Source organism: Chenopodium album, chromosome 19, assembly GCF_948465745.1.
Source record: "Chenopodium album chromosome 19, dcCheAlbu1.1, whole genome shotgun sequence".
Taxonomy (NCBI): Eukaryota; Viridiplantae; Streptophyta; class Magnoliopsida; order Caryophyllales; family Amaranthaceae; genus Chenopodium; species Chenopodium album.
Window position 1 is genome coordinate 8,077,792 of NC_137852.1, and position 69,360 is coordinate 8,147,151.

A 69,360-nucleotide genomic window follows, 5' to 3' on the forward strand; every position below is an offset into this window, starting at 1 on the left:
TAGCAGCAGAAGCAAAACGGCTAGTTTTGACAACTGATTCCCAACTGGTATCAAGTCAATTTACTGGGGAGTATGAGACTCGAGAGCCGGCAATGGTGAAATACTTGGAGAAGGTGAGGCAGTTAGCAGCTCAATTGCAGTACTTTGAGATCAAATTAGTTCCGAGATTGAAAAATGCTCAAGCAGATGCACTGGCAAGATTGGCAATTTCGAGCTTCAATGACTTGGAAAGAACAGTTATGGTTGAGATTTTAAAGCAGAGAAGCATAGATGAGGTGTCGGCGGATGTCTGTTGTGTTGAAGTGGGGGATCAATGGTATGATAAAATACTGGCATACGTCGTTTATGGTGTAGGGCCAACAGATAAAGGGAAGCTGAAAAGGTTACGGAAGGATAGTACGTGGTTCGTTATGTACCAGGGCAAATTATACAAAAGAGGGTTTTCACTGCCGTTGCAAAGGTGCATAACGGATTTTGAATCAGCAAGGTTGATAGAAGAATTACACGAGGGAAGCTGTGGTAACCACCTAGGAGCAAGAGCCTTGTCCAGGGAGGCAATGAGAAGGGGATACTACTGGCCGACAATGAACGCAGATGCAGTGGCTTATGTTAAAAAATGTGAGAAGTGTCAAAAGTTTGCCCCAGTTATCAACTTACCCCCAAATGATCTAACTCCGATATTGAACCCAATCCCTTTTGCCCAATGGGGAATGGATATAGTAGGCCCGTTCCCATCAGCCACAGGTGGAAGAAAATATCTGATAGTGGGAATTTATTACTTCACCAAGTGGATAGAGGCAGAACCAGTAACGAAGATAACGGCATCGGAGGTGAAAAAGTTTATATGGAAAAACATCTTCACGAGGTTCGGGTTGCCGATGGCGATGGTTTTTGATCATGGAACCCAATTTGACTGTAAACCAGTCAAAGATCTCTTAATGATGTATAAGGTAAAATTTTCTTATGCAGCAGTATGCCACCCACAGTCTAACGGCCAGGCAGAAGCAGCAAATAAGCAGATAATAACGGCAATTAAGAAAAAGATCAAAGACGCAAAAGGTTTATGGGCAGATTTGATACCAGAAATATTATGGGCCAACAGGACAACGATGAGAGAAGCCACAGGTGAATCCCCTTATACTCTGGTTTTTGGAACGGAGGCAGTCATACCAGCAGAAGTCGGGTTGCCGACATTCCGGATTCAGCATTACTGTGCAGATCAAAATGATTTACTCCTACGGCAACAGTTAGATTTCTTGCCAGAGCTAAGAGAAAAAGCAGCAGTTAAGTCAGCTGTCTTTAAAGAAAGAATGTCACGGGCCTACAACAGAAGAGTATCACATAGGCCGTTAAGTAAAGGAGATCTAGTATTACGAAGAACCGCAGCAACCGGTAAGGGAAATGAAGACGGGAAGCTGACTGCAAACTGGGAAGGACCTTATCGGGTTAGAGATGTCGTCGTCCAAGGGTCATTTTACCTGGAAACTATGGATGGAACACCTCTAAAAAATGTATGGAATTCAGCTATACTAAAGAAATATTATGTGTAACAAACATTTTTAATGTGAAGCTGATATCAAGAAAGATGTCAGTGATGAATGAAGAAATATTCAGACAATGCGCAATGAAATAGGCATCCTCCATTTAACAGAACATCGTTAAATGGGACGGACAGCTCAAAACCGCTTCCATGAAGTTAAAGGCTATACAACCTGATCAGTTGTATACATTAACTCATGAGGTTGCTGGTTCAAAGTATAATACCGGCCAAATCAATTCGGGTATACGCCGATATGAGGCGTAGCTCAGAATGTGATCGCCGAGAGGGTACCTAACTGGCTGAAACAACAAAGCAGTAGGTGACCGATGTTATAATCTGAATCACCAACAACCGGTTATGACTCAGTATACATAGATCTAGAACGAGCTATGTACACTGAGGGGAGCAGAGAGTGGTATGGTATTTATAGGTATCCGTAGTGCGTTGGTGATTTTTAATACGTAATGATATCTGTCATACTCTGGTAAAGATCTTATGTCTTCCAAAGCCGAGGTCCTGAAATCAGATATCTTCAAAAGCTGATGTTTGTTAAGAACCATCAGGTAAACTTTTATTTCTTGCAAGTTCTTTTATATATGTTGAAATAAGTTGACAATATAGTTATCATAACGTTGTAAGTACGAGCAGATTATAAAATAATTAGCAAAGAACAACACAGTTATGATAAAAAGTGTAGAAATTTGTAGATAGTTGGCAGACAACGAAAACAAAAATAAGTTTACACAGCAGATAAAATTGACAATCGACAGGCATCACCACAAAAAAGGGGTATATGCCGATAAAACAGCATTGTCAAAAAACATGTTCATACATACAAAAGACAATAAAAGAGTTACAACTGGTAAGGCCCAATGATACAAGACCCACAAGAGGATGTCGGTGATGACTGCCCGCCCCTTCAGGATTGTGCATTCTCAGGCACTGGGGAATCTAAAATGCTGGGGTTGCTGGGGCCGTCATCAACAGTTGGCGCTAGGTTATACAAGTCCTCGTCAGAAAATTGCTGCGCCTCGAAGCCGAAAGGGATCTTGTAGGCTTCCTCGCCGAAAGCCTTTTCAACTTTTGCCCAATCGTCCTTTTTCCAACCAGCGGCGTGAGCAATACATCTCTGAGCAGCAGTCCAACCTCCATCAAAACGATCTTGGAGTTTGGAGCAGAACTCGTCGGAGGCTAGATAATGGCCAACCGCTCTTCGCCAGATACCAGGTTTCTCGGCTTCCATTTTTTGAACCTTTTCTTCAAGGCTTTTAATTTTAGCTCTGGCATCCTGAAGATCTTTTTCAATTGAGGGAAGCCGCTCAATGGCCTTGTTTTTCTCAGTGATCTGAGTCTTTAAACTCTGCACCTCTAGCTCGAGATTGGCGACCCTCCCCGCCTTGATCTTCAGCTCCGACATCTCTTTGTCGTCCTTCTCTTTTATTTTCTTCAAGTCATCCAAAGCTTTTTCAGCATTTTTGATGACTTCCTGCATGGCACTTTCGCTGGCGGAGGCTTGATGATGTTTCTCCTGATAGTAACGGTACATCTCAACCAGCTCTGTGCCAGACATGACGGCCTACAAAAATAGATATATCGTAAAAATAGGGAAACCGAGAACGCAACATAAAAATATAAAAAAAAAAATAATAAATATATATATCTATACCTTCATCATGTTATGCATATGAGCAGCAGCAAGGGGGCCGATTGGACCAGCAGGTCTGTCCATCGGCAGCGTCAGGTTGCTCAAGAGCCGATAACCGAGATTCCCACCTTGCATTGGGTCATCGGTTATCATAGATTCATTCCGGCCGACATCCAGAGCAGGTTGGCAACGGTCACCGGAATGGCCAGGAGGGACGGCGAACCCCTTCAAAACTTCATCTGGAAACCTTCCAGAGACACGCTCAATCCATTGGTTGGACCGATAAGTCAGGGCTGGGATGCTGGAATCTGACCCAACCGTTGTAGGAGCAATTATGGTGGTTGCCTGAGGTTGACGAGGGGATTCAGCAGAAGTGAGATCTTCGATCTCGACACCCTGAATAATCTTCTTCACAACAGCCTCAGGGCTTTTAGCTTTGTTGGCAGTCGGGGTCTTCTCGGACGCCGATTGCTCTTTTTTCTTCTCGGCGCGCCCTTCAGGTTGCCTAGGGCTGGAGATCACAATTCCACCTCGCCGATTGGCTAGAGGTGTTAACTTTCTTTTCTTGGCGTTATCATCAGCCATGATCTCAGCTCTTCTTTTGGCACTGACAGCCGGGGCACGAGCGCAAATGGAAGCAAGGGTATCGTAGGGGCTAGAAGCTCTAGGGCAGCGCCTGATGACCCTTTTCCCGTCAGAAGATAGGCCAAGTTGTTTGTTGTCCAACTTGTCAATACCTGGGAACAAGGAATGTAAGTTTAATCAGTTAAATGTAGATAATCTTTTAAAAAAAAAAAACACACAACAAAGAGGAAAGAAAAGGAAGGAAGAGAAATTCAACAAACAGTACCATAATCGTCAGTCCAACACAGACCAACACGAGATAACGGCGCGTTGCCCAGAATGTAACTTACATTCGGCACCCACACCGCAGGAACAATACGGACCTTGCCATCACCTTCATCAAACTCAGAGACGTCAAAATGATTAACGGCTCTCTCTTCATGTTTCCCAAGATCCCTCTCAGGGATTGAGTCAAAACGGGGATGAGGTCGGAAAAAGGTTCTTCTTAGAGGATAATCCTCAGGAACCGACATAAAGAAGAATCTCACTTGCCATCCCTTACAACTTTTCAGTTTTGGGTGGACGGTGTATTTGCGAGGTTGAGTATACAAAGACCACCACCCATCCGACTGACCGTCTCTTTTCAAAGTAATCAGCCGCCTGAAAGCGTTAAGGGTTAGGGGATAGTTTCGATATAACATGACCCAGATGGTAGCAATAACGGCCCGGATAGTAGGAGGAGTAACCTGAACTAAACAGACGTTCCAGGCTTTTAAGATTTTCGCCACAAAGGGGTGTAGAGGGAAACGGAGGCCGAAGTCCAAATGCTTCATATAAACGGCCACAGAACCTGCTGGGCAATCTAACACCGAGGCTCCAGACGGGGGAACCGACAGCTCATACCCGTCAGGTAAGTTGAAAAATTTCTTAGCACGGTGGCAGTAATCTTTCTCAATTGCCGTTTTCCTAAAGTCATCGCTTATCTTTGCCTTGGCCACTTTTCCATCTTTGGCAAGGGTAATAGGTTGACGGAATTCAGCTCCGTCGGTCTCGGAATTATAGCCCTCATCCAGACTCTCTTCCTGAATAACTTCAGCCGTCAAGTCGATCTCATCGTTGACACTGTCTTCTTGAGTCTCGTCATCTCCTAAAACCGAGTTGACGGCTGAATCGTGCACCGGAGATGACGGACCTTCCATAGGGTTCGCAGGGATATCGTCCGTAGGTTCTTCTTCGGAAGAACTTACGACCTGACCTTGCCCAGGTCTTTTGCTGGACTCAGCTGCCTTAGCGGCCTCAGCTGCCTTAGCTGCTTTGGCGGCCTCAGCGGCTTCACGGGCAGCAGCTCGAGGCTGATAACTGGTACTCTTTACCCTTGGCATGGTGTTTATACCTATATTGCCAACATTAGTGCCGTATTGATTAAAATAGCGTCTCCCAGTAAAGTTGCGTAAGTGATAACGGACACTAACAGGCTCAACGTCAAGAATTTCAGTGTCGGCAGGGATATCAGGGTTAGTAGGGTGAAGGGCACTTTCACGATGAGCAATAGTCCTATGTATCATAAAGGCGCGTTTCTTTTCTTCAGAAGATAACGTCTCAAATGGATAATCTATATTATCAGAAAGGGAAGATGAATTACCCTGGTTACTACCGGTTTCTTTGCCTAAGGATTGCCTAATTAAACGACGCCTAGCAGTACTAAGGTTAGGGAAATTCTCTTCAACACTATCTTCCGACATTTAATTTAAAAACGAGAAAATAAAACAAAACATGCAAAATCAAGGGGTTAAGGAACGGCAATACCTTCGACAAAAGTCGCTGATACGATGAACTTAAAGCGAAGAGTGACGAAGAAGGAAAGTGCGCTGAATACACTGAGAAGTGTACACCGAAATCAGGAAGAATCCGTTAAATGCACTTTTGGTTGAAGAGCAATTGCGATTGAGAAAAATTTGGAAGAGGGTGAAAGTGAAAAAAAAAAAACGACGGAATTTTTTGATCTAAAAAGAAAAACTGAAGAGTCAGTTGAAATGAAAGGCGGTTCAGAAATCCAACGGCCCTGAATCAATAATCAATTTCAAAAAGCAACGGTAGGATCAATGACACGTGTGTTAATTTTCCCGCTTCAAAAAAAAAAAAAAAAAAAAAAAAAAAAAAAAAAAAAACGGTTACACTTCAATTTTATAACAAGTAGACCAGCTTGTCTGCTATCGGCACACAAGGTCACTTGGGGAGGAAAACGGAGTTTTTCGCTCCCAGGTTTTTTATAATGAATTGACCTTGTAAGCTATCGGCATACAAGGTCACTTGGGGAGGAAAACGGAGTTTTTCGCTCCCAGGTTTTTTATAATGAATTGACCTTGTAAGCTATCGGCATACAAGGTCACTTCGAGAGGAAAGGGGTTAATAAAACTGATGAGTTACTGAAACTGATGAAGAACACGGCGTTACGGCACAACAATTATCCTCTTACATAAATAGTAATAATAAAAGTACTAAAAATAGCAAATTAAAATAACACTTCTCAGCAAAAGAACATAGAGCTTAAAAATATATGAATATGTAGAAGTTAATTTGCCTGGATACAGGCCAAGCGATTAAAATGAATTATGACAACGGCAAGATTAGTAATGAAACTTTGTTAGTAAGCAGTACTTGACAGAGTACAAGAAACGTTGTTACAATAAAATTTCCAATTTAAGGAAGAGTCTGAAAAATGAGATGTGGAACCCAAAGTTTGTTTTGTTAGGTTCAGCTTGTCTCCCATGATTAACTGAGCACGATGATGAATGATCATACGTCCTCACTTGGGGGGCTAATTGTATGGGATGATAACTGGGCATGACCGATATCTTGCGAAAGCACATGACCAGATCACAAGAAGATGCTGATATGTTGCAGAAAGAGGACATGTCGGCCTGCCGCAATTTAACACGTGGCAACAGAAACTCGACACTTGGCACAAAAGGTTGTGCATGGGTGAAAGCCACCTGTCAAGGTAGATTACTATAAATAAGTAGGTAAGACCTCATTAATAAGGGGATGAATGACACTCTCTCTCTCTTCTTTCTCTCTACTTTCTCTCTCTTACTTACCTTCTTTTCTCAAACACTTTCTGACTTTATCATCGGAGTGGTTATCCCCGCACCACCCCGGGGTTAGCTAACTTCTTCTCATTGTGTAGGTTCTCAGCTTGCCGATAGGAGTATCAGAATCTCAAGTCCGAGTTCTTGGAGGGGTTGGGATCAGACAGAAACAAGTACTTTAAAACCTTTTTTTAAATGGAATATTAATTTGGCTAGCTTAAACGTTAAATTTAATATAATACTAGTTGTTTATGAAAACAAATGATATTATGATTAAATATAGTTGGTAATGTTAAAATTTTAGTTTAGTTGAATCGCGTTCACTAAAATAAATATTCTAATTATAGAGATGGGATCTAAGATTTTTAAATTTTGAGTGTCAACATTATATTTATATACCTAGTGCAAGACAAAACAAAAAATATTTCAAAATTTGTGAAGTCCTACATTGACCAATTTAGAAGTCATAAAATATCAATTCCAGTATTTTATTTTCACAAGGAAATTAAAAATTAAAATTAAAAAAAATAAAAAGATATACGTCGTAAGTCCGTAGTACAATCTTATTGCACATACTATATACTGTATGTATTTTAAATATTTTATTATTTTAGTAAAAGTCTTGTGTCATTGACTCATTATTGTGTGTGGCTAACCATATGGTGTAGCCACATTTGTTTATAATAAGGTTAATTATTATTCGTTATTGTGAGTAACCTTAACTATTCATATATAACCTAAGTTTGCCCATAAAAGTAACTCCAATTTAGTAATATAAAAGAATAACATCATTTTTTTTTTAACAAAAAAAGGCAATCCAATTGTTCATTCTAGTAAAACATCCTTTCTTATATTTTTTATTATTAAAAGAATAACTCCACTTTGTAATGAAAGCAACACCATTTTTCCATTGCAATAACCCCTCATTCATCTAATAGGTAACCCCATTACTCATTTAATTGCTTATATGTGAAATGCCTTGTGATTATTTTTTTAATGTATTGATTTATAGATTTGAAAATTAATTACGAGTATCAATTAGTTGTTTTAGTATGTACACATTATCATAAGATATACTTCTCGTGCTACGGTACTATAATATTTTCTTCTAAGTTCACCAAGTTAATGTAACAGAAGTAGCATAAAATTGGTCAAATTATATTTATATTGGTCAAATTTGTAAGTAAACTATTGCATGAGAAAGAGACAAGAGGAAGAAGAAAAACAGATCATCTATTCATAAAGATATGAATAATTTTTTTTTTAAAAAAAAAGAATTCGATCCTCATCACAATAAACAAAACATTATCAAAAGCCAAAAGGTATCTCTTTAGGCGCATCTTAATTGATTTGTGAACGCTATGTTGATGCGAATAACTTCGTTGCAAACTTTCAATAATTACTTCCCGGTCGATATGGACTGCCAGGCAATTAAAAGAAGGGAATTATTACCTGAAGTTAATTTAATTAGAGGTGTCAATTTGAATGTCTAGGTCACGATTGATAAAGTCGGGTCGTATATATATTTCATGCTAAATTATCGTGTTCATATAAAATCGAAATCTGAATTTGGTTATTTCAAGTTGGATCAGTCAAGTCAGTCTTTTGGCATTTCTAGGTACAATGGTAGGTCTTGTCACCGGGTGTGACAAGTAGTGTATGACTTTATGCTTAAATGATGCACTCGGAAGTACTAAAGTCAGAAATTCTATCTCTGCATGATTATTGTTAAATAGCTTTAATTCTACATAAATGAAAATCAAATTTTTTAAAACATATAAGATAATTTTTTTTTTTTTTTTTTTGAAACCTATAAGATGAATTTAACATATATAAACTATCTTGTAGATTTTTTTAATACTTAATTATTAGCATAAAAGATCCATTAAATTAGTCAAATCATGATACATGTTTATAAGGCCAATCTACCATATTAATAAATAAAACAAACCCATAGCGACAATTTAGTTTTTTTTTTTTTTTAAAAAAAAAAAAAAAAAAAAAAAAAAAAAAAATTTATCTGATCACAACTTGGTAAAAAAAAAAAAAAAAAAAGCTAACCATATGTGACAATTTGGTAAGTACAATAAACTCTGGCGACCTAAAGATCTCCTATCAATGTAAAAATTATAAACATTTTATAAATAATATTTGTATAAAACAAGATGAATTTAACAAAATATCATTTGACTATATTTTTGTTTAGATATTATTAATCATCAAACATTCAAACCTTTATAAAGTACTCGTAAAGCACATGATCTGAATAGAGTAAAATTCAAAATGCTGCAACTAAAAAAATGGAGAAAGTAAATATGCGTCGGCGTCGATAATACACAATTACACATCATTCAACAAATAATTAATACACTTAATTATATAGTGCACAACATAAACAAATTGCAAATTCGTAAACAATTTCACTAGAAATTCCACCATAATGATAAAATTTATGAACTTGTAATAAGAGAATCTTCCATCGCTTTAGCCATCTTTAGCAAACTCACTTCATACTTCTTCACCATATCCTCATATTTTAGCCCTTCAACCGGATCAACGGTAAAACTCCACTCAATCACAAACCCTTCATTCCCTTGATCATCACCTCCTTGGCTAATCACGACCGTTGCTACATATGAAGTTAATCCAATGTTTGACTCTACTATCTCATAACTTAAACTCTTGTTCACTTCATCAACGGCTACTAATCTCTCCTTGGACAAACTAACCAATTCTTCACCGTTGATCTTAGGATCAATATCCTTTTTAGGTTGGAAGGAACTCCTAGAAGAACCGACGCAAACTCTGATACAACCAACCTCACCATTAGTACCATGGACACCATAGGAATTGGAAAGGGTAGGAAAATATTTGTAAATGTTGAAGAATCCTTGAAAAGTGGCCAAATTTGATGTGGTTTTGTGCTTGGTAGGGTTGTGGACACCTTCCCTTCCCACTTTTCCTCCATTTTTTTGAGGGACAACTGTATAATATGCCTTTAGTTTGAGCTATTTTCAGTCTAATATATAGTAAGGTAATGACTTACTGAGGTTGACATTTTTTCAACATGGTACGTTACTTGTAAGATTCAATTTGTTAGGTACGATATTTATCAGAAATTAAAATCCCCTATATCTAGTTGCACCTTTATTATATGTAACCAACTTGTACATGGGATATAAATAGAGGAAGTAGTAGTAAACAGAATTCTCCCTTATTCACTTTTTCATCTTCAAGAGCATTTCATTTTCACGAATTTTAATTTTTTATCTATTAGGTACAGTAACTAATTAGTATAAATATCTACATCAATCATGTAGTAAATTTGTACTAAACAATCTATTGTAATTTTTTTTAGTACTTTATCCAATAATAAGTATTTAAATTCTTTAAATTCCGCAAAATAAACGTTACGGAGTACAAACATCACTTCATAATCTATTATCTATTCGACAATACCAATACTAAATGCACAACAGCACATGAACATCATGGAGTAAGATCAAAATTTTCTACCAAAATAGAAATAAAAAATAAAATATCTACTAATTGGTTCACCCACATTAAGACATTGTTATTAAAGTGTATCTATCATTCATTCATTCTACCTCTAATGGTTGAACTAACCACGAGGTAGACGTAACATTTTACAAAGTAACCTACAATCACATTTATTTATCATCACTAATTGTATAATGGTCTGAATTAAGAAAGTTATTTACTACAAATATTAAGTTTCTATCTAGACTTTATAAACAAATATTACTTGAATACGTAGAGTTTCCCCATCTATTTCCTCCGCCATTCCTCTTTTATTCGTATGAACAACTTGTTGATGTTTTCACTAAATCCTTGAGAACAACAATTCTTCTTCTATTTTCTCTTTCGATGAATGAACAACTTGCCAATATTTTCACTATTCTTCCATTGTTACTAATTGTTGTATCAAGCCAATGGTTGATCTTAGCCGTATAAAACACGTATTAAAATCTTAGCAAGGTTTCTAGGTGATATCATACACCATCACCACACCCAATCATGCCGGTCAATGGATGTACACGTTGTAAGAAGTATAACTATTATAGAATAATATTGTATGACTACTAGAGGATAAAATTAGAACGGCTTATCTGAAATTGTCGTGGCGTGACAATAAATCACTGCCCTAAAGTCGAATTTGTCCCGTACAGTACACACGGACTCGTAGCAACCGACCTCCAGGGATACACGACTCCAACTCTACGGTGTACCACGAAGAGCTAGATTGAGAACACTTTGAATATTGCCCAACAATTAGAGACTATAGTATTGTGTATCATTTTGGAGTAAAGAATAAGATGTAGTATGTTAATTTTTGTGTGTCTGAATGAAATGGAGGATCATCAATTTATAGTGGAGCACTCCACCCCAAAGAGGCAACCCCTCACGGTTATTATGCAATCACCCAAAATCAAGGAGTATCAATCTCCCTTAAAATAAGTGAACAAATCAATTTCTTATTTATGAACCTAGACTACTAGCTCATTACTCACAGGAAAACATGCATACCCCAAAGTCAAAGAGTATCAAATTACCTCCCATTATGCATGTCTATCAATTAGCTTCCAACTTTCTAGAGTATCAATAAGCAAACGGTTAGTGAGAAAATGGTGATAATCAAAGTCAACTGATTGATATTAATTAAGGCAATCAAATTTGAGTTTTGATCTTTTGAAGCAAAATTGATGAACCTAGTCTTGGAGTTGTAATATAGGAATAAGAGAATAACTCCAACACACGTGCCAGTCAACTATCCGATGGAGTACGAATTTAGTTGTGGTAGTAGTCCGGCATCCCCCGTGCAAGTGATTAGAAGGTCCAAAAGTAAAAGACATTGTTACCCTCGTTCATTATGCTACTACAATCACAATTATCATCAACACCATGATGATGTCCTTAGAATTACGAATGGTCCGTCTAAATTGATTACAATGGAGAGTTTTGGTGATGGTAATGTTGATGATTATTATGATTTTGACATGAGTAATTGTGTGGATATTGCAGCACAAGAATTCATTGATCGATTTTACGAAGAGTTAAGGTTACAAAAATATGCTCTCTGTCTATGATTAATAGTCACATAATCACGTTAAGAGTGTAATTTTGACTAGTATTCCGTAATAATTAGATGTTGATGAAGGATCATGGAGAATATATTCAGTCGTCAATAGATTAAAAGTGATAAGGAGCAGCTTCTATAGACTATAGAGTATCAAATATCCTCTCTTCTTTTTTAATACATCAATATTAGTATATTGTTGTTCATCTTTTAGTGCTTTTGTAATCATGATAAGAAGGCAATACGTTTCATCTTGAAACTCGATGTAGCAAAATCGTTAATTTTAATAGAAAGAGGTTAAGAAATTAGTGACTCGTTATGAAGTAAACATCACTTCATGCCACTCACCAAGTGTATATTGATGTTGCGGCTTAAGAATGTAAGTGAAAATTCACATAGTTGGAATGTTATAAATAACCTGAAATATTATTTCGTACTTACTTGGTCACAACTCATAACGTTTAAGCTCAAATCGAGATTTCTACTAAATTGCACTTCATATATTAATCTCAAAACTCAATTGCCTAATTGGCTAATTTCGAGACGAAGAAAACCACCTCAATTCTATGAAAGCTCCTAGTTCTTTTTTTGTTTCCTTACATTAAAAAAAGGTAAAAAAAATTAAGCAATTCTTATAGTCATGGACAAATTAAATGTGTTATTCATTAGATCAAATCTAACCTTTTTTTTCCCCAAAATTTTAAAATGCAAAGTACTCGTTGTTTTTACAAACTAGTGAACTACCCATTGTTTCCTTTGCATAATATGGAGCAAACGACTTGACAGGAAAATTCCAAAATCCAACAGCTAGAAACAGTGGGTCAGAGGTCGTGAGTTGGCCCAGTAAAACCCAGCCCAACCTGGTTAAGCTCATTATAAAATTGAACAGCCATGTTCGGTTAATAAATGATGTACGAACCTGAGCCCAACTTCCTTGAACTTTTTGGTGGCTCCATTGGCTTCTATTTCAGGTTTAACAAGTAATGAAAAGCATCATTTAAACAATTTCACGTAGATACATGCAATTGATTTACCAAGGTAACCAAGCATTCATAATTAATTGTTTCATGGAATTCAACAACTTATCAACTTCAAGTTTAGTTGACTGTTAGCTTCATCTTATTTTCATCTAATATTGTCAAACATAAATAACATATCAGGTTCACATAACCTGTCGAGCCCATGATTAAACTCACATGTGAGTGAAAGTGTTGTCCCACATTGAAAGAGAAAATATTAGAATGTGTATCCCACAATGAAGAAAGAAGAAAGTCGTGTCCACCTTATAAGGCTAAGGGGCTACTCCCCTCATTGTCATATGGTTTTGAGTTGGAACCTCATTGGTCGTATAAAGTGGACAGTTGTGACAGGTGTGGCCGAGACCCGTTTATCATGGTATCAGAGCTCAGGTTGGGTTGTGTTGTGATCTGGGCCAGATTATGAACAACTCACATGTGAGAGGAAGTGTTGAGCCCATGATCAAACCCACATGTGAGTGAAAGTGTTGTCCCACATTGAAAGAGAAAATATCGGGATGTGTATCCCACAATGAAGAAAGAAGAAAGTCGTGTCCACCTTATAAGGCTAAGGGCTACTCCCCTCATTGCCATATGGTTTTGAGTTGGAACCTCATGGTCGTATAAAGTGGACAGTTGTGACGGATGTGGCCCAGACCCGTTTATCATAACCTTTTGTTAAAAAAAAATAATAATAAAATAAAATAAATAAAAACTACGAAGTAATGCCTATACTAGGCATTTATATCAGTAAAATTTGCTCAATAAAGTGTGGGTAATTTTAGGTTAGGAATGGGTGCAAGGAGGCAAGGACCAAATTGATCTTAAAACCTTAAGGAGTATGTTGGCTATGATCTATGACACCTTTAAAGCACAATGAGCCATAGTATTAGTAGGTTGTCCAAACAAAACACAATCAACTTCTCGTTTGATTTTAAATGTTTCTATGATCTTTCTCGTGCTTTATTATAATGAAGGTGTTGATATACTTTTATTGGGTTGTACGATTATTTCTAACGCAAAAAAAAAAAAAAAAAAAAGTTAATAACACTATAAATGGGAATTTGTATTGGTTTATGAAATGGAACAAATTAAATAATTTGTTTTTACAGTAGAAGCTACGTAATTAGATGGGAGAACATTGTCCTCAAAATGCTCCATGCACTTATAATGCAAGAAACTTTACAGAAATTAACAAGTAAGAACACAAATTTTAAGTACGTGAGAGGAGAGTTCATTCTTATTATTGGTGTTGAGGAAAGTACATATGACATAAAGGTTAAACCCTAAGAGAGTTAATTAGTGCGCCCAAATCCTAAAATGAAATAGGCTGAAGATATATAGACCCCAAAAACAGAAACTAGCCATCCCAACACAATAGTTGCTCGGAAAGGCCGGGCTAACTAATTCAAGGCATATTCTAATAAATAAACCTAGCCTCGTCATCTAGTTTATTGTGCTTGCTTGATTATAAATTATTAAATAGTTTTTCATTCCTTAATGTCTATTTTAGCATTTAGTATCTAATTTGCAATTATGTGTGAAAATGGAGTACAACAAATGTTGAATGATTTCATTGTTTGGCGGGTTTGTACTTTAACAACTAAATTAGCATCCATGAAAGAGAAATGAAAGAAGGATATATATTTTTTGAAAAAAATGGTAGTAAAGGATTTAGATCAGATGAAAATTATTGTAAGAAGGTAAATAGAAAATGATGCCAACAGTAATGAAAAACATGTTTTGCTAAATTAGAAAATTAAATTATTTTATCGGAAAGATACACGATTCTAAAGGCTCCTTTATTTGTGGAATAAACCAATAAAAAATCTATAAGTATATCTATCTTAGGGGAATACTAGAAACAAAGATTCTTAAGGAAGTTTGAACCAAAAAAAAAAAAAAAAAAAAAACAAGCTTCCATAATAAGTTAAAGTTGAAGAGTAGCAAGCATCAACGAACAACCCACGCGAAACTTCAATGGTGCCAATCCACAAATGGTGCTTGAGAGGCCAAGGAGCAAGATAAATAGTGCATAAAGTCAAATTTCCATTGTCAACAACAACAGCGGCGACGATGTAAGAAGAAAAAAAATATGATCCCTTTACTGTCGAGATGCTGTATTCCATGTATGAAAATATTAAGTCGAGGTGATAAATATTTGTGTTCATATTTACATGCATGACAACATGATTAATAAAATAAGTCTAATTAATGACATTTCCTACTTCATTTGTCCTAATATGGAATTAATTAGCTTATGGTCGTCTTTGAGGATAACTGTCCTCCTCAGCCCTGTCAGCTAAAAGTACCTGTACTTGACTATCTCCGAGCATGCTCAACATTTTCAATTTGCTTTCACGATCTAGCGAGCAAGAAGTATCAATCAAACTAAGTTTTTCATCATCGTAATTATAGGTGACTTTTTCACGTTACTGTGGCAGAGTCTAATTTGAATTGAGCTCTATATATTAAAATAAGTCAGAAGCTGAATGCACCAACTCACCATAACAGTTCAAGTACTCAGTATCTCTTTAACAACGAAAGCTTTCAAAACCTTAAATCAACACTAATCGAGCTTCACCCAGATCGAGTCAAATCAAGTCAGTTTTTCACAAGCGTTAAACGAAACATTCCAAAGGCACCCCTTCCATAGTTCCATGGAGTTCCATCACTACTAGGAACACACTAGAAGGTTCAAATTGCAGCCCAATGTGAATTCTAAACAGGATCCTATTGCAATTAAACCACAATCTACAACACCGTCACAAATTCCCAAATAAAAAAATAAAAGAAATTCACCAAAAAAACCTCGACAAACAATTTTCTTACTTTCTCTCTCCTCTCTTTCGCCTCCACCATCTATCCATTTCTTCCTACAGTCGAACAAAATATAAATTTTAAATAAAAAAAGTTGTAACGATTTATATTCATCCCTAATTTTTCCCTCTTTTAGATCTTCAAAATTCATTGAATTCAATCCAGATTTTTGCAAGAAACCCAGATTTTTACCTGCGATTCATCGGAAAACGCCTCGATTTGCCGGATAATTGTAATTGATTTTGAGGAATTACCGGAATTGAAATTCTAGGGTTTGAAAAAGAGGTGATTGAGAGAATTGATTGAAGAAATTGATATGAGATTTGATGGATGAAGAACGATGCCGGAGCTGCGTAGTGGAGCGCGCAGAGGCCGAGCATCGAGAAATCCTACAGCAAACAACAATCAGGAGGAGATCGACGGCCAGAAAGTGACCGGAGGTAGGACACGTGGACGGCGGGGAGGAGGTGTAGCAGCAACCAGGGGAAACAAAGGAGGAAATCGAGGTAGAGGTCGGAGAAATAACCGGCAACCGGCGGCGGTTGGTGGCGGCGGTGGTGACGGTGAAGGTGATGAGAAGGTTCTAGAAGAAGCTAAGGAATCTAGCCATAAAACGACGTCGTTGAAGGCTAACGTAGCTGCTGAAGAAGGAGGTGGTGTAGGATTAGGTTTAGGCGGCGGTGGTGCCGGAGAAGAGGTTGGGGAGAAAGAGATGGATGAGTTTGATAGTGGCGGTAATGCCGTCGGCCGAAGCGGCGATAAAGGTTTGAATGATGATGATTCTGCTCCTCTACCTGAGAAGGTTTACTCCTTTTCCTTATAAATTGATTGGTTTATGTTTTTGTTTAATTTGTGCTTTTGTTAATTTGTTGATCATGCAATCTTTTAATGTTATATCTATTGAAATTTGGAGCGTGTGAAAAAAGTTTTGAGCTTGATATTGAATTATAGAGTTTTAGCAGTTTTGGTATGTTATTGTTATTAGGTACTCCCTAGCTAGCTCGTTAATTCTTGGGGTGGTACCGAAGACTTAGGATTGTATCGTGAATTCGTAATACTCTTTATATGTATCAATGCCCTTTATTCATGCAGTTTAAGGATTAAAGAAGTCTGTCAAGTAGCTAAATGTATCTAGTCTGATTGTTTTCGTTAAATATGGGCGATTTTCGTTTCGTTGTCAGGTATATAAATCTCTTTTTATCGGTTATGTTTTGGTAGTGTTGTATTTTTTTCCGGCATTTGAGGGCTGGTGTCGTTAAAGTTTTCAATGTATTGATGGTTGAATTAATTGGAGGTTGATAGATTCTATGTAGGATGCGTTACAGGCATGATTATTGCACGAGGAGCACGTCTGATACCGATTTTTCTCTATTCTTTCCATATTGGGGTTGAATTTAAGAATCTATGACTATAGCACTAGTTCTTAGTTAAAGTGTTTTGGGTACATTTGTTTTTTTTCCCCCCATTTGATTTAAAATACTGTGGTGGTATGTTTGAGAATTGTTTGGGACTTTGGGTACATTTAGTATCTTTTGGAGTTGCTGCTGATTGTTATTTATTGATTGAAACAGGTCCAGGTTGGGGGTTCTCCAGTTTACAGGGTCGATAGAAAGCTAGGGAAAGGTGGTTTTGGCCAAGTTTATGTTGGTAGGCGCGCTGGTGGTAACACTAGTGAAAGGAATGGTGCTGGAGCTTATGAGGTGTGACATCTAGTATAACAACGCATTTTGGCTCAATTACATAGATGTTAACTTTTGTTTTTCTGACACGTACTTTTTGTTGATGTACTTTAGGTAGCTCTGAAGTTTGAGCATAGGACTAGCAAAGGTTGTAATTATGGGCCTCCATATGAGTGGCAAGTTTACAAGTGAGTCAATATCTTGCAGCATATTAGTTGATGTTGGTCTAATTTCTCTATATGCAATGCATATTTTTTGAACTAATTTATGCTTTTGCTTTGTATTTTGCTTCTTTTTCTCAGTGCTCTTGGTGGTAGTCATGGAGTGCCACGAGTGCATTACAAGGGTCGGCAAGGGGACTATTATGTCATGGTAAGAGAGAGAGAGAGAGAGAATGTTTGTGTGTGTGTTTCTATTATCTTTGTACTGCTTTATTCCCTTGGTATGATAGCTGACATTAAGGTTGTTGCAGGTCATGGATATGCTAGGGCCAAGTCTTTGGGATGTTTGGAATAGCAATTCTCATTCGTAAGTAGATTGAAATGTCAATATCATTCTATTTTCATTATTAAGATATGATTTCGCTACTAACAGGGTATATGTTCTGAACTTTAATTGCAGAATGTCAATTGAAATGGTTGCATGCATTGCAATTGAAGCAATTTCTATTTTGGAGAAAATGCACTCCAGGGGGTAATATTTCTGTCTCTCATTCCTTGTATCTATTTCTGGAACATAAAAATCTCACCTATGCTTTATGTTGAAAGCAAGATTTGTTTCAGCTATTCATCATAACCTGCAAAGAATCCTTTTGTCGAAATGTTCCTATTTACTAATACAATTACAGTTAATCTATACTGTATTGGATTGGTGGAAGAAAGGTGGGATTTTGATGTTTATTTGAAGCTCACATAATGAGCTGGTGATTTATTTATTGCAAAAAGCAAGGGGTGGTAGATTAATGCAACATTATCTATTGATGTGGATTACTTTTATTAATCAGCTTTGCATGAATATTAGTGGTGGTAGACACTGACTTTGGGTTAGAGTTTCTCTGGAATGCAAAATATAAGTCAACTGAGCATTTCTTTGCATGAAGCTTTTACAGTTCAAATATTGTTGTTGGGCTATTCACTTCCTAGTGCATATTTTAAAATGTTTTCACAAATTCTGCAGTTATGTGCATGGAGATGTAAAGCCTGAGAATTTTCTGCTTGGTCCCCCTGGAACTCCTGAAGAAAAGAAATTGTTTCTTGTTGATCTTGGATTAGGTAAGTCGACTATCTTTCTATATTGATATTTGTTCTCGTTTTCTTTGTACCATTTTAATGCATAAATTCATTCCTTTTTCTTTCCTGCAGCAACTAAATGGAGAGATAATTCAACCGGGTTGCATGTTGAATATGATCAGCGGCCTGATGTTTTCAGGTTTTTGAGATTGTGCTCATTGATTTGTTTTGTGATTATGATCTTATTCTGATTGTTTAAACTCATCTAATTATATTTGTTTCTGGTTATGGCTTTTATCTATTGTTTCAGGGGTACTGTGCGATATGCCAGTGTTCACGCTCACTTGGGAAGAACTGGAAGCCGGAGGGATGACTTGGAATCACTTGCATACACACTCATTTTTCTTCTGCGTGGTCGCCTTCCTTGGCAGGGATATCAGGTCATTACTTTCCTTCCATGACTGTGTATTTGAAATGTGTACGGAAGGTTTTGACGTTTTGTGTTTTTAAGTTAATAATTTGTTCTAATGGGGTATTATAATACAGGGGGAGAACAAGGGATTTCTTGTATGCAAGAAGAAGATGGCAACATCTCCGGAAACACTGTGCTGTTTCTGCCCCCTGCCTTTCTGCCATTTTGTTGAGTATGTGGTAAACTTGAAGTTTGATGAAGAGCCTAACTATGCTAAGTACGTTTCTCTCTTTGATGGGATTGTTGGGCCAAATCCTGACATTAGGCCCATTAATACCGATGGTGCTCAGAAGGTAAGCATATGATCGTTAAAATATTGCTCTTGATATTCTTCTGGAAATTTTCATAAGATGCCGTAATGTTTAAATCATGTTTATATTTTATAAAGTTGATATTCCAAGTGGGGCATAAGAGAGGACGTTTGACGATGGAGGAAGATGATGATGAGCAGCCAAAGAAGAAGATTCGAATGGGAATGCCTGCCACTCAATGGATTAGTGTTTACAATGCTCGCAGGCCAATGAAGCAAAGGTAAAATTGCAGAAAAATACAGTGTACAATGATGTTTAGTTTGAATGGAATTCTGAAAATTGTTTTTGGATATTTTTTCTGCTCTAGGTATCACTACAATGTTGCAGATAACAGGCTTTCTCAGCATATTGAGAAAGGAAATGAAGATGGCTTATTTATTAGTAGTGTTGCATCTTGCTCAAGTCTTTGGGCCTTGATAATGGATGCTGGCACTGGCTTTAGCTCTCAAGTTTATGAACTTTCACCACATTTCCTCCATAAGGTTTGTTTTCTTATCTTAGAATGTGTGTGTGCTTCATTTTTAAATGTACAATCCTATAGTTATATTCTTAACTATGAAAGTAATCTATCTGGTTTAATACCTAATCCTTCTCTTGTATTTGATTGTAGGAATGGATTATGGAGCAGTGGGAGAAGAACTATTACATTAGTGCAATAGCAGGGGCTCAAAATGGGAGTTCCTTGGTAGTCATGTCTAAAGGTAAGTCTAAAATTTTAGTTGTGGCTTTGCACTATGTCTTGATAAAGGATCTCACATGCCCTTTTATATGCTTTGGTTAACTCCTGATTCAGGTACTCAGTACTTACAGCAGTCTTATAAAGTTAGTGATGCATTCCCTTTTAAGTGGATTAACAAAAAGTGGCGGGAGGGTTTCTCTGTCACTTCCATGGCTACTGCTGGTAGTAGATGGGCAGTTGTGATGTCCCGTGGCGCAGGGTACGCTGATCAGGTATGGTGTTAACATTTGATTGTACGTTTTAAACCTAAATCCGGAAATATGTGTGATGGTCATTAACTGTTTATGAATTTAGGTTGTTGAGCTGGATTTTCTGTATCCTAGTGAGGGTATTCACCGAAGATGGGATGCTGGTTATCGTATCACATCTACAGCAGCAACTTTTGATCAGGCTGCTCTAGTCCTTAGTATTCCAAGAAGGAAGCCGACGGATGAAACCCAGGAAACTCTTCGGACTTCAGCATTTCCTAGTACTCATGTCAAGGTAAAATTATTCAAGAAATTGTACTGAGGCTGCCTATTTCCAGGTTCTGTTTCTCTGAATTTGCTGAGGATCTGTCTTTGTTGCTTATGCAGGAGAAATGGGCGAAAAATTTGTACATTGCTTCGATCTGTTATGGAAGAACCGTCTCCTAAGCTGCTAACAATTTGTCAAATACATAACATAGTAGGTGTTATTTGAAGGATGCCATGCACTTGCTCTTACCAGTGGCCTTCAGCATTAAGGGCACATTTTGAAGTTGCTGTAGCAGTTGTCTCTGTGCCTGTGAAACTAAGTCCTCAAATTTTCATGGAGTCTACTGCTGATACCTGTGCACTTGATGTGCTGCAATTTATTGTTGGGTTGATGTCTATGAAATTTCATATGCAGTGGGATGGAGGCATTCTGAAGAGTTTGTATAGTCTGTGATCTTTAGTACTGAGTTGGTGTGTGCACAGGTCATCTTTCGGTTGTCGAAACTTTTTGGGCAATGTGCAATTAAAGATTATTCAAGGGCATGTACCCTTTTATCTCTTTTGATTCATTGGCAGTGTCTTGGACTTGAGATTCTGTTCTGTTATGTTCTGATGTAGTTTGCAAGAAGATTGACTATTGATTGTGTTATGAACTAGATGTGTAGAAATCTTTTGCTTCTATTTTCACCTGTGGCTGTTTCTTATTATGGCTTAGTGATTTGTCTTCATTTTTATAGTTACAGCCACCGCAGTTGTCATCTCTCAATTCATGGGTTCTGGCAATTTGCCTTGGCTTTAGAGATTTGCTGCCTGTCTTCCACTTTATAAGGTAATTGGATTTCCATCTCAAAGAGTGTCCTAATTTCTTTTCGTCTTCCCTTTTGTGGTAGTATGCACTAGTTGTATAACTTTAGATATAGGCATTTATGATGGTTTATGATGACAGATACTGGAATGAGATTTTAGGTGATTTTGTAAGTGAGCTTGTATTTTATTATCGTGTTAAGCAGTCGCATAGGTACTTGTGGAAATATCTCACTGAAATTTTGTTGGGGTAAAGGGTATGTAAATGGTGTTTAAATTGGGCTGTTGGGTATGTTTGCTGGCTGGTTTCCAACTATGTTAAGAGTAGGCATATGAAATATGTATGCCATATCATTGAGATAATGCCATTTGTTGTGGTGGTTTTGGTGAGTGAGCAGTTGTTGTTTTGCCTTTGAATTCTATGCTATTGATATTAGCATGCTAATTCAAATAAAACTGTAGGTATTATTTTCCTGCCAATAGAGTTGTGTACTTGATTTAATCCTAGCTGTTTGTTAATATATATCTACTTTACTGTGAGTCTGTCACTTTAATTTTACGACTGTTATTGTTTCATGATTTGAGTATCATGTTGTTGGAAGTCTTGGAACATAATTTTATGGCATCTTCTCACCCGCCCCTTGTTAATAACTACCTTAGTTTGATTTCAGGGGCCACTGATATTATTCAGCAGTTTTGTGGCCTCGAACATCTGTAGCTCTGGTGAGAATTCTCACTTCTTGCCTATACATGAACCTGTAGAAGTGTATATCAGATGGTTTCACCAGTGATAGTTGTATCTCTTGTATGGAATGGGTTTATATATCATTTAATATCATTTTGTGCTTGAATATTTGAATGTGCTCATGGTAATGTTATAACTTGCTGTTTAAATGAACTGCACAATATGGGGTAGGTTATTCTTGATCTTTTGGGACAAATTTTCTGGTTCATTTCAACACAGTTTTCATGCATGCATTGTTTGCTAACTTGGTATATTTTGTGCAACAGTTCATCAATTTATTTATTATTTATTTATTTATTTATTTATTTTTCTTTTTTTTTTTTTGCAATTTTGAGATGATTGTGATCATATTGCTTCCCTTAATCATCCTAAGACAAGGTTTGGTTTTTTTTTGTAACAAAGTGTATGATCCTTTTATTTATTTATTTTTTTTTACATGGATAATCAAAGCATTGGCTATTTTTGTATGTTCTTGAAGATTTCATCAAAAAAAGAGTTGCTGACTCTCTTTTCCTTTGGAGGTCTATAGCACTAATCCAAAGATGCTCTTCTTGAGCTATTGATATGTTGGTCAATGAAATTTTCATACAAAGCAAGTATAGTTTAAAGGGGCAGTCCAAGGCTGACTCTCGCCTTACTTCTATGTTCATAATAGAGGTAAAAAGCTACAAAACTTGTTAACGAAACCAAAAATTAAAACACCTAATTGAGTAATTTTTTATGATCCAAGTGATTGAGGATGATGGAATCAGCAAAATCTTTCAAAAACGAAGTTATTTATCGTGATTTTGCTCAATTATGCTTGAAACCTTAGAGAATGAATCATTCTTACCTTTGATTTTGAAAGCATATTTTTTCTTACCTTAAAGAATTAACACTGGCCAGCTGTATAAAACGGTGTATAATGTGTCCATAAGTTGCTGTTTGTAGTTAGCAAGAAACCTTTTGAACTCACCGTTTACATTACAACCATCGCGTACAATAACAATAATTCAACTTATGTTAGTTTAGTGGCGTTAGCTACCTTTTTATTTTTAAAATTAATTACATCATATTTCCATCTACTTAGAAAGTTGCAAAGTGCAATTTCTGTATTTGGCTACTGGTTCTCTCAATCCATCTCATTACATAACGAATGAACAAAGAAGTAAATAATTGGCATTTCTTCTAAGTGTGACATCATTTATGATATTTCCCAACCCTATAAAATGTAATTTAGTAAACGGCCCATTATGTTAATTTTTTTTAGAGGGAGGGATAGATTAGTTGATCTTGGGAACGAGCCTTTTTGGCTCTCTAAACACCACAAACAATATTTAATGATGTCTCTTTCATATCATGTGTCCAAAAGTATTACATACAGATACACTAATACACACACTTTACAAAAATTGTATTCAATCGAGTTGAATTTAAATAAATTAACTATAAATAACTTATGTTTAGTAAAAATTAGTTTTAAGCAGTGAAATTCGACTTCAAATAACAAAGCCTAAGTATAAAAAAAATATATAAAAAAGTTTAATAAATATAAAGTAAAGAGGACAAGAAATATAGCATGATTGCATGAACAATGACCATGCGATGTTTTATTTTCCATTGTCAAATAAGAGTGAAAAATTACAAATTGAGATTTCATCCTCATTTCCTTGCACTAGATCCAAATAAGTTCATATAAATTCCATCAAATTATAAACAGTTCGTATATATATCAATAAGTTCTATTAGGTTTATACAAATTTAAATTCTAGAATTCTAGTAACTACAATAAGTTACAAATACATTTAGCTTAATTGGTGAGTAATTTAGAGGGCACGTAACATCTATAAAGCGAATTACACTGAGCCACTCTTATGATGCTTTAACAATACAAAATGCAAATGCAAAATTAATAGCAAATTTGACAAAGGATAAACGCTTTTTAAAGCAGAGAATATCAAGATGTGATCATGTAAAAATATTAAAATATACAGAGAATTGAGTTGAAGTTGTGGACTGCTTTGTAAAGCTAATGGCAACCAAAGTGGTTAAAGGATTGAATCTCCACAAAATTTGAATAATTTCATTCTTGACTTCATTTACTATTAAATGGTAATCTAACCTAATCATCTTTCTTCACCTCATAAGCCAGCTTATGCATACCCTAGGAAAGATTCAAGACGCCAGATCACTGCAATGATCATTTCCTGGTCTTTCTTGTTATGCTCTGCGACATAATCTCCTCAAGCGAACCTTTTCCTGTTTTAGAAAAACAACAGCAAGAAACAACCCAAAAACCCCGACAGGAAATGAATATTTATACAGTGCACATAGAAGAAGAAACATTAAATTGGAATGAGCAAACAGATTACTTGCCTCACTCTTATCATGGTCGTACTGAATAGAAAAGATGCACCTGCAACCCCTTATATCATGCATTTTTCGTTCAATATCCAAAATAAGTGCATCATAATAAATAGCTTGATCTTTTCGTTCCTGCATCAAAAGGTAGAAAGTATGAGCAAGTGCCCATAATTAATAGTAAACAAAATCTTGAATTATTTAACTACCTGAAGACAGAGCATGACATCCCCAGCTTTGACCTTTTGACATTCCCAGTTCTCTAGGGGGATCGAACGCTCTCGCACATCATTTTTCACATTAACCCACTCATCTTCTTCAGCCCCAAATCCAACAAATCTTACATGAACTTCCTGAATATATGTAGGTAACACTTGGCTCATGCCTCAAAGTAAAGCAATAATAAATTTGTAATAATCTTTTAAAACATCTTGTAAAAGAATCAAATAATTTACTTCTATTATGTGAGCTGTATAGTGGAGGAAAATAAGTATGAACATTTAGAAAAAAAGCAGCAGTTTTACAAATTTAATGCCTGGTATTGGAATGCTTCCAATCAGAATATTTTTACACAGGCAGGTCTAAAGACATGTTACACAAACAATAACTTAAACATTGTTTGGGACAAAATTAGAAGATACAGCAAAAAGAGAGGAAGAAAAGGAGAGTAATGGCTTTTCACTATTCCGCATTATAAATCTGATAGCCAAAGCGGGAAAAACCAGTTCACGTCAGGAGGGATACTACACTAGAAATGGTGGGCCCTATGGTTTAAATATATAGTAAAATATTCTAAACAGATATGGACTTGGTGGGAAAACTTATAAAGGCTATTTCCTCCTAATTTTAATATATTTCAGAAGAAACATAACAAAATACTTATAGATCCATCATGTTTACTTATATTCTTGTTAACCTTGCTAGAAGAGCCATCCATTATTTTCCTAAATTGCTCCATTCAAGTTGATGTGAATTAATTAACAATACCATGTAAACACACAAACTAGTATTTTCTTCACCACTCTCCATTCTTTTTTTGCTTGGAGATGGGAAGCTTGGGGAGAAAGGGACTAATGTTTTTGTTCCATCTAGGCATCTATCATAAAAGAACAAATTTGCGCCCTTTTTGATGGAGAGGAATTGGAAGGAAAAGAAGTAACCAATTCCCATATTTACTTGCATAACATACATGGGATTTGATAGAAAAAGGAAGGGCAAGGGAAAGAAGCTTCATAAAATTTTTACATTCCTCTTTTCCCAACATTGAAGGAATATTGGAGGAAAGAGAATATTAAAAGATGTCTAAATAATTTACCCACTTAATCCTTTCACTTACTTCCATTAACCTGAACTTTGGGAATAGATTTGTTAAGTTTTCTTTTCCTTTCCATTCCCCTTCCTTCCTCTACTGATATTGAACCAAAGTACCAAACAAAGCATTGGGAACTTACAGTTTCACCAGAGCTAAGAAATCTGTGGGAGAGGAATCTGTCAACATCATACCTGCATAGCAAAAGTACAAGTGAATATGAAAAGGTTGCAACAAGAGCACATAACTAGGAAATAGATGTACACGATTAAATGAATCCAAAATCTCAAAATGACTGATAGTTCGACCCCAATCCAACCTAGAAATTTTTGGTCAAAGAATCCACGCTAAAATTTTTTACAGCAGAAAAAGATATTGGAACTTGAAACAAACAAAGAATTCCACCAACTCAATGTTTCAGATAAAGCAATGTATATAAAGGCTCAAGGCACATCAAGGTGTTTCAAAGTTCCCTGGGTCTAAGGCGCACCTCAATGAAGTAAGGTGCATACAATAAACAGTAAAAAAAAATCTGAAAAAAAATCTTTGAGCGCCTTAAGCTGCGCGCCTCGGTACACCTTAGCTGCGCCTCATAAAAATCGCCTTGCCTAGACCACAAAAGGTGCATGACCCCTAACGCCTTGTGCCTCAGAGCCTAGGCTGAGGCGCACCTTTTCAAACACTGAGATAAAGTGCAAGCAGAGACAAAAAATTCACAGTAAAAAGTCAGAATCCTCAGGCCACAATATTATAAACACAGCTAATGACAAAAAAGTTTCCCCAGTCGAGCATGAACAGTTATCTTCTTTACCAACTCTGTTACCTTCTACCATAAAATCTAATATACAGTCAATTAATTTCCAAGAAGAAAAATAACCCCATGGAGTCAGCAACCATACTTGGGTAAAACACAATCAAGGTTTGATAAAATCCAGTGCTTCTAATTTCAGAGTCAGTACGTATTGACACCATAACTTCAAGGTTCAAGGCCATTGAGGTTTTCTGATATCATTTTCATAAAAGTCAATTGCCGAGTACATATGACATTGAACAATTAAGAGCTAAAAGAACTCTTAAGAGAAGAAAAAAATTGAACTTTGTGTAAAATACAAACTACACCATGTATGGCCTTTGATATATAAACTTACCACGCTCCGTCTTTTGATCTAGCCTCAAATTCTAACTCTGATAACTCTGGTAACTTTTCCCCTGCTTTAAACAAAGACAGCAGGAGTTAAGGAACAAAAGATTTCAGTTCAGGATGTCATATCAAAAGAGTAACCTAGACATTTTACAAGTGAAACGAATTTTCTAAGCTATTATTTACGCTAAAAAGAAGTGATGAATCTAAAGGTGCCTAAAAGGTTCAAGGACAAAAGGCAGACAAAATTTTTATGAGGCAGCCTAACCCAAAACTGCACAATCAAAACAGGTCTGTAGAGCTGACGATTATATCTGCACCTGAAAGCAACAAGTTCTAAGATACCTGGGATTTACAGAAGATGCCTCTTCTTCACAGCCAAAGATAAAAACAGATATGGAACCAGCTGACATGGGGCCACAAAAAGAGCAAAAAGTAAAAGATGAAAAGATCACAATAATACATCCCAATCAGTCTCAAGTACATTCTTAGTTTCCAATAAGAAGGCGTTGTCAGATTACTCAGATGGTTATATAATCACTGAAACTTAAGTCTCAATTTTATCTAACCCAAGGTCAAAATCTCAATACCCCACTAAAATCCTAAAAGGCCACCAATACTTTCATAAGTATAAAATTGACTTTGCCCTATTTTCTTTCCGAAAAACTATTAAAAAAAATAATTGCAGAAACAAAGATGTAAAATTTAGTCCTTGCTCAAAGAAAATCACGATAGCAGATTGGCTAGGAGCAAGCTCCATTCAATCCAACTGTTTAGAAATTCATCGTATGCAGCTTATGAATTCATCTAAACTCCAAATTAACAAAATACATACCTTTAGGCACCTGGTTAGATTCATTAGTCTTCTTCAGGTCAGAAGCATCCGGACGAGCAGCCACATTTTTAGACACATCAGGTGAAGGAGTAATTTCTTTTTGATTGATAGATGGTGGAGCTGCTTTAACTGGACTCGTTTTCTGCCTATTTTGGAACCAACTTTGCACCTAAGAGACACATGAAGCAGTGAGACATACACATAAATTACAAAAGAGTGTCAAGGAACATATGAGAAAGAAAGGTATAATAATATGGGGAAAAAAAAAGTACCTCATCCCACTTTACAACGGGTTTCCCAGCCCGCCCAGCAGATCGACTGCATACATACAAGTTCTGTTTGAGGTCTAGAGTCAAAGCATGCAAATCTTCCAAGCTACTTAAAAATGGTGCAAAAAGTAGGGCGTAGAATTACTGCAAAAACTTACCTAATTCCCTTTGCAACTTTCACACAAAAGTCCCGGTTGACTGACAATTCTCCATATTCTCTAAACAAGCATTCCAGCTTCTCAATCTGTCAATAGATATTAAAGGATTAAACCAATTTCAAAACTCCCTCTGTAATACAACAGAAGAGAGCATTGATTTTCTTGCTCACACTACAGTCAAAACAGGTTTAGATCTGATAAAGATAAAAAGAAAGAGGAAGTGGGGTGGGGGGGGGGGGGGTGGAGGAGGAGAATCAGATAAAGGTCAGGAAAAACAATTTCTTCAGAAGTTAGAAATTCTGCATTAAAAAATTTCCGTGCAGAACTTACTGTAAACCCCTAACAATGACACGAGGGAACCTGTAGATCAGTTATGTGATAGCTCTAATTTCCCCTTACAGTGCCTTCCTTACTACAAAAAAATAAATTAAAAAAAGTATGTACTCGTACCACAACAGCACTATCAGAGCCTTAAACCCAATGACAGGGTTGGCTACATGAATCAAGAAAACATCTCTTGTAATGAATAATGATATATGCTCCTATAAGCCCAAATTCTTAGATATCAACATCCAAGTCAACTTTGTTCTTCTTTGGCTTCTGTGCTCTCAACTCTCTACTTTCATTATTAGTATTTCTTCTAATCTCCGTCGTATTCCCAAACCAACACAATCAATTTCCCCTATTGTTATTCTCACGTCAGCATTTCCAACCTTTAACAAAATATCTCTATTAATAATATAATCCTTAAGGCGTTCCCACACATCCATCTCAAGATCTCAACATACACATCTATGCTAACCCAATTGCTACTCCCGTTCGACTCACGTATAGGTCAATAGCCCGATTTATCCATAGAATTGGTCTCAGTTACCTTTTAAGAAAAATCTTCTCTTTGGTAACTCCTTAACATCCAATGTTACTACACTGTCACTTGACTCCCTGTTACTAATAAAAAAAAGGTAACTGCGTGTAGCAAGTACAACAGGAAGCAACCTCATAACATAAGGGTTCTCCCTGCACAGGCTAAAGGCTTCCAAACTCTGATACTAACCTAAACCTATAAATTTGATACAATAAAAATAACTTGAAATATTCAATAAACATCACTCAGGAGGTCAAAACATAAATCTCAGAATACATGCTAGCACATTCATAGGTAAATCATTCATAAGTTTAGTATAGCCTTAAAGTGCAAACTCAACCATTGAAACAGAAAAATGACATACAAAATTCAGTACACGTTATTCGATCATGTACTCCTACTTCCAATTGAGGCTTGACTAAGGTAGAGGCATACAAGCAGTTTTCACAATTGCATGACATCCCAAAGCATATCATCCATGATTAAAGATTTAAAGATAGTAGGTAAATCAATTTAGTCCAGCCTAAAGCACCTGATTCATCTCCAAAGGATATTCTAGAAACATTATCAAACTAAAATAACCCACTAACAAGTCCATAATGAACAGTAAAGTGTTATAGTTTATCTATGGGCAATTAATACACAACCATATCCCAAATGCCCAAAACATGTCATCCCCTCCCCCGAACAAACATCTAAAAAGAGCCAGCATGTCTTATAACTAAAGGGGCTTAAACATTTTCTATGCCATTTTTCTTTTTTTGGTAAGGAGAAAAATCCTACTAAATCAACACCTCTCAGTCCAACAACATAGGTCAACACTTGAGTGAGGGGTAGAAAGGAAAGGAAATCCCGCACTCCCAAGCACAAATTGATTAGGGCTTGAACTTGAGACAGGAATTCCTCACCATCTCCACTAAACTTGTTTGGTTCTTTCTACCTTTGAATGACATTAGAATAGGAAATCATACACTATATGGATTCAACTCATTCTAGAGAAATGAAAGTCTATGTATAATACAACTTCAAACTTCCTATGACATTGATACAGGCAATTTCATATACTATAAAGATTTAATTTTCTATACCCAATAAAGATTCCAAAGCTACCAAAAAGTTGAATAAAAACCATGGACTAGTAAATTCAAGAAACCTCCAAATAAAGATGGTGACTTTTTATAATTAGTGACACATTACAGGACACAATTAGGCAATGCATACATAGAAAAACAGCATTTTAGATATCAAATTCTTGAATTAAACCATAGAATTCAACATATGAACACAAAAAATTAACTAAGCAGATTAACCCTAGGGCATTTGATCAAAACCCAGAAAAAAACACTAAGCAAAACAGAACTCCCAATTACCCACCTCCCAAAAAATTGGAAATTCACTGTAAATCCATAGCAATACAAAAAATTACGAAATTTCATCAAAACCCAGATAAATTTACATAAAAACAAGAATACCCAGAAAAAAATAAGTCCTTACTTCGGTATCTATGAAGCCAGAAAAGACCTTTCTTTCTCTGGGACGAAGACGATCCATGGATAAAAAACACTCAACAGAAAATACCAAAACCCTACTTTTTTTGTAGGTCTTTACAATTTTGAATTACAAAATTTATAGGAAGCGCCAGTTTGAAGTCTTTGGTGTATAGTTTGAATTTCATGGAGTTAGCAGAGAAATTCAATTTCCATGTTTGTTTGAGGGAAAAATGAAAAATGAGAAAGAAAATTATGGGTTTTTACATAATTATAAATGTATAAGCACGATTTGGTACATTTCTTCAAAAAAAAAAGTACGATTTGGTATATGTTAAGAGTTGATTATCTGGTCCATTAGTCCGGCCCGAAAAGTATGCAGGCTTGGCTAGAACAATTAGGCCTATAATTTTTTTGGAATAGTATGAGTGTATGACTGTATGAGTATAACAAAATACTGATTAATAAAAAGTGACAAACTTGTAATGAAATCGCGGAATTAATGATTTTAAGTTAGAATTATTGTCGGTGTTACTAGTTTTATCCTAAAATATTTCTCCATTTCACATGTTTTAACTTTTGACATTATTTATAAACTTTACTTTGGTATCATTTGTGAATTATGATATGAAAAAATATAGGCTTATGAGATCTTCTTAAATCCATTTCACTGTGTAATTAAAATTAAAATTTAATTGTTTATATGTTTTATTTTACAGAGTAGTGTATTAAAAGATATATTCAGTTAAAGATGTGTGTTAGTAAACGTGATAAAGAAAATGTGTCTAACCATTTGAAACAAAGGAAGTACAATTTCGCCAATATGGACTCCCTCGTCTGTGTATACATCTTTAGGTCAAATTCTAATTCGACTTGTTTTTAGTGGGTTTTGACATAATTATCTAGCCTAAACGGCAAAGTCCAACCCAACCCCATGGCTCGAAATGAGCCACATTTATTTAGCAAGTGGAACTAATTTAGCAAGGTGAATTGCAATGTTTTGACATTTATTTAGCCACATTTATTTAGCAAGTGGATTAACCTCACAGTCCAATGGTTACCACTTGCTCCACACCAAATGGAACTAATTTAGCAAGGTGAAGTGCAACGTTGTTGCCATCCCTTTTTACATGATTCCAAATAACAAAATCAAAGGAGGAGGTAATAGAGAAAATATCTTCTAAAATCGAGTCAAGCTCAGTTAAATGAATGGAGGCCTTCGAAAGCTACTCAAAATTTGGAGATTAGATTAGGATATGAGAATATTTAAATGATGACTCTTGGATAAAGAAATTATTCAGGAAGAAATTGGTATCCATACATTCATGTTATCATGATATGTGTTCCATATTAGGGATTGTATTACCAATTTATCATGGTCAATGCAAGAATCTTACAAATCTTGCAACGTGAGCAACCTGATTAATGCAAAGGAATGAAGGATTAGCAATTTCATCTCTTAAAACAGTACTACTAATTTGATCATGATTAATGCAAAGGATTAGCAACAACAAGACTTTAGGTTATTTGGATTTGATTTTAGTTGGCTTTTAAGATTTTGTTCTCCTCACTTGAAATATTGTATACCGATAAAAATCATCTATTATCCATTGAATCTTTCTTATCTAAATCAATACGATAGGATTTGATATCCTTTTTTTGTATCTGATTCAATTGAAGGTTGGTTGTAGTTGTATGCTAATATATATGGTGTATAGCCATATATAAAGAAAGTTCTATCAACTAGAGAGTCTGAGATCTTGTTGCTTTGTTAGTGTTATCTCTGATCTCTTGAGAAGCATTTTCAAATACTTCATGCTTGTTTTCATGACTTTTAACAATAATCAAACATGGCATGATTTGGTATGACAGTATGAATTTTTCTAGTCTTGTTAGAATCAATCTAATTCTTTACGACTTTATGAGTAACGAGTCTTATAAAAAATTAAAAATACAGACCAAGAATGGGGTGAAGAGAACAAAGCTCGATTATCATGATAGTCCAATGAAGTAAAATACTTCGTAGTAAATAACTAATCAAACTCCGTAATGTTTATCCATACCAGCTGCCATTATAACTTTTCTAGGAATGTCTATGTTAGTTGACTTGTTTTCATGTGGTCACGTCAAATAAACAAAGAATGTTGTACTCGTATTATTTATCACAGGATTGATTAATAAATACAGACAAAGACATCCACAAAATAGCAAAAATACGTGTTCATTGATTTATTTAATTTAACACCATCATCATTCATCATCAGCTGCAATCACCATCAATAAAGACAGGCATACACAACCAAAAAATATACTCCAACACATAATTAAAGATAACAATATCTAGAATTTTTTTATGACTATGCATAAACATACCAATAATTAATTCTATACAATACACACTCAGTTGATTCTAAATTTGGGAACTAAGTTTTACCACTCGAAGTTTAATCTGCTACTCCTCTCGTGAGACGCACAATGCAAACAATGCTCTCACAAAGGGGTCTACCGCCGAGACATCTACATACATAAATTGCTCGGATTAGTTCCCCAAAACATCCTGTTCTAGAAGACAAACAATCTAATGATCCTAAATCGTCATCAATCAGTGCCCCTCCTAACACCACACATCAGAGAAAAGCAGGAAGCATGTCGGACAGAAACAAGTAGCTAATAGATAGAAATCGATAGACAAGGGGAGAAGGGGAGGACGGGGGATAATTGTGACATGTATCTTCAAGATCAATCCACAAGCTGCTCATGCCTCAACCATATAGGAAACCAGTTCTCCTATACCTCACCTTCCATCGGATGAGGTAAATGATTCAGCAAACCAAGATGGCCTTGTAGGTATGCTTGTCTGGGTATTGTCTCTACTTGCAAGGAAGGATGATGAAGAATCGTCAAGGTTGCTATCTCCATAGGCCTGCCACTTCTTCAGGGCTTGTGGTAAGGTCATGTCGAGATCAATTCCATATATGTCCTCGGAGTTCTCTTCTGAAGGCTTCCACACATCAATGAGAGAAGACAGGACATTTACTACATGACCCATTTCAGGTCTCTGGTATGGCTCCCTAGCGCAACAGTGGCCAGCCAGCTCAGCAACAGTATTGATACTAGCAACAGTCTCTTCGTTGAGTTCAAGGGTGGGATCAATTGCTTTTTGGAAAGAGTCCTTGTTAATGTACATCCTCCGGAACCAAGTCACCAGGTGAACACTGTCCTCTGGTTGGGTTTCATCGAGTGCCCTCCGCCCCGTAATTATCTCCATTAATATAACTCCGAAACTGAATACATCAACTTTTGTAGTTATGCGGCCCATTACTGACAAAACAAAACACAAATCCAGTTAAGAGGAATCAGACCAACATATCAGATAACTAGCACAATGTCATTTTACCTCTTTGTATATGCAGCTAACAAGTTATCTAATACAGTTACACAGTATTTTTTTTTTTTTTTGAAAGAATACTGTTACACAGTATAATAACACCTTTATGTTCATGGAAATAGATAAAGAGAGAGACCCTTACTTATGGATGAGAATATTTCTAAACTTTATTTCATAGGTAAGAGTAGTAACTATTTATAAAAGGGGATTAGATAATAAATATCAAGTACTCGTAGTCGAAACTTTTAAATAACACAGATGCTCTGAATCCCATCCCCCCCCCCCCCCCCCCCAACAAAAAAAAAAAAAAAAAAAAACTTAGTCTGCGTGTAGTCATACCCAGAAATTGCAAACCATGCTCACTAGGTAAATAACGAAACATCCCACTAACAGCGTGTGCAAGGGTTATTCTGCTCTTAGTTTCATTTTATAACACAAAACTGGGGAAATTGGGAAGTGTTGACTTCTGAAGGAACTCTTATTGGTTGATACTGGTTAAAATAACATATATTATCAGCAAATGACCAATAAAGGAAGCTTGCTTCTCATTAGATAAGTTAGAAGGTTAATTAAAGCACATCCTAGAATTAAATATGTCAACCCAGTGGATGCTTAGTTGTTATTAGGAAGCCTTAACTCTAGAAGGCCTCTGGCCTTTATGGACCTTATTAAACAAGCTTATCAACAGTCAAAATTCAAACATACCTCCACCAAACTTGCACAAGCACACACACAAAGACAAACATGCTCCTCCAAGCTAAATTGTTATTCATCAGTTGACAAAGCATATTTGTTAACAGATCTTCTATTTGATTCAATTATCTAGCCAGGAAAAGGATAAGCAGTAAGCAAAACACCATGTAATAATTAATTTTCTTAGGAAGCAGAAGTTCCGGTTTTGTTAATATTAAGGACCAGAGTTGCCTGATTCGACCCCACTACCCCTGCATACTGAAATAGCATATTCTACCAGCAAATTGGCATTTTTGGCCCATTTTAACAAATTAGGTAGCCAACCCGTACCAAATCTCATACTTGTAAATCAGGAAACATTGTTAAGGACATAACACAGTCTTGACAAGTACTCCGTAAAGCATTATGGATCGGATAGCAGTATAGTTAATTAAATTGTCCCCTTTGTCTTTGAATAATAGGCCACATTGATTGGAGGTTATTTTGAAGCACATTGAGTTAAAATTTCTTTACTAACCTTCACCAATTAAAGATTCATATCTTTACCACACCGATAATGTATTTCTTTGAAAATCTTAAACAAAGGTATTATCATTAATGGTGGTATGATAAAGTTAAAATCTTAACTTAATCTAGAAAGCGACATTATCATGCAGTGGTGACCAAAATATTAACTATGCTCATCACTTAGGGGCAGACATATAAAGAAGAATATCTCAACACATAAGGATTTAACTTTACCTGCATATTCAGGAGCTAGGTAACCAAACGTGCCTGCCAGCCTGGTTTCTATTGAGGTTTTCCCACCATCAGGTGCAAGACGAACAAGTCCAAAATCTGCAACTTTTGCACGCATATCATCTCCCAAAAGAATATTAGAAGGTTTGAGATCCCTATGAATGAAACTTTGTTGTGCTAAACTGTGTAAATATTCAACGCCTCTGGCCACATCTAATGCAATAGTTAACCTTTGATTCCATTTAAGAGGTTCCAATTCCTCATCCTTCCAGTGAAATAGGTACCTACTCAAATCACCTTGTGGCAAGTACTCATAGACAAGGAGCTTCTCGTTTCCATCCAAACAGAATCCCAGGAGGGCAACCAAATGTCGATGGCGAACTTTAGAAAGAACAGCAATCTCAGACTTAAATTCTGCCAATCCTTTATCTCCTAAAACTCCCGAATTCATCCTCTTCACTGCAATCTGGGTTCCATCAGGCAGCTCCCCTTTATAGACTGTTCCAAAACCCCCTCTTCCTAGAACATTGTCATCACTAAAGTTGTTGGTCACGTTTCTCAACACTTGAATAGAAATGACCATGTTATTAGTCTCTATTACATGGACATCACTAGTGCCACCGCTCCCCTGACTTTGGTCATCACTCATCGCCTTGCCATTTGCTCCAGACCCAGTGACAGTGATTTTGACAGCATCATCAGACCCTGAATGATTTGGATGGATCACCACAGTATTAGACTGTTGTACCCTCCCATAGAGCTTTTTCCTTCTCAAGAAACAAAATAGCATTAAACTAGCAAAAGAAACAAAGACTACACCACCAACAACTGATCCAACAACTACTCCAACTTTAGAACTTTTTCTAGAAGTTTCTCCAGGTCCACCAGAAGAGCCACCTCCAGTTGATGTGCTAGGACGATCTTTGCCAATATCAGCATTCCCACGAGCATTAACAGCAGTGTGGGCAAAAGCTGGAATATTACCATAAAGATTATTAAAAGACACATCAAGTGTCCTGAGGTTCGGCATTTTCGTAAGTTCATCAGGTATGGTACCCGTGATATTATTATGCGCAAGTATCAACGTCCGAACCGAAGTAAGAGAAGCAAATTTAGGCGAAATAGTGCCGGTAAGACCCTTATTCTGTAAATTCACTATTGTAATATTACCATCCGAGCAACCTATCCCCAACCAATTAGAAGAACAAGGCGTATTGCCTAACCAAATTTGAGCAATTTGTAAAGGGTATCCAAATGGTTCCATAACTGATATCAATGTATTAACAAGGCTATCACAATTCACACCAGGATCAGGCAAACAAAAGCTGTTCTTGTTGGGTAAGATGTCTGCAGCTACTGAATCAGGAAATTTAGGGGTTGGTCCTTGAAGAGCATTGTTTGTCAAGTTAACCACCTTAAGGGATGACATCCTTGTCAAGGAAACAGGGACTGGACCTGTGAGGGTATTGTCCCTCAAATTCAGATCCTCTAAACCAGTCAATTTTGACAAATCTGGAATAGGACCAGTGAGTGCATTCATATTCAACCATATTTGCACCAACTGGGTCATATTCTGCAAAACATCAATTGTCCCATTAAGACTTCTACCATGGGAATCCAATTGCCCATTTAACCACAGGGACTGAAGCCCAAGACCCGAAAAGCTCGAGGGTAAACCACCAGTCAGATGATTGGTGGACAAGCGCAAATGGATTATGCCTGGGAAATTATCAGGGTTGAAAATGTCAGGTATATTACCAACAACATTGGCTGACATAGCAGAAAAATTCTTCAAAGAAGAAGCATCCTTGAGCCCCTGAGGTATAGACCAAGCACTTAATGGGTTCTTGTCCAGATATACTTCCTGGAGTGAAGTCAATCCGTCAAAGAAGTCATCAGGGATAGAAGTAAAATTGTTGTCATGGAGATATAGCCTCTGCAGCGAGCTCAGCCCCTTAAAACTCGGTAATGGTCCTGTTACATTGTTGTTCATCAGCTCAAGGACTTCAAGGCTTGTTAGGTTGCCTACTGCAGGGGATAAAGTGCCAGTCAACCCTGAATCTTTCAATTGTATGCGTGTGACCCGATTGCTCGAGTCACAAGCCACACCTTGCCACTTGCACGAGTCCGGAGCAGACCAATCAACATTTGCAGGGGGCTTTAGGCTCTGTTTCAAGGACTGCATTGCAGCAGAATCCGATGAGGTGGACTGTGGAGTAGTGGGCACTACAAGCAGAGACACTACAAGAACAGTCATCTGCAGAGCAACCATCCATAGGGTTGGAACCCTCGGATGCTCAATCGACATCTTCGAGACAATTACCCCACCTACATAAATTATCAGTTTACAAATCATCATCAACCAACAATAATTTATCTCAAATTTTGAGTTCTAATTCTAATGGTTTCATTTCAGTTCAGCTCATTCTGAAAGTCTGAAACTCCAACCCTATATTCCAAAAACTTCAGCTTTCACAAAATCAACTAAAAACCTAGATTCAACATGCATCTATAAACAAGAATCACATCCAACAATTCCAATTTTATCCAGAAATCCCCAATTCAAACAAAACCCCTAAACTACACATCTTATAAACTACAAAAATTCAGTGTAAAATCAACAATTCCAAAAACAATCTTATACCCAGAAATCACAACCCCACAAAACCCAATACACAAAAACACTAAAAAAAAACAACCCTTTTAAATTTTTTTACTCAAAATAATCCCAGAAAAATCAAAATTCAGACAATCCAAAAATAGAAAACAAAACCCTGAAAAGCTAACCTGGAGATCAGCAGGACAAGTGTAGAACTGAGGAGAGAGAAACAGTGTCAAACCTAAAGAAGAGAGAGAAAGAGAAACTTTACTGTAAGAATTCAGTATCTTGCGGCGTGTTTGGCTGAAGGGTTTTTTTTAGTTGGTAAGAATAAATGAGAAAGAAAAAGATGGTAAGAAAGTATAAATTTGGAAGAAAAGAAGAAGAAAATTGGTTGAGAGATTCTTATTATCAATTGAGATTCGAAATCAATCTCCGTTGATTATGGATTAATTTGATGAAGGTGATAATGGAAGACAAGAAGAGAGAGAAAATGGCGGGGTAACTGGCATTGTGTAGTACTTTCATAACATAAACTCGTGTAATAAAGTCAACTTTTTTGAGTATATTTTTCCTGCGTTACATTTACAAATGTTTTTTTTTTTTTTTTTGAAAATGATTAATACACGTAATAAAGAAAATGTGTCTCGCTAATATAAAATAACGTATTTTTGTCATGTTTTATTTAATCTTATTCTCTATCAATAATATATGAAATAATTATTTTATACAGTAATATTTTACTCCCTCCATCCCTAAATTACATTCCTATTTCTAGCATTTATTCCTCACATAATAGAGAGAAACAGGAATGTAATTTAGGGACGGAGGGAGTAGTTTTTTTCATAACATTTATGAGTTGTGTAATAAAGGAAATGTATCTCGCTCGTATATTCGTATAAGGTATTTTTGTCTGATTATTTTAGTTGTATTTCTATATTAATGTCAAAAAAAGTTCAAGATAAATATGGGATGTTATATTTGTTTAAAGAAAGTTTTTTTAGATGTATTATGCAAGTTTTAAGATTTACGTATGCAAAAAAAAATAAAAATATGGAAGTATATAGTAATAAATGACAAGAATTAAAAGTTATGGTATGATAATATTTTGTCCGGTCTAATCTGGTCTAAGTCTTACATATATAAGTAATAAGTTTATGTCAGGGCAACAAAAAAAAAATAATAAGTTTATGTCATTTTGATATAAGTTGAAGAGAATAAGAGGAAATAAGACTAATAAATATAGAAAATTAAGTTTTATTTATATAATTAAAAAAAAAAAAAAACTTATCTTTGGACACGTAAGATTATTTGTTTCATCACCCATGACTAAACATCTTAATCAAAGAGATTAAATTACCAAAGAAATTAATATATATTATCACTTGATTGGTTAGTTTAATTTAGGAATTAAATTATGGATAGTTTGGTGTTTGTGATGTTATTTTAAGCATCAATTTGCACTTAAGCTATTCAATTAGGAAACGTCTTTTGTGGGAAGTTTTTGGACTTGCATGTTCAACCCACTTCCTCCAATCATTATTATTAGGAAACATATAGAACTATGATTCGTATTTTATTCCTTGTAATTATATGCAACTTTGTTTCCTTATTGTCTTGTAAATTTTTATATTTTAGCTGTAATAATAAAAAGAATTTCTTTAGCTATGAGGTCGATTTGCCACCTCAAACATTACTTAGGGCCTGTTCATATTTACTGAAGTGAGCTGAAATGAACTGAACTGATTGGAGCTGAACTGAATTGAACTGATTGGAACTGAACTTAACTGAATTGAGCCAACTCTTGTTGGTTAACGAACTAACATATGTAAGTATAAAGTTAATGAATATAATCAACAAAATTCGGCAAGTTTTTTTTTTTTTTTTTTTTTGAAGTAATTTTATCCATCACCCTGCCATGGAGTTTTTTTTTTTTTTTTTTTTTTTTTTTTTTTTTTTTTTTTTATAGCTTTTATTTGCCAAATAAAATAAAGGCTACTGTAAATTTTAATAAAACCTTTTCCTCCCCATATTATCACATATTTTATCAAACTTAATTGTCTCATGTTGTTTTATGTTTTTTTTGTTATTATTTGATACCTAAGATTTAACTTTAGTTGCCACATGATTTTTTTTTAAATTTTTTTTTATAATAATTTGTAAGAAATATTTACGTTATATTTACTTAAGGTTATATCAAACAGTTAGGGCATGTTCACATTTACTGAACTGAGCTGAATTGAACTGATTGGAGCTGAGCTGAACGGATTGGAGCTTAACTAAAGTGAATTGAGCTGAAATGAATATTCTATGAGAGAGGAAAGTTAGGAGTTGAACTGAAGTGAACTGATTGGAGCTGAACTGAATTGAAGTGAACTGAAATTAAGTAAATATAAATAGGCCCTAATTTAATTTCAACAAATATAATTTTACTTAAGTAAAAGTATGGAGTAGTATCATGTGAAGAGAATAAATTTAATTTATTACTTTTTTCTTTACTTCGAAATGATATAATAATACAATGTCAAAAAAAAAAAAAAGAAAAAAAAGAAATGATATAATATGAACTCTAGTCATCAAGAGAGACAACATTAAGGTCTTTTGGATAGCTTCAATTTGCTCACAATAACAAGCATATAAGAGTTGTAACATAACTAGCCTAAATATAAATAATTGAAGTTAGCCAATGTATTTGGCCCCTGAGATTTACGAAAATATACATTTATGTTTCTAGTATTTTAGAAGTACAACGACCCAAATATGAATGAAGTATGTACATATTTCCACCACGCCAGTCACCACCACACATATGAACGCGTATGAATGTAAAATACATATCTACCATAGATAGTGGGTTTAGATATGGTCATATGGGGGAGGAGGTGTATGCTCATGTACCGCGCTGCCCATCCACAATTCTAGACTTGTGTGTAAGTCCAAAACACAAGCGACACTACACAAAAACCACATGGGAAAAACATGGGATGATAGCGAATTTCTGATACCACCATAAACACATCCTACCAAAGTTGAAGAGGATTTTTCAAGCATGACATTTGATTCGTCGTGATTTTTAGGTGGATTAATCAATTTTGGACGCGATTGATCTTTTAGAGGAGATTGATCTCAATTGTCAGAAATAAATTTAAGGGGTAGAACTACACTGCTTGTATTTAGATTTAGTGTCTGAAAGTCGCTTAACCAATTAAGATATTATGATGATGGGCTAATACAAGTACTCCATATATCCATAATGCATATGCATTGCTCCTCAAATGATTAGAAAGACATCAAGGCTGTCAGGCTGGCTATAGAGAGGGACAAAATGCCAGGCAATCCTTGGCATCTCAACTGTATCCGTCCAACCTAATTGATCGAGTCGTGCCCCACATTATCCCACTTGTCTCCATGGCCTATAACAAGGGAGCTACAAGCTCTGTTTCAGTTGTTGCATTGATGCAGCAAACTGGGCCGAGGTCTGAACTCACCGGATGCTCATACACGTAAAAATTACAAAGTTCTATTCATATATTATGAGTGATAACCATATGGGTATTAGCTGTTATGTGTGCTCTATGTGGCTGACATACACCTTATATAACAAGAATTAAATCCGTCTCTATGTATAATTTACGAGCATGATTATTATACACCCTTGCCCAATCTTATTCTTTTTACATCCAACAGATTCTCAGGATTTGCATTCGAAGAGGTTTGATAAAAGTCTAAAGTAATAAAAGCAAAAAATCAGCTGCAGGAAACAGTTTTGAGCAAAATTATTTCATTGATAAATTCCTAGTTCAATATACTGGCTAGAATTTGTAGAAACTAATAGCAGATCCGGTAGATACAATACTCCTAGAACAATGCATAGCACTATATATTGATCTGCAGTCTGCAGACATTCAAGAAAGGAATGTATGCAGAAAATAAGCCGAAGTAGAATGTAAAGATTACAAAAGGATAACAAGACTAAGATGCTCAAGTAACGGATGATCCAAAACTGCAGGGAAATTCATATTCCTCATCATTCAACGGTAATTTCTGTAATTAGGGCTGTACATGCAGCTCTCAGCAAATTTTACCAAATTTTCTGGCTGTGGAAGCCGACTAGCCAAACCTACACAAAATAACAGATGGATAGTCAGCGGATCGCAAGAAGATCCAAGTATTTCTTTATATATCAGACAGTAACAGTAATGGCTCACCGAGTTCATAAGCCTTCTCTGCTACTTTGGCAGCAATATTAGCAGATATATTTCTAATGTCTTTGTATGGCGGATAGATAAGTCCCTTTGCTAAGTGCACTTCGGTAACTTGTGCAGCCAATGCCTCAGCTGTTTACAGATTGATAAAGAGTTACTTTTACTTTTTCTCCGTCAAGGAAGATAACAAAAATCATAGGGTAGGGAAAAAAAAAAACAAAGGTTTTATTGTGCTATTTAAAAAATTTCTGAAAGACCCAGAGAGAATAGCTTAAAAGTAGGAAGAAGATAGAGCTGATCAAAACTGGCCTCATCCAACTCAGGCAGTGTTCACAGAATTTTCCTTATTGAAAATGTCTGTCAGCCCAATTGACCGGACTTTTATGGGGAGTATGTTACATACTCCAGCTCAATCTATACCCGATTTTATCAATTTTCTGCAGTACTTTCCAGGCCAAAATGCACCCGGCCTGATTTTTTTGGACCATGGAACAGTCCATGATCAGCTCTAGAAGAAAAGTTGTAAGAAGAATTGCAGAGGCTATATGTCTTTGACTCAATCACAAAATAAGAAATCAAAACTTGTAGTTTAAACTTCAACAGTTTCAGTGGGGCACTTACAGGCAGCCAAAAGCATGTCGTCATGAACACGAATTGCACCGCACATTATCAGACCCAAACCAAAACCAGGGAATATGTAAGCATTATTTGCCTGCAACATGACAAAAAAAAAAAGGTTAACTTGCAATCTAGATAAAGAGGGTCCCTGAAAAAAAGGCAGTGGATGCAGGTTAGACCTGGCCAGGAACAAAAGTATGTCCTTCGTATTCAACTGGATCAAATGGGCTTCCACTGGCAAATATTGCTTTGCCCTGCATCATTTCAAAAAATAAAGCCATGTTTATGTCAGTTTCATCTTGTAGAAAAGAAAGAATTAAAGGTGAGAACTGAGAATTTTAAAGGCAAATAAAAACGGTAATTTACCTTGCTCCATGTGTAGGCCTCCTCAGCAGTACATTCTGACTGTGATGTGGGATTTGATAAAGCAAGGATGAGAGGTTTCTGCACAGACAACCACATGAAGACCCCATGTTAAGTTTACAACTAGATCTAGCAAAATTACGCCATCCCAGATTACTTTAAATTACATGACCCAAATTTGATCTGACTGAAATTTATCCAATGTCTCAACCGACCCAACTCAAAAATTAATGTCACAATAAACCGGAAAATGATCTGATCCAAAGCCAAACTAAGTGAATCATCGCACAAATATGGCCTCAAACTCAAACGTCTAAATTTGCTTATCACCTCTACAAAAAAGAAGCAGGAACATAAATGAAAGTAGAATTGTACCGAATTGATAGATGACATGGCTTCAACCACCTCCTTAGTGAATGTCTTTCCCTTTCCAGAAGTACCTATCAACACAGTGGGCTTGATTACCTGAGAAAAAAAGGACACAGAAGTAAGTATTTAACTTTAGTCACAAGAAAATCTCTTATTGATGAAATGCCTTTTTAGGAGCCAATCTCTTTCACCTGTACTGCTTCTAAAAGAGTTGTAACAGGTTTAGCCTCATGTGCCCAAGGGAGTTTGAAAGACTGAAGCGACTCCTTCCTAGAGCTAACAACAAGTCCCTGTCATCAAAACAGTACATAATTATCGTAAGTAGAAGATTATAAGAGTCAAGTATCATAATGAAATGGCCTTTATGTGAAATTCTAATAAGCATCAGGGTGATTGGATAATACCTTGGAGTCTACAAGCCATATCTTCTTTCTCATTTCTTCAACAGGAGCTTTTGTCTTTGCAAAGACAGTGGAGAAAGATAATAAGGTGGGATAAAAAAAAATTCAATAAATAAAAAAATAAAAAAGGGGAGTAAAGATGAGAGCATAGTTGTACTGAATTTCTAGAAATAAACAATGAACATAGTTTGACCAGTTTGATACCTTGTTTGACATCTCACGAGCTATAAGCTCGGCAATACCTGTTCCAGCCTTCAGATAACAAAAGTTTCAAGTGTTAGATAACAAAAACAGACATATTAAATTAAGGAGATATCCCAAATCAGAAAGGGATGAACATGCATCCAGTTGACCCAAGGGATGGAGGGGAGGGTGTGTAAGGCAAGAGAGCTGCAGTAGCACAACCAGTATAATCGGAAGTAATTTGTAGAAGTGACAGAATACAGGCATCTTTAACAAGAATACAAACATTTCTACACATATAATAAATTGCTTATAGTAAGATTGTTAAATGCTCACTTCTCCAGCGCCCAAAAATAAGAATGTATGATCCGCCAAGTTTCCTCCTAGTGGTTTCAAAGAGGCAATGAGCCCAGCAAGAACCACAGAGGCAGTACCCTGCACTCAAAAGTGGTTTTATATCAGTTGAAACTTCTAAAAGAAATAACATGATCTTAAGGCATAAGAATTTTCATCACCTGTATGTCATCATTGAAGACAAGGTGAGTTTTGCGGTATTTCTCCAGCAGTTCAAATGCATTATGGTTGGCAAAATCTTCAAACTGCATGAATTTCATAATAACAGCAGAGGTTTAGTTTTCTTGGGAACAAATGTTTATTGTAATTAGAGGCTCACAATTTGTGACTGACCTGTATGAGGATTTTCTCACCATAGTTCTGCTTAACTGCAGACATAAATTCCTGAACAAACTCAGCATATTCCTTCCCTGTAGCCCTATTTTGCTTCAGACCAATGTAAAATTCGTCGTTCAATAGCTTCTCATTATTTGTGCCAACATCAAGGGTTATAGGCAAGCACTGTAAAGGAAGAAGATAAGAAATCATACAGTTAGATCTGGGAGTAGGGGACTTAATAGCATACCTTTACCACTTTTTTCATCCAGATGAACTAAAAGTCAAAAGATTACATGCTTCACATTCAGAAACCATAAAAATGATTACAATACAAGAACTTAAGCAAAATCAATTGCTTACTGCTGAAGGGCGAACTCCACCAAGTGCTGTGTACAAAGAAAGTTTTCCAACAGGTATGCCCATTCCCTAAACAAAGTAAGTTTGTCTTATCAATCATGAGTCTGACAGAGAAATCAAGGTAGAGTGGAGGGAAGTTAAAAAGGAATGTCAGAGACTTAAAAAGGAAGCAGACTAAACATGCTCCATACCTGGCAACCAAGGTCTCCTAGTCCAAGGATACGCTCACCATCAGTAACCACAATAACTTGAATATTCTTTTCAGGCCAGTTTTTTAAAATCTCGAGAATTTTTCCCCTGAAACAAAATAAGACATCAAATTCCAACTTCTGAAAACATGGATACAAGTCGAGCATTCATTTATCCAAAAATGCAATAAGGGAAATTGATGAGAATGCTCCAGAAAACATACTTATCCTTCAAACTGATGAAAAGACCTTGAGGGCGTCTAAAGATACTTCCATACTTTTGGCAAGCCTCGCCAACAGTTGGAGTGTACACAAGTGGTAGCAATTCTTCAACATGATCAATAAGAAGCTTATAAAACAGTTTCTCATTCCTCTCCTGGAAAATTATAGCATCAGCAGATCAGTATCATGCGACACGTACATCTTACTATGAGTCACAACATACATTAAGTAACATACATCTTACTATGAGTCACAATGTAACTTTTGAAAGTATCATGTATTAAATAATTTTCATCAAACTAAATCATTTATGAAACCTTTGGCTGCGAGGTTTGTCATCAACACATCACACCTAATTAAACATATATTGTCCTGTAAACTATGATCATTTCTAATGTAGCTCTCCTGTTCCAGATACTACTATTACAAATATAATTCTCAAAATCCACTTAAAATTAATTGGCTTACACTAATCAAATTATTAACAGTGTATAAAATATTCCTAATGACACAATTGTTGACAGCTTTGGTAATTGTCAAACACAAATATATACCTGAAGATCCATCATAGCAATGTATTTCTGCAAGGGAGCTTCATACTGTCTGAGAGTAGCCAAAAACTTCTTCGCCTAATGTTCAAAAAAGCGGTGATTAAGAACTACTCTAAAGCGAAAAAAGCTTAAATGAATTTGACATCCTAACAAGGTTTAGTGATTTAACCTGCAGCTCCTGAGACAGACATGCAGGTGGTAATAAACCACGCAAGTAGTGAGCATCTCTTTCTTTCTCTGTAAAAGCAAGCCCTTTGTTGTGATGGGGATCCCTCAGCAATGTATACCCACTGCAATGACAGTACTTGATTCATATATATATGATCATGACAAATCTTTTCGGCTTTTTCGCAATCAATAACATCCAAAGAGTTCCAATACATGCCTTAGGAAAATTTCTACTACATTTTTTGATCTAATACAGGTATAATACAGTAATGCAGAAGTCTTGACTTAAAGAATCTCCAAGAACTAGTTAATCCATAAATCTATTAATCCAGGAATTAATTTCTCAACCTTCATTTCTTATTTTCTTTATAATTGTGAAAATTTTTCATATATGTTATGATTAAACCATTATTTCCTTTTTTGATCAGACAATCAGACATAACATGAACACAACCAAAGCAAAAAACCCATTTCAGATATTCATATTTGTTTACAGTAGTTACTTAAAATTTAACCATTCTACAAGAAAGAAACCCATATAACTATGCATTTAAATTTTAAACCAACACGTAAAAGATCAAAATACTACCATGACAAAATTACTAAAAACAACAAAAACGACAATACTCAAGACCCGAGATCAAAACCCGTTTACGTAACATAAAATTAAACAAACAAGAAAGGATAACAAATGTAACAATCACCTAGCAAAAGATACTACTACCATGAAAAAATTACTAGAAACAATAAAATCGACAATACTCAAGACCCGAGATCAAAACCCGTCTACATAACATAACATAAATGTAACAATCACCTGGCAACAGATACTGTCCAAGGAGTGATATGTTGAGCCTCGGTGGCAGAATCCTCACCATACACATCCTTAACACCCCCACCAACACCGTTGGATCCTTGAGTCATCTCATCCAGTGCATTACCAGTACTCATAATTCCTCTATTCACCCTTTTCTCTCTCTCTCCTTTGACCTTCAAATTGACCAATAATCTCTGCAACAACAACAAAAAAATGGCACAAAAACTAACAAACCCAGAAAATCAATGAAACCCAGAAAGATACAAATTGTTCCTTTTGTTGCAGAAAACGTGGGTTATTTTTATAAGCAAATTTAGAAATGTGAACAAGGGTATAATTAGAAATTTTTTATTTCACAAAAAAAAAAAAAAAAAAAAAAAAAAAAAAAAAAAAAGGGTTTGATTTGTCTTAGGACTAAGATTTGGAATCAAGATAAAGCTAAAACGTGGCTTATTAAATTTGATTAAAGAATTGCAAAAGTAAATGAGAATTACCAAAAAATGTGGTCTGTTTCTATTGAGTGACATCATTATTACAGTATATTTGGGTAATTAGTAGAGGAATTTGATTTGGGTGATGCAAGAGGAAGGTGTTTACTGAGAAAAGTCAACTTTCTTTTATTGGAAGGTCAAAGGAGAGAGAAAAGTTTTAGTGAGAAATACGCTTATGTTGTTGGTGAACCATGACTAGACTACACTTTTAATTATAAAAAAATGGTGTGCTCATACTAGAAGTCTAGAAGTTTAGACATTGTGGAATTCAAATATGTTCATACAATATGTCTAATTTTAGATGCTATTTTTGTAAAAATATTACTCAAATGAGAAAGAGAATCAAATTACAATATAAATGTTAGAATCATAGCACTAATGTTACTTAAATTAATATTGTATGTTGAATAATTGAATTGGACTTTACTAGTCAACTAGGTTAAGTCCCGTGCCATGCACGGTAATTTTTAAAACTTAATACTTATCATTAATTTAGCATTATTATTTAATTATAAAAAATTAAACCTAATAACAAAATAGGATAAAAGTTCTGTAATTACAAAAAAAATTAAAAAAATTGATCACACTAAAGAAAACAGAGAGAATGTGAGTGAGGGATAGCTCAAGTGGTTAGAGCTTCCTCCCGGTTCCAAGAGATCTTGGGATCGATTCTTACCCCCCGCCCTTGTGGCTCTCTTAACACACACAAGAAGAAAAAAAAAAAAAAAAAAAAAAAAAAAAAAAAAAGTAAAAAATAAAACAGAACGAATAATATATACACAAATAACTATGAATTACATCATTAAGTTATAGAAAACAATTATTGCATAATATTGTATAAAAAAAAATTATATATATATATATATATATATATCTTTGTTTGATTGTGTACAAATGGAATATACTTATAAAATAGGAAGTGAAATTTTATTGAATAGTTTGTATTAAAAACTTCTCTAAGAAGCTTTGACCAAAAAAAAGAAAAAAAAAAAAAACTTTTGGAGGGAAAATTTTTAACCAGGAGATGACATGTGTCATTCCTGGTTTCGCCTTTAGTATAAAGTTATAGATAGATTAGATCTAGAATTCTAGATGTACCAATTCATTTGATCCACTTTGATATGCATTTGTTAGATTGATGTCATATACGTAGTAATTTTTATGAAATGAGTTTATTGTAGTTTTAAAAATATGGTTGTGACTATATTTTAGTATATCCAATTTTACCCATATAACAACCTTGCATTCGGACATTCTACATAACTAATACATTTACTTTCTATATACTACTCCGTATAAAAGAATATCCTAATTAAGAATTTAAGATGCCATTCCATTTTCTTGCAAATACTTTCTAACAATTTCGTTAAAAAAAACTCCCTAATTAATTGATTAGTGTAAATTAATGCAAGGTGATGTTAACGGGTGAGGTTGGGGTTATAAAACCTTAGGGGTTGATCAACACTTTAGACAATTAATAGAGTTAATTAAATGCGGAGTAGGGAGTACTAATCTAACAATAAAGATAATTTAATGAATAGATGTTTATCAACAATTTAGACAATTAACAGAGTTAATTAAAATATGGGGTAAGGAGTACTAATTGACATTAAAGGAATTGTAATGAATAGATGTTTATCAACATTAAGAAGTTTTGTTAACAAAAATTATTACAGTACAATTTATCTTTAAGAAAATTAAATAGCACCAACTGTGAGTCTGTGACTTTATGAGTCTAGGCATTATTTTTGTTTTGTTTTTTTTTTTTTTTTAAAAAAATCAAGCTGCAAATATCATTAAAGGTCAATTTCCAATTTTCCACCAAAGTAATCAAGCGTTGGAGAAAAGGACCGAGAGAAACAAATTCATTACAACCTCTAGTATCCTACTCCCTCCGTCCAAAATACTTGCAGCATTTTTAATTTTTGCACTATTTACACATTTCACTTTGACCATCTTTTTTAGTTATATGAAAGTCAATGTAATCATGTAATATGTTGTTGGGTCTACTTTAATGTATAGTTTCTTAATATAAACTTTTTATAGCTTATACGAAGTGTATAAGTATATAACAAAAGATATTAACAGTCAAACATGTGCATCGGCAAGCGTGTCCAGTTAAAGTGTTGCAAGTAAATTGGGACTATGAGAGTATTTAGCAACATGATGGGCTAGAGTCTAGGCATCATAATTAAGGATAATTTTGAAGCAAAGTTTCCAAAAGTAAAATGAAAAAAAAAATCTGAATGACGGAGTAATTTTTTATTACACCAAAAAATACATTACCAGTAATAAACTAATCTTGTGAAGGAAAACGAGGACATAAAATGATATTGATTACGAAAGGCACGAGGAACTCAAATCCCTCGAGCCGCCCGTGGATCGCACCGTGCTACCAGCAACTCAGCAAGGCAGCAAGGAGCCAAGGACGATGCTTGTTTGCCGCAATTACTGCCCTTGATTTCTCTAGCACGTTGCTACAGCCTGTTAAACAATTATAGTACAATCGAAAGTAGAGGAGTTGATTAGCCACATTGCCAATTACTAGCATCCCATTATTCGCACAAAACTTCGAGCTTTCAAGATCATACAATGTGTCTCGGCATATCTTTTCAAAATAGCAACTTAGATATATAAAGCCATAAATGATTGAAAGAAAGCAAAGACAAACTTACAGAAAGATTGCAACTATTCAAGTACTCTTAATCTGCAAAAAGAATTTTTGTATTGAATTTTATTCGATTCCCCAGTAAAATCTTTCTGGTTATACGAAAGCTATATAACAATCCGGTATTACTCATCTTTATGACCATCCATACAGGCGAAAAAAAACACTTCAGCAATCCCTAATAATCTCTAATTCTAGGACAGCTTCTTCAAAAGCCATCACACCGTCCTCCAAGGTTACTTTGCTGTAGTTCATTCAACATAAATGGAACCAACTTGTGCACATGATATATCGTTTGAGTTCTTACAAGCAACATACACAGCAAACAAAGCTACAAGAAAGAGCTACTCTATAGACTACAGTCTATACAATCTCATATGTACTGCTAGATGCCTGTCCTTCACTGGAAAATTTATCGATAGCTTAGTCTCACTTGTTCGAATAGACACCTATTCTCCAAAGAAGACTATGACATGGGAGCAAATACAATACAAGTACATATAACAGATTCAAGAAGCATTATCGCATGTCATCTGCAACCTGAGAACTCCGAACTCCCCAGAAAGTTTTTGGCTTCAACTTCTTGTTTGTGGCAGTAAAGAGCCAACCCATGTGACTCTCACAGGTAGCACAGTTGGCAATGGTCCATTTATATCTGCAAAACATACATAAACAAAGAGCTTATATATTAATTATTGCCAAAGGAAATTACTTCCACTTCACTCCTATGGTACCACTCAAGCATAATAGCATACAAAACGAAACATATAATTTGGCAGTACTGAAAATGAATAGCATACCCTGGAAACCAGCTGTATTCTTCTCTTGGTCGGCCAATCAGTGCCAAACCACTGGCTTTGTAAAGAGTCATTATCTCATGCACAAAGCCATTTGGGTTAACATATGCACCAAGAGGGCCTTCGTTAGACATCACCAGCATATCACTTCGCCTGGCAATTACAGTCTGTTACAAGGCACGAAGAGGCAGAATCATATTAGTCAAGATATTACGCAATTTAAACTCATCTTGACGGATACATCTTTTAGCACAATAGGTAAGAAACATCAAAAGCAAAGTGCATGGTATAGCTGCATTTTAGTTGCCATAGTAATGGGTAAAAACGATAATGAGGTGGAGATTCTTACTATCTGAATCAAGAACTTTAGGTACCCAGCGCCAGTCTCATCAATATACCTATACTAAAGGCGAAACCAGAAATGACACTTGTCATAACCTGGTTAAAAAATTTCCCTCCAAAAGGTCTCTTTTTTTTTTTTTTTTCCAAAGCTTCCTAGAGAAGTATTTAATTTAATACTTACTTTACAATAATATTTCTTTTCTATTTGGCAAGTATATTCATTTTTACACATTCAACAAAGATTTATATATTTATTTATTTTATGACGGGAACAAAGTCATATCATACAATAATGCAATATTATCTATAACTTTGTAATGTAATCCATGGTTATTTTTAATGGTCGTGCATACATTTTTTCCTTTGTTTTTTTTTTTAAAGATTCAAAAAAATTGTAATTACAAAACTTTCATCCTATTTTGCAATTTGATATAATTTTTTATAGTAAAATAATTGTGTTAAACTAATGACACGTGCATGGCACAAGATCTAACCTAGTTACAAACTATTAGCTAAGGCCTAAGGACACAGGTCCCTACCCACAGTCCTTCCTTTTTCCTCCAACTAAAAGACGAAAAAGGTTGAAAGCAAAAAGAAAAGGCTAGAAATTTTAGTAATTCGATAATACCTGACAATTTTTACACCTCACACGATCAAAACCTTCAAGAAGTTCGATTTCTCGACGTAATCTATAGGAGACTCCATTAATTTCTAGCAGCTCCTGTCTTGTAGACTCGGATATAGGAATTTTACTGGCAATGTAAAATGACAAGATATCAGGCTTTCTAACAAACCCATCCATACTCGGCGCTCCAACAACCTGCTTCCACATATCTGCAAAACAAGCGGAAGCACCATTGTAAGAAACTGCAATGCACCTTCAACATAGCCTACTTAGACTTCCTCGCTTTCACATCAAAACACAAAGTCTCAAAAGTCAAAACTAAAATTTCAGAACAGACGGCCCTCGTTATACTTCCATAAGAACAGTGTTTAGGTCATAGAAGCTAGCACTATTACACAAGGATGCATTTATGAACCTTGTTTTGAGTTGGAATGGAAACTGGTAGTTGACTCAGCCTAAAAGTTTGCCAGTGTCATAGAAAATATTTCACAGGAGTGAGGAACCATTTGATATTGGGTAATCATATTGAGAAAGCCAGCAAAAGGATCAGACCTTCAGGAAAATAAAATTAGGAATGGAAATTCATTCCTTTACAAGCTTTATTTATATTGGGTACTAGTTCTCCCTAAATTTCCAAACATTCCAATACCACCTTATAGAAATTGAAGCTCAATACACAAAATTCATTACACACAAATACACAATCATACAATAAGACTTGCAGTTGCAAAAAAGCTTTCACAAATTACAAAAGCTAGAAAAACGAAATTTCGTATATACTTTGCTATACGTACACAGCATGACAGCCCTCAAACACAGTATCAATAAGAAATACGCTGAAGAACTACAGTAAAATGCATTACATAACCATCTTTCACTATGAAACAATATCAACGCACAGCCAAGGCTATTCATTCACCAAATATCTGATCTAGGACAGAAATGTGCAGGAACTTTTTGCAGATTACAGAAATTTTTAACTGAAGGACAGGGAGTGCCACCAAATATATGAACATAGACAGTAATGTACAGGAATTTTTTGCAGATTACAGCCTTTACAGGCATCAGATTTTTGACTAAAGGAGAGAGAGAGAGAGAGAGAGAGTACCTGCTGCCTTTTGAGCAAGAGTGAAAGAGTCGTACATCTGGTAAACCCAGTATGGCAAAAATGCTCTGGGAACTGCACGGAACTGATTCAAATTGGCAGACATACCTCTCTTCCCCCATGCATCTCCTTTCTGAGGTGATTGGTTGATTTCACCTTTGTTTGAAACTCCTGAGGTAGCATCTGTTCTCCTTCGACACTTCGATTGTAATGAACCATCACTTGATTTAGATTGTCCAGAGTGAAGCTCTGATTCACAAACATATTTATCATCATCACTGCTTGTTGACTCATCAATCGTATCATATGCACAACAGGACTCAACAGCACTTTGATGCAATCTCATCTCTGAAATTGAAAGCTCATTCAGAAAACTTTCCTCCGACTCTGCATCAGAGCAATTGCTTTCAACTGCATCTCTATGTCTCTTAGCCTGATTATGAGATTTTGTAGCATCAGAAAAGCTCCGGCTACTAAGGTTCCTTAATGGCGGTAAGGTTCCAAATGCATCACGTGGGGTCCTCAAAGGCAAGTCTTCTTCAATGACCTCAATCTCTCCACAAGGCTAAAGACACAAATTTATTTGACAAATTAACCCCTCAAAGCGAGATAAATAGCATGACAATAGTGGCATTATGGTAATACAACATTAAGTTTGTTCTTACAGCTCCATCAGTATCGATCCAATGGCGTCTAACATGGAAACGCTGCTTTCCACGAGTAACTACGTTGACGGATCCATCCTCCAAACGACGATACTGTCGAATCTGAATCAGTGGTAACAAAATTTAGAATTAAGTAATTTATGATCAATGTAGGCTACACATAGGGCACTAGATGTACCCTAATTTATTTTTATTTTTTTATTACTGAGCATGGCCTCTCCAACTGATTACCACTGTCACGTATCTAGCCATATCACATGTCTGGCCAAAACCTCTCAAAGGAGTGCAATGGAGCCACAAGGGTTATAGCATGTAGGTATATTTTGCAAGTGAGAATAAACTCAAAAAACAACAGAACCAAAATGCATCTACTCACACATATAAATCTTTTGACAGAGTAAAATAAGAAATAGATACTAGTTGTAAGAACTTGAGCTAGATAGATAAAGAATCTATTACTCACATACAGATCAGCTCAAATTTATCACGATTTGGGAAAAGTTTAACAGCAAATTACTGGTAGGCTCAAGCTCACAAACTTTTTGTTCTAATTCTTGTTGAAATATTATGAACCATATGACAACTTTCTCCTTGGCTAACTTGAAGTGAATGTCAAAATAAAACATACTAATTTTCACCATCATAGAAACAGGAAAAGTGTTTAATTCCAACACAAATTTAGTTATTTTTAACACTAAAATGCTTCAACATGAAATCTCCCAAACTTAAATGAAACAATCCACATCCATATTATTATAAGTTTTCTCATCACTACACCAGCACACAATTTCAGTTATCTTAGAGGATTTAACTAACCAACTACTCCCTTTGTTCCTTATAATTTTCCCACTTCCTGTAGCAACATTTAACAAGGAAACAAGGAGAATATGTGACTGCGAGAGAGTATGGATTTAATGAGTCAAACAAGTAGGGTAAAAGAGGGTAGAAGGGAAAAATCCTTTATATAACAAGGAATATTAAAGGCCACAATTCCAATTTAGTTCATTTCAATATTAAAGGCCGCTTCAAGATTGTGTGACTTAAATTTTGAACATTCCCAATTTCCCATACCCTTAATAATATATTTATACTTGTATAAGAACTTCAACAAAAAGACAACCATGGAATGGTGGAAATTCCAAAATTTTTTTGCAATGAAGAAACTTAAACTAATAAATTAAGTGCTAAAAGCGTAAATCTGTACATTCGTTAAAAATCAGTGAGCATAATTGTAGTCAGTTTCACATTTAAAATAAAGACTAATATCTTATTCAGTTATTCACTCATGACAGTATTTTTAATATAAGTAGCTCTGCAAAATTAGAAATAATACCTCTGCAGTAGTCCCAACAGCTGAAAACCTTAACCTTCCAAAATCAAGGTCTCTATAAACACGAACCTGAGCAGTATAGCATAAATTGCTCAAAAAATCTTAAGTTAAGGATAAAATTCCAGACAAAGATGGCAAGTAGTTTACGTACCACACCTATGGTATAAGGGGAGTCAATCTGACCCATTGCTCTTTCTACAGCTACTATAAAATTCGGCTGTATGATTCTTAAAGGAAGAGTTGCCTCTGGGAACAGTACTACACCTGGACAACATATGTTTAAGAGGGGGGAAATATCAATTCACCTTGTATCAAAAATTAAATATAAAAAATAAAGAGATTTAAAAAGATAAAGCAAGACAAATGTGTTCATTTGAGATATATTGGGACATAATTAAAGAATAATTGATACAAAAACCTTCAAGATAAAAAAGAGGGAGAGTCAAAATGGCGCCAGTATCAACAAAAGCTGTCCTGTGATGAGTGTCTTCCACCTCTGCAACAATATGCACAATCAGAGAATTTTATTTCACAAAAACAAGAACTTACATAAGAGTGTAAATGCTACTTATGCCTACCACCCAAATAGGTATGCAATGACGCCAGACATGTGTCAAATGTAAATTCACCCAACCTGCCACGAGCATAAACACTAGAGTAAGAGAAAGAACATTCTAAACAAGGAGTCAGAGGCTAAGAATTAAAAATAAAATAAGTCATACTTTGTAGCTTTATATGCTACGCAAGTACACGACATATTCAATCCTTTTTCTGATTTTTCATACTGGATGGACTATGATAGTCATCATTTCTGACTTTCAGCCATCTACAACTCCCTCTCACGCAGCAAGGCCAGCATGCCAACACACACATACAAGGCCAAATAATAAAAGATATGAATCTGCAAGTACTGTTATTTTCACGCAAACTCAGGTGTAGAAGAATGAAGATTTCAGTCTGCACAGAAGTATGGGAAAATAAATTGTAAGTGCAACTGATTGATATTTTTTCAACTCCATCTCATGCAGCAAGAACAGCATACCACATCTGCCCCAAGGGAAAGAAAGAGAAGGAAGGGAAGGATATAAGAAAGAACAGGGCTTTCTGAAGACTGTATAAGCAACCATCAAGCCACATCAAAACTGCAGCAGAAAAGAAAGGGTGGGCGAAGGAGAAACTCTCCAAATTTGACAGCAAAAAAGCACTCCACTCAGTTTGCAAATCCCAACCAAACAAAGGTTCAATTATAAGGTTTTTAATTTAACATATTTCTCTTTGAGTTGAAACATCTAGGGTTTTACCACTTGAACCAAAGATCTGGAGAAAACGCTTGATTAGGGAGCCTCTCACAGCTTTTTGGGAATTGATTTAGGCCAGAATCAATTGGAGTCCTTAAGGCCAGCTCGCAAGTCAAATAAACCCATGAGTTGAGTTGGATTTTTAGAGCAAAGAAGGTTGCAAATGGCCCACATTTTGGATGATCTCACATGAGGCGGATCTAGGACCATTAAATTGGTGGGACACTAACTAATTCCCAATTTAATGAATGACTCATCTTATCTTTTATTATTTTTAACAAGTAACAAATTATTAAAAACGGTGGGGAGAGTGTCACCCAAACCTCTCATTAGATCCGCCTATACTCTCGCCCACTAGTGATGGCAGTAAGTAATGGTGTTTTCACTTTTTAAACATCAAATTTTGAGCATTTTCAAAACATATTTTTACCTAATGGGTTCCCTAAGTACATAATAAGAAGATGCAAAATCAGAAAAACAAATAGGTAAGGGAAACTACCGAATATGAAAGTGTGAACGTTGACCTACAAATTGCTAGACTTTTTTTCTTGATACTAGGCTAGCTGATTATCTAGTCTGGATCTTTATAGGGTATATTAGATAGCTTAAAAACACATTTGAAAGCTTTAGGATTCTAAGTTAATTATGGGGGAAATTTATAGGTGCAGTAACTTGCCTCATCAAACCAAGCAACGATCCTAGTCCCTATCCTTATATGTGACCTGCCATTTTACAGCATAGGCTCCATTACATAGCGTGATCACTAGCTTGGGTGTAGACCATTGTGTTTAACAACTCATAGATCATAAACAAGCTAAAAGTTATTAATTATTTGTCCATGACAGTTGACTAAAAAGTAAGAACTTGTCTAAATGAATAACCTTGAGCTCCTCATAGTCTATCTATTACAGTATTACCACGATGTTACAGCGATCGTCCACAACGGAGATGATTGTATCAAGCAAACCACAACCAAGGTAAAACAGTAAAACAGAGAGGATCACCCTCTCATAGCAAACTACTTCTAGGCTTCCCACTGCAAAATAAAGAAACAACAAGCTGGTGAGACACAGCATGAGCCCAATCCCCAATATCTTCGAATCTTGTTTAAATGTTTCCAATTTACTAGCTTAGACTTTATTGAGATCTAAAATAATGGGCACTATTCTACCTCATCCCTTAGTATCCTCTGCCACACTAAAAAATTGGGAGTATAGAGCTTCACTACAAAGGGAATAAAATTGAGGAACTTTCCTAATAGTGCGGCAGTGAAATTAAATGGACTGATTCCTTTACCTCAAAAGTGACCTACCTTAGAAAAATGGGTTCTGAAATGCCCTCTAATCGTAATAACCATCTATTTCTCATATATTCCAGGAAACAATAAAAGAAGATGATTTGTAATTGTCACCAAAGATTTCATAGCTAGTGGCTACCAAAGAAAGCACCACCTTCTTAACCTCAACATGTTTCCAAATCCAATCCTGATCATCCAGACCATTTAACATAAGAGAATCACACATCCCCTATAAGAAAAGGTCTTATTGAAAGTGGGGATCACATCAAAAAAACCTTATTATCTTTAGCGACCTTATCATCCTCACTTACAAATTTGATATCATTTCAAAGCTTTCTACCATAAACTATCTTAAAGAGGAACTTATAAACCACTAAAGAAATCTTCTCTCATACTACCGTAATTTTTTTTCACCAATTCCATGAGTTGCTCACTTGCTCTTAAGTTTGACCCACTCCCTAATTAAGCTCCTCATTCCCCAAATCCTCACTCTCTACTTCTCTAGCTTATTAAATTCACCAATCCTTTATAACATATCTTCTCTTAACTTGAATATTTTAGGCGAGTTTCACGATACAACTTAACACAATATATCATTATGCATCATTCATCAGTTCCATGTCCACATTCATTGAAAACTAAAAACCCAGTTTCATTCTCCTTAAGTTACATACTAACGAGTTTCGCTATACTACTTTTCTTCAATCTTTTAAGAGTTTTAACATTATTACGCAAACAGGATTCACCAAAAACTCGACGGACATATCCTGTTTAGCATTGTCACGTCCTATTGAAATGTGGATTATTAAGCTAATTGGCATTCATGAATCCCTACAAGTTTAGCTAATTTTCCAGACATTCGACAACCAAATTAATTTAGCACAAAAACCATACATAAACCCTAAAAGCGACAAAAAACATCAATCAAACAAAGGTGAAATGATCAAAATCAGGGGCAAAACATCAATTTAAACATCAAAACATAACAAAAAAAGAAATCAAATTGAGTAACAGCGAAAAAATAAATCAAATTAAATTCGAAAAATTACATAGCATGATCATCATCGGAGTCCTCGGGTAAACCTTCGACTTCTTCAATCTGCAACTCTTCATCATCGAGCTCTCGAATTTGTTCAATTTGGTACCTTTCTCTCTCCAAAATGCTGTCTTCGTCCATTGAAATTAGGGTTTTGGAGCTTGAATTTGTGATTAATTTGGGAGTGAGGAAGAGTTATTTTTGTTGTAAGAGTATTTCTTTATTTAGTATAAAATCCTGAAGAAACCCAGATTTTGTAATTTTCCTTCATCTTTCTTTTGTTTTCGACAAATGTACTCCGTAATTATTTGATCTAATAAGGGTTCGATGTCACTCTCTCCCTCCTTTTGTTTTCGATAAATGTACTCCGTAATTATTAGATCAAATTAGGGTATGTTCTCATACGTTTATTCTCACTTTAGTTCAATTCAGTTTATGTCTAACGATATTGCTAATAATGTAAAGTCAAGCTCTTATTACAACAACAACAACAACAATAATAATAATAATATTTAATAATAAAAATAATATTGATACAATTTATAATAGGAAAAATTGATTTTAATAATCCCACCTTTCACCGATTCACTGTTAATAATCCCACCTTTTGATTATTATCTAATAATCCCACCTTTATGTTGCATTCTCTTCTACTGGTCCCTGACTTGTTAGTAACCGGCTTGGTGGGTTGAGATGCTACGTGTCAATTTGTAATTGGCTGGGGAAAAAAAAATTAAAAAAAAGGAAAACTTAAAAATTAAAAAAAATAATAAAAAAGGAAAAACTTAGTTAAAAAAAAAATTACAAAAATATGGCCACCCTCACCATCCCCAATTCCCCACTCCCTCCGACAACCCCCACTCCCACCACTGAAAACCTCCCTTTAACTTACCACCAGCCACCCACCGAAATCATCCCCTCTCCCCGGATCCACCCCGATTTCCCACCCCCGAAAACCACCATTTCCCCTTCCCCGACGGCAAACAGTTCCACACCGCCGTAGATACACACACCCACTAAACCACCATCACGCAACAATTTTACAATTCCCTCCCACCTCGCAGCAGTCGCGTCTCCCACCACCTACACCACCAATTTAATCGCACCACAAATCGCACAACAACAACATCGAGATAACGACCTCCATCACCAAAAGCAGGAGCAGCCACGCCTCCCTGCCACCTTCTCCATTGGCTGAGGCTGGGGGGATGGAAGGGGACTGCCGGAGAGGTGGGGTTGGGGATGGGAAGAACGACTGGTTTTATTTTTTATATTTTACTTTTTTATTTTGTTCTTTTTTTTTAAACAATTAGACACTTGTTCCTTAAATAAAAAAAATAAAAAGAATTACCTATTATTCAGGTTACCGGTCACAAAGGACCAGTAGAAGAGAATGCAACATAAAAGTGGGATTATTAGATAATAATCAAAAGGTGGGATTATTAATAGCGAACCGGTAAAAGGTGGGATTATTAAAATCAATTTTTCCTTTATAATAATATTTTATTTTCTAATTAAATAGTATATGTTTTTAAAATGTTATGGGGTGTTATTATTTTCCATAAATATTTTAATTATAAAGTATATTTTTCTTAAATATTTTAATATGTATATTTGTATATACACATATGTATAATAATAAATAATCAAAGATCACTGATCCGAAGTTAAAAATCACTAATTAATAAGTTCAATTCAGGTCGGTTCAGTTCAGTTCAGTCAATGAAAACAAGCCTTAAGTAGTTGAGGTGGGGCATTAGGTGCGGGTTCACGATAAACTCGGATAAATAGTGTTTTATAGCGTGCACTTGTCTCCACGTGTTAAGTGTCTTGCGCCTACAAGTTTTACCGGCAAAATATAGTGTATGGTATAAGAGATATATGTCAAGGGTGTTAAGGTGTATGCAAATCTACGTGAGTTTAGAGTATTAGCCAATTTTTGATATTTTCTTGTGCTATGCTTGATCTAATTAGAGGTTTTTATTGAATGAATAAGATAACAAACATAGACACTATTGGTTGAGATTCACATTGTTTTATTCTTTCAAGAGATCCATTCTACATAGAATTTCATCTATATCGTGAATATTTGTGCACCATGGGTGATGGATTCACAATGTGGAGCATACTACCGTAACTCCTTCAAAGCAGATGATATTGCAGTCTACTTATGATTTGAACATGCTACCTTAATTTCAACACTAAATGTCTTACCATTATAGTCATGTCACATTTCCTATTTTATTTTAAACATTCAAATATAGTTGATGACAAAACAAAAAAAAAATTAAGCCTTTTTCTTGGAACAATTTCCGTAGAAATTGCTAATTTATAATTTAATTCCCTGATTGTGTCGGTTTATAAACTTATTCCCATGGTATTGTCCACGTAGGATTGGTACTAGGTTAGTTTTTTTATTTTTAATATCTGGTTTAGCAAAGAACCGCTAACGGTTCAAACGGAAATTCCACCGGATTTTCTATAAAGGCGGTTATTTGAATTTTTTTTTTTTTTTTGTTATTTAAGGGGTGGTAATTTAAAATTTAAAATAAAAATTTTTAACGAATGATAATTTCAAAATAGGTCAAGTGGTAATTTACAAATTAACCTAAAAATTACTTTTCGCGTAAATCAAGTCAATTTTATCGGGTCTAAGTCAACACCCTCCCTACTCTAAGAGTAAGTGGGACAGGTGGTATGTACTTTCCGTCATCATGATTCATGAGTATGGACATTTGCCACCTCTGAAATTCGTGCATTGTTATCAAATTTGTACGATCCTCATATAGTGGAAGTGGAAGTGGTTACACCCAAAAATTGGTACGATCGAATGATGTAGACACCATAGTATTTAGAACAAGGCCACTCTATAAAACCCCATTACACCCCCAATTACCCAGAGATTCTGCTGATGATTCATTGCAAAATTTGCTCTTTCTTCATCATATTGTACTGAAATCAACAACCCCATGAGGTATTTTTCATTTATTTTTCTCCTTCACTTCATAATTTTAATAATAGATTGTTATATAATGATGCAGAAAACTTCTTGAATTATTGGTTTTCATTTTCTAATTATTTTTGTTGATGATGGGTGCAAGATATTGGTTGATGTTATTGATGCGATTTATAATGAAAAATGAACATATATATATATTTGGCTATTAATTTTCTTAATTTGGTTTTGTAATTTTGTTACAAAATTTGTGACACTGACACATTATACTCATATATTTTTGGATGTCGGCTAACTTAATTGGTACTCGTAAATACTATTTGCCTTCTATTGTCTGAGTCTCGGATTTGATTTAGGTTAATATGTTTAGAAGGGATGTACAAGACGCGGATTCAACCTTAAAAAAGAATGCAATAATCAACCATGAATCCAAAGATGAAGTCGGTTACATGAACCAAGAATTTATCTCCTCAATTGGCCTACCATATCCTCTTCTTCTATCAAAATAAATCTATTCGGGATTTGAAGTTTTGGTGAAAAATATACAATGTAGAGTTATCTATTTTTATTTTTGTTTTTTGTATTTACTCACTCTATCCAATAGGATTGTCCTACAAGCTAGTTACATAGACTCGGGTACTTATATCTGACATGGGTATGTGTCCAAGTGTCCGACTCGACTATTTTGTGAAATAATTCCATGATTTTAAACTAAAAGTGAAGTGTCCAAGTGTCATACCCAATGTTCGAGTGTCAGAGGGTTTGACATGGAACTTAAGGTGAAATGAAGAGTTCATGTAGCATAGTCTACAAGGGAGAGTTTTTTTTAAAGGCTTGGTTGAAGTTTGGTGTGAAGGGTTCTTACTTTGTTCTTTTCCTAGTTGTACATGGATATAATGTGGATTGTGGAGTAAACATACCAAAAGTGGATGGGGCAAGCTCAATGAGACACAAAAAAAGGATAATGGGGTACCTCTACCAGGATGAAGGGAAGTAATATTATGGTATATAAAGAGGATCTAAGGGGACCATGGTACCGCACATTTAGGAAAGATGTACGATCAAAATCATTCAGCTTCTAATTAATCAAATTGTCCTTTATAGTATGTGTCTATGTATAGAGTAGAATGAAGTAACGTAGGGAAGTAAAGGGAGAGGTGATTGAATGTTGTTTTTGGATGACCAAGTGAAAAATGAACAAGGAAAGGAATTGGAAGGAAAAGTACAAGTAAAAATTTGTTCTAGCTCCTATATGTTTTTCGTACTGTGATGATGCTATGAAAGTGACAATATGATAAATAAATCTTTACTTTTAGACTGAGGGATTAATAATGGATATAGCAAAACATAAGGACTCATTTTAGATAATAATTGGTTGAAATGGACACTAACTTTATTTTGGGAGATATATCGATCAATCTATTGCAAGCTTGCAACTTTAAGTACTCGCCATTGTTTAAGGATCATGATTGTATATAGAGTTTGAGGCTTGAACTCAGTTAGTAGAAAGAGACTTTTCAGTTGAATACACCAATTTTGGCTAGAACAATTGGGAACCAGCTGTTACAACTTACAAGCAATTGGAAAAATGCATGTTTACTAGAATTTTTTTTTTTTTCCTTTTTTTTGAAAAAGTGTAGTTGGCAGGATATTCTTTATAGTTATTCTTAAATTAGGAGTAATCCTTTATCAAGTGCAGCACACTTCTGCTGCTGACTTTACCAGTTTAGATGAGCAGACACCAATGGCAGCAGTTAAACTCACCTCACCTGAGAGCTGCTACACTGTTTTCATACCTTAAATTATATGTTTGGCATGTTGGAAGAATAAAGGGAAGAACATATAAGGTCGTAAGGGATAAACAGCATGAACTTGGTGTCAGAAATCTTGTATAAAGAAAGGATTGCACTTTATCCTTATTTTGTTATGCCTCTAGCAAGTACTTGGGTTACTTCTTGGTGGGAGGACAGGACTTGAAGCTCAAATTTTAGTAAATATCTATTTCATGGAATTTCTAGACTTTGGATGACTGTTTGTGATTGAAGGAAGTTCTTGCATGGAAATTTGGCGGTTTCATTTCTCGCTTAATCATACCACTTTCAATCTGGATTTTGCTCCTTTTTCAAGGGTAGTTCTAAAGTTAACTGAGGTTTAGGTGGTGTCTACAGGACAACTCAAGGATAAAGAAAAGAGAAGAGAAAAGGAGGGTAAAGTAATCTCAGGACAACACAATGCTATTTGGTTGAGTTGGGTTAACTGTTTCATTTCAACGTTCACACTTATGCTTTACGAAATGAGGGTAAAAATGTCATTGTCTTAGATCTTAGATACCTATTATTCTAGCATTTTGAAATTTTTCCTAGAGAGGTTTAATAATGTTATTTTGTGTTACCAAATTAGCGGCACTGTTAGGCATGCAGAAAGGGTACAGGGTACAATTGGCTACTTAAATGTGTTAAATTAGTCCAAAAGTGCTCACTGTACCAAATACTAATTTTCGAATCGTAGTTCCAGGAATCCAGGGTGGGTGGGGGGAAAAATTAGGCAATTAGCAGACTGTGTAACATATATGCTAGGTGGAACTTCTGATCAGTCTTGAAATCAATATGAGGATGAGAGTTGAAGTTTGCTTGGCTATGTTTTTTAATTCCATTCAATGGTACTAGCTTACCAAGTTATCTACTCTTCTGTATACTCAGAAGAGGCTAACAAGTTGAGAAAGTTTGAAATACGTAGCAGCTATTAAGTTAATGTATATAATTCCCTCAAGTCTTTAAATATATCTCCATTACTCCTCATTGGTCATTCACATAAGTTTCCTGGTCCATAGTGGTCACATATTAGATAAGAGGAGACAAAGACATATGGAGTTACATAAATTTGTAATTCTATGGTATATATTTAATTAATTAGTTAACATATAATTCTTAAAGTGCCTATGATAGAAGCATTTTGGTGCAAAACAAAGTTTTTTTTTTTTTTTTCTTCAGACTATGAAATTAATAAACTTTACTTGTCATTTTGGTGCAATTAGCATAATGTGCTAAGCAATCTTTTGGATTCTATATTCTGTGCTATAGTTGTGGAGGTCTTTCAATGGCTAATGAAAGATATTTCTAGATTGTTCTGCAGTTATGGTTCTTTTCACTTATTTTGTTACTTAGTAGATTCTGCTGGTAGGAAAATATGGCATCGGAATTTGTTTTTTTGTTTGCATATCTTGTTTTCATATATATATATATATATATATATATATATATATATATATATAGCCCTTGTTTACTTATTTTGCCTAGCATTTACTCTCTTGGTGAAGTTTAATCAGTTTGAGATTTGACTCAGTTATGATGCCCTATCCTTGCTTAGTAATTAATGTTCTCAATTAGAGTTTTGGCTTACTTAATAGCATCTTTTGCATACAGTTGTTGATACTTATCATGGCAACATTCTATCATGTTGAGAGCAAATTAAGTACTGTCATTTGCAAATTAAATGTAATTATTTTTTTAAATCAAACTGCTGATTGTTAATTTCACCTACAATTAGCTAGCTAAATGCCATACTGTCCTGTAAATCAGGTAATTGATTTGATTATTGCTTTATCTCCATGTCGTGTGATGAAGCAATCAGACTAAGTTTTGTGTCTGATATAGATATGATGACTACTGAGTCACTAGCTTGATGCTGTGAGAGACATTTGCAAGTTGGAGTAAAAAGCAACTTTATATCTAGCCTTTGATCGATTCCTCGTCGCCCACAAGATTTTGTTTTGTAGCTACATGAGCATATTCATGAGGCGGGGAAGTTATCAACAAGGCGTAGCAAATGCTTATATTAACCTCTCCCTTTTAGACACGTGTGCGCTCCTTTGTTCAAGGAATTATGTTCAGTACTAGCCATTTCTTGCTATATCTCTTTTTTTTTCTCATTCCTTCTCTGGGTTGCTATTTGGGTTTCCATTTTCTATATTCCCCCCCTTTTTGAACTAAAGTTAATGCATTATGTCAGGCACAACTCATTCTGGACTTAGATTTAGACTGTTTATGCTCTTTACCTAGTCATGTATGCTTAATAATTGGTTTAGCCTCTTTAGTATTTTCACAGTATTTAGATACATTAACTGTAATTGCTATGCCTCTTTAGCTCACGTAACAAACTTCTCAAAATGAATCATTATAAATCCTATGGAAAAAAGACTCAGAATTTAAAATTTTTGGTTATAAAGAAGAATCTAGGGAATTAGAGATGTTAGCAACAGCTACTTTTTACTTTTTACAGTTGCAAAGATAGTTATCTCGGGTTTAGCTATATAGTTATATAGTGCTTCATCGTAATTGGCTCTTTCACAGTGGCTTTTTGCTTTTTTGGCAAATACTCTGCATGAATGATATTATTGAATGATGGATGCTGTTACATAAAATTTCTAGTAAGAAGTTCATGAAACAAATTGCATGTCGAAAACTGTAATGATGCTAGTCTAAAACACACAAATTTCATCATTGTGCTTATTTCAAATCATTGTGCTTACGAAATAGAGTATTTCCTCTTTCTTAATCAGTGTTTAGTCATAAGTCGAGTAATCTTTTTATCTCAAGTAGAATGCACTGTAATGATGCTATAAAATACACAAATTTCATCTATGTGCTTATCTCAAATCATTGTGCTTACAAAATAGAGTATTTCCTCTTTCTTAATCTGAATTCAGTCATAAGTCGAGTATCTTTTTTATGTCAAGTAGAATGCATTCCTTTTTCATGAAAACTGTCAAGTTGGCTGTATTGCAACATCTTTTCCACGGCATTTTTAGGGATGGACCTCATATTGTACGATTTTATCATGTCTTGAGATAGAATTCTTATCAACATCAAAGTCCAGAGACTATGAAAGAAAGCTAGAATATCTTGTGTGGCATGTCTCAGAAATTGGAAAGGGTGGAAAAAGAAAGTTAAGAATAAATGATTAGTAGATTCAGGTCGCCAACCAATTGCTTTTGTTTATTGATCTGGTCCACACCCATTTTGCAGATATCACAGCAACGAAGGAACAAATAGTTTCCTTTTATAAAAAATGAAGTGAGATGGAGACTTCTTGGCTCGACACGAGTCTTTGGTTGAGATACTCTGTGAGCTTACCAGAGAATGATTTATGATGGACCAACATGCTCATTTAAGGTATGTTCTAATCATTGCTGAAGATTTATTTAGGTTTTCATTAGCTTTGTAAAAAAATCGTCTCTGATATTTTGGTTCCTTTTCAATCTATGTTTTAGTACCATAGGTATTTTGATGACAACAAATTTTTTTCTAATGAATAACACTTGTGTGGTGATGAGCCGTTTGAAAATTATATGGATGTCTATTATGATGTCTACTTTTTCTGAATATCTATCAATTATGATTGATGAGTATCAATAATGTTGTGAACTCTGTGCTAGGTGAAAGTTATAAAAAAATTCTGAAAGTTTAATTGTAGCAATGACTAATCTTTTCCAATCTATTTCTGGATATATAAGGCTTATATAATTTGCATAATCCCACCAAAAAGATCATGATTTTTTTCATTTTTCTTAGTCTCCTTTTATTTTAGAATGGGAGATAATCTCTCGTGTAATTTTTAAGGGAGATTAATCTTTAGTGCAATGATTAATGAGGAAGTTGCTTGAGAAACTTCTCAACAAAAGCAGGGAGGAATATGGCAGTATAAACTGGATGTCCTTTTTTTTATTTCTACGTCGCTTTCTGGCTAAGGAGGCATTAGAAGGGAAAAAGGGAAGGAAGAATAATTTTGAATAAAGTATTTACTTATATAATATTTGGGGAATTAAAGAGAAAAATATGGTGTTACCTGGGTTTGTTGGATGATGCTATGGTTTTTTTAATCACTGTTTCTATGATTTTAAACTGCACTTTTACCTTTATGCTATGATCAATGATCATCATGTTTGATATGTGCTTTAGGAATAAATTTAAGGTATAGAATGCTTAATATCAGGGTTGTTTTGTTCGGAGAGGTTTGGGGCAAAAAGAGAGGTTTGAGGCTAAAGTAAGGTTTGACTAACTCAAGTCTCTAATATGAGTGTTTGTTAAGAGAGTTTTGGGTCCAAAAAGCTAATTTTGGTTAAGCTAATGATTTTTTATGAGAGAGGTTTGTGGTAGTTGAGGGGAAATGACTCTTCTTTCATAAATTTGATTTATTTTACTGCCTTTACTAAGTTTGCTCGAGAATTCAAGCTAATAATAAATCATGCATATTATCCTTATTGGTAATTTTACACAATTTTGTCAAAAAATAAAATAAAATTTACACACTAAAAATCTAGCATCTAACAGCTATTTACCGAAACTTTTACACAAACAGCTAGTACAAGCAAGTAAGCAACTAGTAAAAAAAAACTCATACAAATAGCTAAGAGCTAAATTCTCGTTGCCAAACAGGGCAAATATTAACATGGTATTGCTACGTGTCATCCCTCCCTCATCATGACTAGGCGCCACATGAGTGTTGAGTTGTTGACAATGCATGTTTGTAAAACCTTTCATTTAAAAAAAGTACATAAATAAAATACCTTCTAAGCTACTCTGTATATTATTACCGTTCTTCAATCACCCAAATAATAAACACTTCATTAATTAGCGATAATTAACTTATACACACGAATACTTTATTTTATGTTACTTGCATGTATTTCATGTTATTTTTAGTAGTTTATTTTTTAATTAACCACTAGTGAGTAGCCCGAGCGTCACCCAGGGCTACTACTTTTATAATTGTGCAATTGTTAATTTTTAAGAACATTTAATAGTTTGTATGTAGTATGTGTCTTCAATACTTCATAGTATAACATTATTTATTGTGCAAGGTTAAAGTGTAATTGACAATTAGTCTAGATTGTTAAACAATAACCTTTCTTCTAAGAGGTCAAGTGTTCGAACCTTCTCATCCATATATTTTTTTTCAATATAATCGAGACAACATGGAGTATTGTTGGTTGTGTGGATGACGTGACATATTGAGGTGCTGAGTGGATGTCGTGGCATAATAAGAAGTTGAGTAAGTGACGTGGCAAAATGAGGGGGTCTATGTGGCGTATAGACGTTTTTAGGAACACCTTTTAATATATTAGTATAGATATACGAGCAGAGATTTCTTTAGAGTTTGGTCATGCTATTGCTTGAGTTTGTTGTTGTTATTGTTATAATATCAAATTACTATATTTCCAATCCATTTAAATCAAATACTTATTGACGATTGTAATGTTATATTATAAGAACCCGGGACATCGTCCGGGCCAATAACCAGTTAGACATTCTATTGGAGATGATGGTATTGAAGTATAATTATATATCTGAACTGTACACTCATGTTGTGAGCTTGGATTACGATGAGTACATGTAGTTAAATGAAAAACTACAATCATGTTATGAGTTAGAAAGACCAGCCTTGGCACTTTGGTTAGTTTTCCATGATTTCTATTTGTGGGCACTTTATAAATGAGCTTAATGAAACTTATCTTAGAACATTTGGAATCCATGTGGAGGTATTTTAGCCTTTTAGGTCCTGCTGAACAGAGGGGATGGCCTTTAGATATGATCAAAAGCTGTGATACTA

The 69,360-nt window shown here is 35.3% G+C and overlaps 5 protein-coding genes and 1 pseudogene across 7 annotated transcripts; 1 reads left to right on the forward strand and 5 right to left on the reverse strand.

Moving 5' to 3' along the window:
• Nucleotides 1-9,139: 9,139 nt before the first annotated feature.
• Nucleotides 9,140-9,821, reverse strand: LOC145595680 (lachrymatory-factor synthase-like; annotated as a pseudogene).
• Nucleotides 9,822-15,701: 5,880 nt separating this feature from the next.
• LOC145595820 (casein kinase 1-like protein HD16) lies at nt 15,702-21,344 on the forward strand. The gene is made up of 16 exons (XM_081652248.1): nt 15,702-16,574; nt 17,344-17,472; nt 17,566-17,639; nt 17,754-17,823; nt 17,924-17,979; nt 18,073-18,144; nt 18,628-18,722; nt 18,813-18,879; nt 18,991-19,120; nt 19,227-19,445; nt 19,541-19,683; nt 19,771-19,945; nt 20,074-20,164; nt 20,257-20,414; nt 20,497-20,685; nt 20,778-21,344. The coding sequence occupies exons 1-16, from the start codon at nt 16,113-16,115 to the stop codon at nt 20,835-20,837; spliced, it is 2,190 nt and encodes a 729-aa protein (XP_081508374.1). The 5' UTR covers nt 15,702-16,112; the 3' UTR covers nt 20,838-21,344.
• Nucleotides 21,345-23,885: 2,541 nt separating this feature from the next.
• Nucleotides 23,886-30,856, reverse strand: LOC145594828 (protein SAWADEE HOMEODOMAIN HOMOLOG 1-like). 2 transcript variants are annotated; one of them, XM_081651167.1, is made up of 9 exons: nt 30,618-30,856; nt 28,259-28,344; nt 28,104-28,149; nt 27,832-28,000; nt 27,004-27,067; nt 25,998-26,049; nt 24,756-24,899; nt 24,562-24,681; nt 23,886-24,444 (listed from the first exon to the last, which is right to left on the reverse strand). In XM_081651167.1, exons 1-9 carry the CDS (start codon nt 30,672-30,674, stop codon nt 24,406-24,408), a joined length of 777 nt encoding a protein of 258 aa, XP_081507293.1. In that variant the 5' UTR covers nt 30,675-30,856; the 3' UTR covers nt 23,886-24,405. The 2 variants fall into 2 exon arrangements, with proteins under 2 accessions (XP_081507293.1, XP_081507294.1); XM_081651168.1 differs by having other exon boundaries at nt 27,004-27,064; nt 30,618-30,853.
• A 2,046-nt stretch (nt 30,857-32,902) lies between these two features.
• LOC145595822 (receptor protein kinase TMK1-like) lies at nt 32,903-38,580 on the reverse strand. Its single transcript, XM_081652249.1, has 3 exons — nt 38,217-38,580; nt 35,433-37,757; nt 32,903-33,931 (listed from the first exon to the last, which is right to left on the reverse strand). Exons 2-3 carry the CDS (start codon nt 37,735-37,737, stop codon nt 33,405-33,407), a joined length of 2,832 nt encoding a protein of 943 aa, XP_081508375.1. The 5' UTR covers nt 37,738-37,757; nt 38,217-38,580; the 3' UTR covers nt 32,903-33,404.
• A 3,212-nt stretch (nt 38,581-41,792) lies between these two features.
• Nucleotides 41,793-47,817, reverse strand: LOC145594531 (NADP-dependent malic enzyme-like). Its single transcript, XM_081650845.1, has 19 exons — nt 47,637-47,817; nt 47,143-47,336; nt 46,327-46,447; nt 46,161-46,235; nt 45,609-45,760; nt 45,388-45,493; nt 45,200-45,265; nt 44,855-45,022; nt 44,683-44,766; nt 44,504-44,602; nt 44,189-44,236; nt 43,988-44,041; nt 43,775-43,873; nt 43,590-43,679; nt 43,218-43,295; nt 43,031-43,105; nt 42,855-42,945; nt 42,237-42,365; nt 41,793-42,148 (listed from the first exon to the last, which is right to left on the reverse strand). Exons 1-19 carry the CDS (start codon nt 47,670-47,672, stop codon nt 42,060-42,062), a joined length of 1,854 nt encoding a protein of 617 aa, XP_081506971.1. The 5' UTR covers nt 47,673-47,817; the 3' UTR covers nt 41,793-42,059.
• A 2,524-nt stretch (nt 47,818-50,341) lies between these two features.
• On the reverse strand, nt 50,342-60,096 carry LOC145595825 (uncharacterized). Of its 2 annotated transcripts, none has more exons than XM_081652251.1 (10): nt 58,810-60,096; nt 55,744-55,799; nt 55,584-55,661; nt 55,317-55,429; nt 55,169-55,234; nt 53,836-53,937; nt 53,174-53,735; nt 52,069-52,274; nt 51,102-51,265; nt 50,342-50,956 (listed from the first exon to the last, which is right to left on the reverse strand). In XM_081652251.1, exons 1-10 carry the CDS (start codon nt 58,935-58,937, stop codon nt 50,821-50,823), a joined length of 1,611 nt encoding a protein of 536 aa, XP_081508377.1. In that variant the 5' UTR covers nt 58,938-60,096; the 3' UTR covers nt 50,342-50,820. The 2 variants fall into 2 exon arrangements, with proteins under 2 accessions (XP_081508377.1, XP_081508378.1); XM_081652252.1 differs by lacking the exon at nt 58,810-60,096 and adding an exon at nt 55,888-56,539.
• Between the last annotated feature and the right edge of the window lie 9,264 nt (nt 60,097-69,360).

Bases quoted from the DNA above. Each gene is read 5' to 3' on its own strand.
- LOC145595820 (XM_081652248.1), top strand. From the start codon at position 16,113: ATGCCGGAGCTGCGTAGTGGAGCGCGCAGAGGCCGAGCATCGAGAAAT. The intron at 20,415-20,496 runs GTATGGTGTTAA...TTATGAATTTAG, and splicing joins GCGCAGGGTACGCTGATCAG to GTTGTTGAGCTGGATTTTCT. The intron at 20,686-20,777 runs GTAAAATTATTC...TTGCTTATGCAG, and splicing joins TTCCTAGTACTCATGTCAAG to GAGAAATGGGCGAAAAATTT.
- LOC145594828 (XM_081651167.1), bottom strand. From the start codon at position 30,674: ATGGATCGTCTTCGTCCCAGAGAAAGAAAGGTCTTTTCTGGCTTCATA. The intron at 26,050-27,003 runs GTAAGTTTATAT...TTTGCTATGCAG, and splicing joins AGATCAAAAGACGGAGCGTG to GTATGATGTTGACAGATTCC. The intron at 24,900-25,997 runs GTAAGTTCCCAA...ACATATATTCAG, and splicing joins TTCTTAGCTCTGGTGAAACT to GAAGTTCATGTAAGATTTGT.
- LOC145595822 (XM_081652249.1), bottom strand. From the start codon at position 37,737: ATGTCGATTGAGCATCCGAGGGTTCCAACCCTATGGATGGTTGCTCTG. The intron at 33,932-35,432 runs GTAAAGTTAAAT...TTGTTTTGTCAG, and splicing joins CCTAGCTCCTGAATATGCAG to TAATGGGCCGCATAACTACA.
- LOC145594531 (XM_081650845.1), bottom strand. From the start codon at position 47,672: ATGATGTCACTCAATAGAAACAGACCACATTTTTTG. The intron at 46,236-46,326 runs GTTAAATCACTA...TTTGAACATTAG, and splicing joins GTCTGTCTCAGGAGCTGCAG to GCGAAGAAGTTTTTGGCTAC. The intron at 45,494-45,608 runs GTATGTTTTCTG...ATTTTGTTTCAG, and splicing joins TTCATCAGTTTGAAGGATAA to GGGAAAAATTCTCGAGATTT.
- LOC145595825 (XM_081652251.1), bottom strand. From the start codon at position 58,937: ATGGACGAAGACAGCATTTTGGAGAGAGAAAGGTACCAAATTGAACAA. The intron at 55,800-58,809 runs GTAATTTTTCGA...TGCTCGTGGCAG, and splicing joins TCCGATGATGATCATGCTAT to GTTGGGTGAATTTACATTTG. The intron at 55,430-55,583 runs GTTTTTGTATCA...TATGTTGTCCAG, and splicing joins CCCTCTTTTTTATCTTGAAG to GTGTAGTACTGTTCCCAGAG.